The following is a 72,089-nucleotide window of genomic DNA, read 5'->3' on the forward strand; positions in this document are numbered from 1 at the left end:
CCATTCTTTCAGTACCTGTTAAGAAACCTTGAAAAGTCCAAAGCTTTATTTTTTTTCTTCTTTAAACCAAAAAATTCTACAGTCAGGAGTCCACCAGGGTGATGAAGTAAGAGATTTGTGGGGATTTTATTCCCATTTACAGGGTTTAACCCACAGGCTTCAAAGGAGTTGATCAAGTTCCTCGTGCAGCACTTGGACCCCCTGTGGTCTCGCCCCTCCCCCAAGGGAAAGGCGCAGCGACGTGGCCACCAGGGCCACTCTGGAGCCCTCGCGGCAGCGGCGACCAAAGCCTCTAGAGACAAAGTTCTGTAGTGCACTGACTTCTATCATACTCAGAGTCGGAGTGTCTCAGAACTTTGCCTCAAAAGACCAAACGTGCTCTGTTCCTCAGAAGTTTCTTCCTGCAGGTGTGCTCCCCCACCCTCCAGCTAAGACAAAGAAGAATAACTCGTTAAAAGCAATTTTGCTCAGGATGCGACCGATAATGGAACGGGTCATTAATTATGGAAAGTTACTGCCACAGTCAGCAGGAGCAAATGCCCAACAGAAATGGTGTTTTAACAGCCCGATTCGACAAATTCTGGTAGCAAAGTCACAGCAAAGGGGCTGCAAGAATCGCCCACTCTCTCCTTCCTTCCTACCCGTCCTCAGATTAGAACCCATTCGTGACCGAACCCCACCTCCTCGGTAGTTATCTAAACTTTTGCAAGCAGCTAACTCACTCTATACAACTTGAGGCAACTTTTTACCTTCCCATCTGGAAAGCTGGGGGCGGGGGCACTGTACTAGGACGAATTTTCAGAGGTGGAAGAGTTAAACGGTGGAGAGCAAATACAGGCCCGGGAAAAGCCCCAAAGATGGGACAGCCCAAGAAAGCCCGGCATTGCGGGGCCTCCCCAGAGACTCCCCTTCCCCAGCCATTCCCAGCACTCTATTCCCGGTCTTCCAGGCGCCCGCGCCCAGCCCTGGGAACTCAGGTCGAAGCTGTCCCATCCCCTCCGTTCCATCCACCCACTCTTTGGGATTCTCCCTGCTCCATTAGGCAGTACTTCCCGCAGACCCCGTTCGCACAAACCTTGCACACAGTCCCCAACAGCGCTCTTCTCCCTCGCCCGGCAACCCCCTTTCCCTGCAGCAGAAGCGACCACCGTGTTCCCCACCCTGGCAGACTCCCTCCCCCAAGACATACCGCACCTGAACAGCTGTTGCGCGCGTGCAACAGGTCTGGAAAGTGCCTTCCCCATCGTCCCCCAACCCCTCACTACCGTTCCATCCCCCGCCACCCCTAAAAGCCAAGGCCGGAGGGGCAGTGGGCTGCGTCCCCCGGGCCGGGGTGCACGGGCGACTGGCGGAGTGCGGGGCGCCCAGAGTCTCCCGGGGCTGGAGGCGGTGATCGCGCTGGGCCGGGACGCCTTCAAGGGTGGCCCCTCGTGCGCCCGCAGCTGGCTCCCCAGTCTGCCCCTCCAGCGCCGGCCGCCAGGCATTCCCGGGCCGGCTCCCCCCTCGCGCTCCGCTCCGCTCCCTTCCATCTTGACTTTTGCCGACGTGGAAATTTTGGGTTTGGAGACGACCTGCGCTCTTATTGGCTGCCGGCGGGCGGGGTCGGAGGTCACGGCTGCTCTCGCTATTCCGCGCCAAGGGGAGCCGCAGAGCGGCTCGTGTCAAGTCAGCAGGTTCCCTCCGCCTCCCCTGGGGTCACGTGCGCCCCGGGCGGGCCCGGGAGACGCCTCCTTATGCAAATAGAGTGGAAGCGCGGGGCTGGGGGCGGGGGCCGGGCGGGCGGGGGAGAGCGGGAGCAGGGACGGGGGCGGGGCGGGGCGGGGCGGGGCGGGGCGGGGGCGGGGGCGCGGCGGGCCAGCCCAGCCAGGGGCGGCGCTGGGAGGGCGGGGCGCTCCAGGTGGCCACCTGGCTCGACGTCCCGCCCCGCCCTCCTGCCCATCCGCCTCTACCAGGCTGCCTGTTCCGCCTCCCGCGACACTCGGCCCGGGCGCTGTCCCTGGCCACCCCGCTGGGCCCAAAGAACCCGCGTTTTGCAGGGTGCCCCTGAATGCCCGCTTCCCCAGAGCCCCTCTTCCAAATCCAGCCCGAACCCTGCCGAGGCCCGGTCTCTGCCGGCTGGGGAGGAGGAGGCGGCGACGCTGCCTGCAGGGCAGAGTGCGAAATGGAAACCTCGGGAGGACAGTTTCCTCCCCTGGCAGGGAGTTGAGAACTAATAGCGAGATTCCCGGTAAGGGAATTCTAGGACAAAGCAAAATCAAGAATTCATTAAGGTTAAAAGTCGTTCCTTTTAATAAAATGCCGACCACCCATCCCCAAATAAAAAGAGGTCAAAGAGCTAACTAAAAGTAGTAAAAAGGCCAGTTCTGAATTTTTTTTTTTTTAACACGTCTACAAGGACTAACGGAAAGGCCGGTTCGTCTCCACCCTGACGTCTGCTGAGTACTGGGCACCCGAGACTGGACCAGGGGACACGTCCTCCTTCCTGCATCTAGGTGGGGGTGTGACTCGGAGGAGCTCACAATTCCCTAAGAGGTCATGGGGCACGTAGAAAGAATCGATTTTAACGTGGTTCCCCAAGCACGCCAAAGAAGATGCTTTTCTAGAAAGAAAGGGAAATTGATGAATGGCCACGTGACCAGGATGTCTTCCTTCCTTCCCTCTCCCCAAGGAAAAGAAAGTAACCGCATTGCAAAGGTAGAGCCCTTGCTACAAATCGGACTCTCTGATGCCGGCCTGCAGTCATCAAGGAAAAAGAAGGGGGCTGCATTTTTAAAAATATAAATATTTCTCAGAACTGGCCTAGTTTTTTCCCTCAGGTAACATAATATCTGTATCGTTCTTATAATGGTTCCATCTTAAGTCTGACCCAGTGATACAGAAAAACACAAGATATATTTTTATGGGAAGATTCTTACCTGGAAAATTCTTCCCATCCTCTCTTCTTAATTTACTTTCCTTCTCCCCATTTCCCCCTATGGAAAGATAAATCATTGCTCCTTCCAACTGTTTTATCCGCAAGGATCTTTCTTTCCATTCTCCTTTCTCGTCCCTCTCCACACTTGCTTGTTTATCTGACCATTCCCGGGTTTGCAGGGGCCTCTCCCCAGGCATTGTCTCCTCCAGACCCCCACCCCCTCCGCGGCCAAGGCCCCGCGGCAGTGCTTGCTGGGCCTCGGAGTTGGTCCACCCTCTGCCGCCTGTTCTGTTGTGTGCACTGGAATATTGATTTTTCAGTGTGTGTGCGCCGGCTCTGTAAAAATCAATATTTCAGTAGCTCGAGCACAGCGCAGGGCAGTGTAATGGAGCCAGCCTGCTGATGTAGCGTGCGGGGTCCACCCTCAGCGATTGAGGTCATTCAGAAAATGGCAGCGTGTTTTCCTATTTCATTGTTTGCTTCAGAGGGAAGGAAAGAGTTTGCATACCATTGTGTACATCAGATTCCGGGATGAGGTAACTTTACTACTGTTGGGTGACAGACGAACCAAGTTAGAAAAAAGGCAACGAGGTGATGATGGAAAACCTCCAGTTATCCGTTCTAAGAATGGATCTTAACAATAAAATATTAGGGGAGGTGGGGAGTTATTGTCTGCCATCAATCCTACCAAATTTCACAATGAGAAAATGAAAATAGGCTCATTCCAGGAAAGGGCTAGGGTTTATCTTTTAATACTGGATCTATGGGTGCTTGTTATTCTGTAGCCCCTAAAATAAGCTTCTGATTAAAAGGAGAAGGGATTTTTCACATGACTTGAAGGGAAAAATTAATAATGGTCCCAACTTAGGGGCTAGTCTCATGACATTTGCAGCAGATGTGGAAAGATAGCTGGCCTTGGAGTTGGGAGGGTGCGTTCTCACCAAGCACCCCTACAAAGAGCTTTTAGTGAGTCAGTTCACCTCTCTGGGCCTCAGGGAATTTACATATAATTTAAAGGATTAGACTAAATGACTTCTAAATACCCTCTTGCTCTAACACCTATGAGTCTACAGAAGAAATAGTGTTACGGCTAAAACCTTCAAAAACAAAAATACAATTGTGTACCATGGAGAAGAAAAATCACTTAATACCAAAGGTGTTGCAGAAAAAGAAGCAGAGATGCTCCGACTCCAGTTGCATGTTTTGTTTTATTTTAAATTATATTCCAATGCAATCTTTTTTTTTTTTTTTTTTTTTTTTTTTGAGACGGAGTTTCGCTCTTGTTACCGAGGCTGGAGTACAATGGCGTGATCTCGGCTCACCACAACCTCCACCTCCTGGGTTCAGGCAATTCTCCTGCCTCAGCCTCCTGAGTAGCTGTGATTACAGGCACGCGTCACCATGCCCAGCTAATTTTTTTGTATTTTTAGTAGAGATGGGGTTTCACCATGTTGACCAGGATGGTCTCAATCTCTTGACCTTGTGATCCACTCGCCTCTGCCTCCCAAAGTGCTGGGACTACAGGCTTGAGCCACCGCGCCCGGCCCAATGCAATCTTTTTAAGGGGCAACTTGGCCTAGCATTTCTAATTTTTTTTTTTTTTTTTTTGAGACAGAGTCTCACTCTGTCACCAGGCACCAGGAGTGGAGTGCAGTGGTGCGACCTCGGCTCACTGCAACGTCTGCCTCCCAGTTTCAAGCAATTCTGCTGCCTCAGCCTCCCAAGTAGCTGAAACTACAGGCACGCACCACCACGCCCAGCTAATTTTTTGTATTTTTTAGTAGAGACGGGGTTTCAGCATGTTGGCCTGGACGGTCTCGATCTCTTGACCTCATGATCCACCCGCCTCAGCTTCCCAAAGTGTTGGGATTACAGGCGTGAGCCACCGCACCCGGCCAACATTTCTAATTTTAAGAGTTTTTCCTAAAGAAATAATTAATATTCCTAGAAAGATGTTTATCACTGCCAGTAATATAATATTGAAACATTAGAAACAACCTATGTATTAAATAATAAGGGATTTATTATATAAAGTATGGGGAGTGGTATGTTTATTGAATGGAATGCAACTATTTAATATGGTGGTGCTGAATGACTATCAAAATAATATGGAAGGTTTATATTTTTTGAAATGTATGTACTATTTAAATTTCTACGTGTGCATGTATGTATATGTCATAATGGTAACAGATACGGGCTCTGAGGCCAAATGGCTTGAAGTCACATCCTGTCTCTGCCACTAGCCAGCTGTGTGGCCTTGGCCAGTTGTAAACTACGTGTATTAGTTTCCTGTTGCTGCTGTAAGAAATTCCCACAAACTTAGTGGCTTAAAACAACACACATTTATTATCTTTTAGTTTTGGTGATCAGTCCAAAATAAGTTTTGCTGGGCCAAAATCAAGGTGTCAACAGGGCCGTACTCTGGGAGACTCAAGAGGAGATTCTGTTTCCTTACCTTTTCTAGAGGCCACCTGCATTCCTTGGCTTGTGGCTCCTTCCTCTGTCTTAAAAGCACAGCACTCCATCCCCTCCTTTTGTCATCACATCTTCTCTCTGACTCTCATCCTCCTGCCTCCTCCTTTTAAAGATTCTTATGACTACACTGGGCCCACCTAGATAATCCAGGATAATCTCCCCTTTTCAAGAGTGTTAATCACATCTGTAAACTTCCTTTTGACACGTAAGGTTAACACAGTCACACATTCCAGGGATTGGAATGTGGATATTTTGGGGCCATTATTCTGTCTACCATGATGGGCTAAAGTCAAGGTGTCAGCAGGGGTGCATTTCTTTCTGGAGTCCCAAGAGGAGAATTCCTTTTTTTTTTTTTAATTAATTAATTAATTAATTAATTATTATTATTATTTTGCTTTTTCCGTTTCTTGTTTTTCTTTTTTCTTTTTTTTATTTAAGACGGGGTTTCACCATGTTGGTCAGGCTGGTTTGGAACTCCCAACCTCAGGTGATTCGCCCGCCTTGGCCTCCAAAGTGCTTGGATTACAGGCACGAACCACCACACCCAGCCTGCTTTTTAAGTTTCTAAACGTTTCCTGCATTCCTTAGCTCTGGCCCCCTCCTCCATCTTCAAAACCAGCAAAGGCTGGTTGAATCATTCTCACATCACATCACTCTCATGCCTTCTCTTCTGCCTCCCTCTTCCCTTCTGATTGCATCCGGTCTACCTGGGTAATCTAGGATATTCTTGCTATTTCAGGATCAGCCAATTACTAACCTTAATTTTGTCTGCTCTCTTAATTCTCTTTGCCACGTAACATAACACATTCCCAGGTTCCTGGAATTAGAATGTGGACATTTTGGGAAGGCTATCATTCTGCCTGCCACACTGCCTATCACTGATGGTGATAATCTACATGATAGGGTTGTGCAGAAGATTAAAGAATTCACACACGGAGAGTGTTTACAAAATGGCATTTTGTAAGGAGCACTCCATAATAACTAGCACAGAGTAAGCGTTTCGTAATAATGATCTGTTATAGTTATTATCTAGACAGGAAATACACAACAGAGGGTAGTTGCATCTGGAAGGTGGGATTAAAACTGATTTTTATTTTCCGAATTTTGCTGTTTTTTTTCTTTTTCTACCATGAACATGTATTATTACTTGGGTACTTTGAAAATTTTAAATATAAATGAGAAAAACCATGAAAGGAGGTTGTCATGTAGGAGAATAATTTAATCTGGGGTTAGAAGGCCCAGGTGCTCACCTCAGCAATGCTACGAACACAAATTGTGGTACTGGGCAAGTTACTTTAACTCTGTGCACTTCAATTTTCCTCGTCAGTAACATGAGAGATGAACTATGTATTTCAAATAGTCCTTCCAGTTCTAAGTGCTCTATGCCTAACATATTAAAGATCAACAAATTGATAAATGGTTTTTAAAAACCCATGCTGCTTAGTACATAAAGAACCCTGGCTGCTTTGCCTGTGGAGTAGCCATTTTTTTAATTCCTTTACCTTCTTAATAAATTTGCTTTCACTTAAAAAAAAAAAAGAACTCCACAAAATCAGTAAGAAAAAAAGAAATAAAAGACAGCCCTACAGAAAAACAAGAGGAAAAAGGATAAACAAGCATTGCACAGAAAAAGAAAAGCAAATGGCAAATAAGCATAGGTAAAGATGTTAAGCCTCATTAGAAACAAGGAAATGCAATTTAAGACTTCAGTGAGCTATCATTTTATACCACTAGGTTGGCAAAATTTCACAAGCCTGACAACATCAACAGATGGAGATGATGTAAATCAGTGGCATTTGGGGTCTATTCACACAACGGGTTATTATACAGCAATGAAAATGAATGAACTACAGCTCCTCACAAAGCTGTGGATGAAGCTTGGAAACATAATGTTAAGCAAAAAATAATAAGATGGAAAAAAGCAAGTCCCAGGAGACTACAGATATAACTATGCCATTTGTATAAAGCTCAAACACAGCAAAACAATATGTTTCTAAGAAATCCATAAAGTAATAAAAAGCAAGGAAATGACAAATAGAAAATTCAGGATAGTGGTTACTGGTAGGAAATGGGGGGAAGGAGGGTGAGAAGGCAGCCCAAAGGTGAACGCAATTGGTAATGTTCCAGTTCTTAAATTGGACATAACACTTAGGTTAGTAAGTGTTCATTGTATTGTGTTTTGTAATCTGCATGTATGTGAGAGAGATATATGTTTTTATGTATCAAATATTAGATTTTAAATTTTTTTTTTGAAGAATTGTGTTTAGAGGATTCTGTACTCTAAGATGCTTTGCTTCTCAGAGTTGATGCTAATCACTAAGATTCCCTTAAAACTCAGAAAAGCCAACTCTTTATTGGCAATTTGCTATTTGTAATCCCTATAGTTAAACAGACTTCATAACAGCCACCTACATCTGGGCTTGTGCAAGACATTTTTCAGTTTATGCTCCAAGTGAGCCTCATTTTCTCTAAGATCCACACCACACTCCCAGAGTCGGGGTGGGGGGGTGCAATACCAGCATGAGCAGTACCTCCAAGTCTCTTGCAGCTTGCCCTCTGTGTGCACCCGGAGCGCTTCCTTCATCTTGCCTGCAGCTAGCCATTTGGGCAGCTTCTGCAGCTAGGGCTGAGCTATACAGTTCAAAAATATCCTGCTTAGCCTGTGTGAATGTATCTCTACTCTGATTCATTACAGTTTTGATTTTAATGCTGAAAAATCACATTCCGTGTGCTCCTGATTTGTCTTCTGTTGTTTCATAAAGTTTGTCCATCTGGCCAAGACATCACCTAGAGTAGCTTGGTCTCACAGTCCTATAACAATCTGGCATTAGTGTTATTTTTGACTTTGATTCCATCTTTGATTCCATAGTCTTTCCCAAAGAATAAGCCAGTTTTGTTTGATGTGGTTTTTCCATTACCTTGACTCTATACGAAGCATTTGGAATTAACTCTCAGAACTCACAGGTACTTTAAATATCAGTGTTTCCACTGAAAGGATTGGCTTACATAGGGTTCATCAAATGAAGTGGATATAAGCAGTGATATCTGGCACCCAAACATTGTCACTTACATCCACCTTTGGATGTCGGATGCTACAGACACACATCAGTTGGGTGGACTACCTTTTATTTATTTATTTATTTATTTATTTTTTGAGAGGGAGTTTCACTCTTGTGACCCAGGCTGGAGTGCAATGGCGTGATCTCAGCTCACTGCAACCTCCTCCTCCTGGGTTCAAGAGATTCTCCTGCCTCAGCCTCCCAAGTAGCTGGGATTACAGGCACCTGCCACTATGCCTGGCTAATTTTTTGTATTTTTAGTAGAGACAGGGTTTCACCATGTTTGCCAGGATGGTCTTGAACACCTGACCTCAGGTGATCTGCTCATCTCAGCCTCCCAATGTGCTGGGATTACAGGCATGAGCCATTGCATCCAACCTCCTATTCTGTAATAACGAATTTGTCTGGTCTTTTTTCTGGGCTCCTGGGAGCTTCTTAAATCCTTAGAATTTTCTGAGAGAAAGGAGTGCCTTGGTTATTCACGGTGGGTCCCAAGACCTACTTGAGTTATGTTAAGGAGATGACCTAGGATGGGGCTAGTCATGATGGAAAGGCCAACTATGTGATGAGGCTTTAAGCCAGGAGATATTCAGGGAAGGGAGGGGACTGGAGATTGAATTCAATCATGTGACTAATGATTGACTTAATCATGCCTACATAACAAAACGCCAATGAACATCCTGGACACAAAGCTCGGGTGAGCTTCCTAAACATATCATCGTGCCCAGAAAACTCACATATCATCATGCCCAGAAAACTCACATTCTGAGTCTACACTGAGAGGACACAACAGCTCTATATTTGAGACCCTTGCCCTATGTGTCTCTTCATTTAGCTCATTCTGATTTGTATGTTTGATAATAAAACGGTAATTTTAAGTACAGCCCTTCCCTGAATTCTGTGAGTGTTATCAAACTTGATGGGGTCACCGGAACCCCTGAGTTTGTAGCCAGTTTGTCAGAAGTGCGAGTGATCTAGGCACTTCCGAAAGTGCAGCTTGTGTCTGAATCTGAAGTAAGGGCAGTTCTGCTGAAGACTGTGCCCTTAACCTGTGGAGCCTGCATCTGCTCTGGGAAAGTAGTATCAGAATTGCATGTCGGTATTGCATTGAAGGCTCCTAGCTTCGAACATTTACGGGTTAGTAGAGGAGATGAGACATAGATGCTTAAAAACAACATAAAAAGTGTCATACAACAATTACAAATGTGCTGTGGGAAACCAGGGAAAGCAAAGACTCTGGAGGAGTCCTTATGGAGAACGTGGTTCTTGCCTGGAAGCTTGAAAGATGAGTGAGACTTGGAAATGCAGAAATTGTAATAACAGACAATATTGACTGGGTGCTTACTCTGCACCAGGCTCTGTTCTGCTGCTTACATGCGATAAATTATTTAATATACACAGTCCTCTGAGGTCACACTAATATTGTTTCTCTTTCAGTTAAGTTGAGGCACTTAGTGATCAAACTTGCCAGGACTGACACAGCTAGGATTTAAACCCAGACAATAGGTGTCCAGTGGCCATGCTCTTAACTACAACACTCTACTGCCTTTGAATAGGAGGGAAGAACATTCCAGGAGGAGGGCACAGCAGAAATTGATGTGAAAGCAGTCAGTCGTATAGACATCAGGGAAAAATAATAATTTCAGATAGGTACTTAAATGCCCAACTAAAGAATCCGACCCTGGCTCAGGAGACATTAGGGAACCTATGGTTCTCAGGGACAGGGCTTTGAAATGGGATCTGTGGACTTTGAGGCACTACAATTACGTAAGGAACTGCCACTGAAAACCATGGTCCCCTCCTCCAAACCAGAAAGCTGCTCTGCTCTTCCTTTCTTGAAAGAAAATCACTTTCTCCTTGGTACTGTAGTTGTGATGTACAGACTAGAAACTCCAAGGAGGAGCTATGTCATTCTGGAACCTCCCATGACAGCTGACCTAAGGCACTCAAGTCTTTGCTCAATGATGGACATTATACCAGGTTGAACCATATTAAATTGCCAATATTTGACCCTTTTCGACTTACAAAAATGGCTATTTATTATGAGTTGAAGCTTTTTTAAGAATTGCCTTACAATCCTGCTACAGAGAGAGACTGATGTTAAAATACAAGTGCATTGCTGTCAAAGGCATTAAAGTAGAAATTAGAAACTTTATAAGGAACTAGTGTTTGGTTACAAACCTAATGTACATATTTAAACTAGAATAAACATATATATATATATATATATATATATATTTGAAAAGAGAGATATAAAGGCCTATTTATAGGTAATTTCTACAAAGACATTTATCCATGGAATCTGATCTTAATATCAGAGCAGAAGCTCATGTCCCATTCAAAGAAGGTTTATAAGCTTGAGGTAAAGCCCAGCATACTAGATCAAATATGAAGGAAGAGAAAGAGAAACAAGAAAAGTGGATAAACTTTATCCAATAGTTGACATTAGAATAGTGTTTCATAAAGGATTATTTCTCAGTGGGAAAGAAAGGTTATTGTTTAGCCGCCTTCTCCATGAAGTTGGGAACTTTTAAAAATTGGGTAGGTGTCATGTTAAAGATGATGTCATCCATCTAAGGAAGAAGACAAGCTGATGTTAATGTCACTCCTAAGGCAAGAGACCTGTCTGCATCTCCCCAGGCCCACATAAACCCTCTCACCGAGCTCATAGCTGGCTCTGTTGTAAGCAAGCGAGTACAGAATCACCACTGAGACAAAAGTGCCGGCAGCCACGGAGGACTTGTGTCTCTTTAACCCGTGGCCCGAAAGGAGGGTGTCAAGATCTTTTATGCCTGTAAACCACCTCCTGGGCAGGAGTGGGGGTGAGGGGCTTTGGACATTCCTATTGTTACTTAAGTAGTTCACACAAGTCAAGATAAGCGTTAGTTTACATACTGCCTGGGTAGGGTGGAAGTTACAGAACTTAGTTACTTATTACAAGTTGCAGGGGCCAAGATGGTGTGGGTCTGGACTGCTTGCCTGTCACATCAGTGTTACAGAGAGCAGTTTCAACAGAAAGCCAAGGTATGGTTGAGGTATGCAGTTTTATGGGGCTTTTACCATGTCACAGTTCCACAGAAGGTCAAGAGTCAAAGCTGATGCCCCAAGGGAGGCCATCATCTGTGCAGGTTAGCCGAAAAAAGGGAACTACTGCCCCAGACAGCGTTTAAGTCAAGAATGTGGCATGCTGACCAGCCACCCTCGAAATGCCAGAGAGGAACCTACATGTATGTAAGAATCACAGTTCAAGGAGAATGAGAATCTGAAGCAGACTGAAGCCTAACTCAAAATCCTGCCCAGTGAGCCTGTCTTTAGTCAGTGTGTTTGTTTAGTTTAACTGAACAGGAGATTGTAAAAGACAGTTTGTTCCTGAAAGCAGCTTAGACGTATTTGTTTGTGGACTCTCCTGAAACAGACCAACTAATGGGAAAGATTTTCCTAAAGATTCTTTTCCAAATAGAGTGCTCTAAACTAAATATGCAAAAGAGATCATTGTTTCCAAGCTAGAGGAAGTCAAGGAGCTTTATTAGAGATGTAAATCAAATGGCTTTCAATTTGCACACAAAAGGTGCTTGCTTCAAAGTCTGAAGGTAAAATAAAATTAAGTGCGAAACTTGCCATCTACATGAAAAAATATTCATCAAGTGGCATTACGTGTATCTTAATTTACAAATAACTGGGGAATTCTGTTAAAATTCCAAGCTACTTAATTTTTCTAAAATTATATTCAGAAAAACTATAGCTACTAACCTTTAAACTTAATAATCAATACTCATTTTACCCTGTAAATGCTGATCTTATAGATAAAATCTATAGTACAAGTTACTAATACTCTGTTAAAAATGTACAGGTGGATCAGGCACAGTGGCTCATGCCTGTAATCCCAGCACTTTGGGAGGCCGAGGCAGGTGGATCACCTGAGGTCAGGAGTTTGAGACCAGCCTGCCCAACATGGTGAAACCCCGTCTCTACTGAAAATACAAAAAGTTAGCCTGGAGTGATAGTGAACACTTATAATCCCAACTGCTTGGGAAGCTGAGGCAGGAGAATTGCTTGAACCTGAGAGGTGGAGGCTACAGTGAGCCGAGATCATGCCACTGCACTCCAGACTGGGCAACAGAGCAAGACTCTGTCTTTAAAAAAAAAAAAATACAAGCCCCCTTGACGGTACTTTTTGAAGAGAAGTCGACCACTATCACTTGCCTTCACCAAACCACACAACCACATGTACAAGCATCCTCAAGCTCTCTAGCTCTCGATTTGAGGTCCTATGGAAATGACAATACATTCCTGAGAATTGTTCGTCTTTACTCCAGATTCTGTTCTGATCTCAGATTTTTCTTTACAAGGGAAGAGAGGTTTGGGAGATCAACTCTCAAAGCGGCGATGTCTGCAGGGCCCTCCCTCCAGTTACTGGAAATCCTACAAAACAGACCTCTGCCTAAGAACCCCAGTTACTTACATTGATCTCACTGTTACCTCCCTTTTGTTCCTCCTGCCCTAACATGAGGCAGAGCCTGTGTCTTCTGTAGCCCCTCTTGCCTGGAGACACTGAAACCCCATGAACTCTGTAGGGAAGCCATAGTGCTGTTCTCTGAAACGAAAGGCCAGATTCTAAGCTCTTAGAATGCTCATCCTTGGTTTTCAGGTCACTCTCTTTATTTCCTGCTTGGTGCCTTCTTTCCAGCTCCAATCTCCATTGGGCTAAGAGGTGCAGAGAAGTGCCTATTTTCTTGGCTTTTATAGCTTCCCCACCCTCTTGTTTCTCTTCATTAACAACAAAGCTTTTTCTTTACCTTTAGCAGTAAAATAATGATATAGCAACCATTTTTGAAACAGTGCCTGGAACTATATGGAATGACATACCCACCCTAGTGCTCAGAGCTCCCCAGCCCACTCCCCTGACTTCTTCCCATCCAACATCGTATATGTTTACTCAATGTTTTTTTCTCCCCTAGACTGTAAGCTTACTGAGGGCAGGAACGTTGTCTTTCATCTGCGTTGTCCCCAGACAGCAGCACATACACGTTGTAGGCATTCTATAAATAGTTGATGAATGGATATGTGTGCTTAGAGTGAACGATGTAAACAAAGGGAGTAAAGACCAGACATGCATCAAATAAGTTGCTTAAGCCTTTGTCATGTAACCAATAATTGCTCTGTAAAGGGTTATGGAATTACCCAAGGGGTGTTAACACAGTCAATGACATTCTAATGCTGCCCTCCAGTATAATAGGAAAAGCCTATTTTTGCTTTCTGATGTTTGTTGTAGCCTGACATTCATTGTGGGGATTTTTATTTTGTAAAGAAACAGTCTGTTAGCAACTGTGCGAAACCTTCTTATTTAAAGCATGTAAAATAGTGAGTCATATCATCAAACGCAATGTTTTCCTTTCTTTATATTCCTCAACCACCACCAACTTCATCTACCTCTTAATTTGATTATCTTTTTGTAGAAAAGTCACCTTCACCAAAAATCTATATCAGAAACACATATGCCTTGTTAAGCAATATCCTTTTAAATATAGACTACACAATCATATGTACTTTCTAAAATCTGAACACAAAAAGTGTGTTTCACTGAAATAATGAAAGAAGAGGAAAAGGGAAGAGAATGGCTTATAAACTCATTTAATCTTCCGATAAGATTTGCTTTTTATAATTTTATTTCTTCATCTATTGTGAATGTCACAGTAAAGTATTTGATTTACTCAGGATCGAGGAACCTCTTGTTAAATCAAAAGCTGATGAATGCATGCTCAATGCAACTCAGTTCAAGTTTGCCAAACGATAGTGGGGATAGCTCTGCTCTGGATTCAATTTTGCCTGTTAAATATGAGTTGCATTATTGAAGTTGGTACTGATCCTCGGGCTTATTTCTGCTCACTGACAGGTTTTGATTGCAACTCTCCATGACATCGGCTCTCCAGTCAGTGGAGAAAAAGCCTTTTGCATGATACAGAACCCCAGATGTTCCAGTGTTCTGCTTCTTCTGCCTGGAATTCAAACTTTCGTTTGACTTATCAGGCACCATTCAGTTGCTTTCTCCTTTATGCTTTTAACATACCTCCCTCTGACATCTATCACAGAGTTTTGCAATCAATAATTTATACCCAGAACCACTGCTAGTCCATATGGCACCTTTGTGTAAAAAGACACCCCTTCCCATGGGTGAGTCAGAGAAAGACGGCATAACACAAACTACCTATTGTTATGAAGTTTAGGGAGAAAATTAGGGTAGGGGAGGACACTCATCTTCTTCCTTCCTCCCAGATCCAGTCCGCCATCATGAACCATAGAGGGATTTGCCACCCGTAAATTATTTTGCTGTTTAGTTCAATTGTGAGATGTTTTCTGTTAGCAATAATTAGAGTTGTCCTGTCAAGACCAAACCTCTTTCAGAATAAATGGATCCAGGTCAACATTTTGTGCAAAGATCTTTTTGGGGGACAAGTCACATGATTTTCAAATGCACGCTTTGCAGGTTGTCAGCCATTCAATGATCTCCGACATTTTTTAGAGATGGTCTTGTATCCTGGGTTTTCAATGAGAACAAAAGGAAAAATGCGGTGGTGCTTTTCTTGTGCCTGAGATCACTGCAACAATAACCTTAATCATGTCTTCCTCCTGCATGCTCTTTTGGATAGGAGGGAGAGAATTGAAGGGAGAGGGAAGGAAAAGAGGCGTGGGAAGGACTAAGAGGTAGCTGACACTGTAATCTAAGCAGTATCCTGGTGGATACAATCAGCATCCACTGGAGCCCGGGGTGCTTTTCTCCCCGGCGTTGGAGTGTGTACTCCCTCTCTCAAGGGTTCTTCTCAGTAGGCTAATGGTGCCCACCCCCCACCCCGTGAGGCTGAGGCTACACACACTCCTCCACTCCTGCTTTCTCAACCATGGTCTGAGCACTTTGATGATAGTTACCGATGCGTATGTCTAGGAGTACCGATGCGTATGTCTAGGAGTGCCCATTTCAGGAAGTCTTGGATTTTTCAGCCTGAAGGAACCCCGGAGATGATCTGTTTCAGTGTTTTCGAACTCTTTTACCATACCCCATGGTAAAAAAAATTTCACACTGCAACCCTATATACACATAACCATATAAACAGAGATTTAACTGAAAAGACAACTTTTGGCAACAATAACATGTAATATGACATGTAATGCATTCTAACATTATTCTTTTATTTTTTTTCATTTTTGTTTATTTATTTATTTATTTGAGATGGAGTCTTGCTCTGTCGTCCAGACTAGAGTACAATGACGCAATCTTGGCTCACTGCAGCCTCTGCCTCCCAGGTTCAAGCAATTCTCCTGCCTCAGCTTCCTGAGTAGCTGGGACTACAGGTCTGCTCTGTCCCACCTGGCTAATTTTTGTTTTTAATAAAGACGGTTTTCACCGTATTGGCCAGGGTGGTCTTGATTTCCTGACCTTGTGATCCATCTCCTCAGCCTCCCAAAGTGCTGGGATTACAGGTGTGAGTCACCACGCCCAGCCTCTTTTTAATTTTTAATGCTGATCACAACTCACCAATTGGTTTCATGATTCACTAGTGGATTGAGGCCTACAGTTTGAGACTCACTGATCTATTTTAATCCTCATGTGTTATAGATAGAGCGGGAAACCAAAGCCAAGAAGGTTAAGTGATCTGGCCAAGGTCACACGGTTACTGCCCAGTGGCAGAGCCAAGACCAAAACTCTGGTAGCAAAATCGTCTAACTTAGCTAATTATTAATAATAAACACTCTTCTTGCAAAATGCTGTGCCAGTACTGTGCAGCAGTACATGCTGTTACAAAAACATGTAGGTTTTTTTTTAATGGTAGAAAGTTAAAGTCACTCAAATTAGAATTAAATAGAATGTCATTCCTCAAATCCCTGTATACATACCATTTTCAGTTTCAAACTCCAGTGTCTAGCGAATTAAGTCCATATATACGTGTATGTGTATATGTATATGTGTGCATGTGTGCAGATATGTATCATATTTGTTTTAAATTACATCTGTAACTTGGCTGTAATGTGCTGGCTCATGTAAACTTCTCTTTACTTATGTATTTATTGTAATAGAAAAAAACCTGAGCAACCAGTCCTTCCAAAGATCTTTAGTTAAGCCTGCATGGTCAAAGAACAGCATGTGAGCTGCTCTTGTACCCAAAGGGGCCTCTCAGTTACACATGAGGGGACTCCATTGAGGTATGGATAAGAAGTGGATGCATCTGACAGAAAAAGTCAAGCAGCATTAGTGTGAGGCTAGGTCGTCCTCTGCAAAGCTCAGCCACCTCACAGCCCATCATTTGCAGATGGCTCCCCATCAAGCCTGCACCCATAGAACTACAGTTGACTCTGACCTCACCACCCCATAAGAGTAATAATTCCAGGAAGAGGAGTTTGTCTTTAAAAATGTAGCCCTAAATCTCAGCAACCAGCATACTTTCTTTCAACAAAAGCATGGGTGCCTTCCTGTTCCACCTATTTTTATCCTGTAGAAAAAAAGTTCCCTCCAGCCAAAGCAAATACTCTCTGTCTGTGTCTATCTCTCTTTCTCTCTGTCTCTCTGTTTCTCTCTCTCTCTCTCTCTTTCTCTCTCTCTCTCTCTCTCTCTCTGCCTCACCAGCAGTAACGCAGGTTGCAAACCTGCGCAGGATATGGAACTGATGATGTAGTGTGCCTGATTTTGCTGTCATGTTATTCTTTTCATTGACATGGTACCTTTTCAGCAATTCACGGGTCAGTTAATGAAAGCAGCTGTGACCTTTTACAACAAATGGCCTCTGTCTTTACATTGGCTCTTTTTGCTTTACTGGGATTCATGAAGTTCACCTTGGGGGCACCTTTCAACCCATTCCTGTGAAATGGCAACCAAACAGAAAATGACACTAAGGAAAGAGACAACATTTGTGAATACACTGAGGGATAATATTGGTACTTTTAGTTTGTGAATGTGAAAATGTCATAGGTCATTTCCGAGCATACCCCGGCTGCAGGCAAGAAATGCTTTGGGGTAAACATATGGACCACATGTGCAGAAGCACTGAAAATTAGATATGAAAGTCATATATGCAAAATTGCCACAAAAATTCCGGCTGTGATCGTTATGAAATTGCCTTGGAGTGTGGGTTTCTGGCTCACTTTCCAAGCTATGCAATTTCTTTCCAGAAACCCCTAGGCAGCACAACACTGCCTCCTTTCCCTAGGTCCACCCTACTTCAGCAAAGCACAGTGAATGTCTTGACTCCTGGAACAGCTTTTTTGGGAAATAGGAAGAACAGATCCGAGGGTTTGATTATAACCTTTAAAAATCAATTTTAAAAAATGGTTTAGTTCTGTGCTTTCTGAAGGCAGATATCGTCAATAGTGCTTAACTATGTTTGTTTTGGCAGATACGTGGGTGACTATTGCAATGGCAGGCATCCATATCTGTATTTATGGCAAATATGTCAGCATTTAATCCATCCCAATGTTTGTGAAGGAATCAACAATTACAAGTTATCGTTTCTCTCCTATTATATTGTTTTACTTCTTTTCAAAGACTGACACAGAAATTGCCATGAAATGGAGAATAATCAATCCTCAGTAGAAAATAGAATACCAAATCTTACAGCTGGGTAGATGGCTGGTCTATGTAATCTTTGTTTCATTTCTCAGCTCTTCTTTGAGTGACTCAATGTAGCACCCCACAACTCAGTATTAGCAAGGAGGTGTCATTTCACAGGAGTGACTGCTATCATTGTGGGGGAAGGTCCATAAACTATATTTCCTACTGATGACATCAGCACTTCTGTGACATTTAAAGAAAAAGAATTAAGCACCATTTCCAAAAGGGATGAGTACCTTTGAAGAAATAATACTGCCCTTATTTTTACTTCCATGCTTCAGTTCATCGCTAACAGATAGGTGCACTGAAGAACCTGTATCTGAAGTGTGAATAATGTATTTCCTTTAATATCGGTCCCAGGTGAAATTAAACCAATCAGGAAGAGCGTGACAATCTCTCTGATTTTAATAGTCAAATGGTCTCTCAAAAACAGACTTGTGATTGTTGTTATTCCAGCAAATTGGCAATTTACAAATAGGCTGTGTCAAAAAAATTCGCTTATATATTTGGAATACAGAGTGTCAAGTACAAGTTCCCATATATGCAGTATTGCAAATGGTCTTCCCAAACCAGCCCACAGACATCCATTTCATTTATACCTTGCTGATGGTGTTGGGGAAGACAAAGAAGTATGTAGGCTTTAAAAGGCAGGAGTTGGCTTTGGAAAGACAATCTGGGGCACGAGATCCAAAATTATCTCCTTATGATTTCTACCACTTCTGGAAAGAAGGAAGGAAGGAGGAAGGAAAGGAGGAAGGGAGGGAGGTAAAGAGAGAGGGAAGCAGAAGGGAAGGAAAGAAGGAGGTAAGAGAGGGAAGAAAAAAGAAAGGAAGGAAAAAGGGAAAAAAGCAGGAAGAAAGGAGGGAAGGGGGAGGGAGGGAAAGAGAGAAGGAGGGTAGGAAGGATGGAGGAAGGAGAGAAAAATGAAGGAAGAGTGTGAGGGAGGGAGAGAGGGAGGAGAGAGGGATTGAAGGAGGGAAGAAGGAAGGAGAGGAAGGAAGAAGAAAGGAAGGGACGGAGGGAGGTTGAGAAGGAGGAAAGAAAAACAAGAATTCTCTAAGATGATCTCCAATGATCAACACCTCCTGGTATTCATACCCTCATGTAGTCTCCCTCTTCTTGAGTATAGGCTGGCCTTATTATTTACCCACTTCTAGCAAACAGAATACAGAAAAAGAGATGGGATACCACTTCCAAGATTAGGCTATAAAAAGACAGTGGTTTCTGTGTCGGGCTTTCTCTCCCCTTCTCCATCTCTATAATTTCTTGCCTTGGTGGAAGCTAGCTGCCACATCACAAGGCGGCTCTGCAGAAAGGCCACATAGCAAGGGGCCAAGGACCACCAAGCAAGTGATCATGGGGGTGAAGCCCACGCACAACAACTTGACTGCAGGAGACAACTTGAGCTGGAGGTGCCCGGCTAAGCCATGTCCAGATTCCTTACCTACAGGACCTGTGATCTCATAAACGCTTACTGTCTAGGTTTTAGAGTAATTTGTTATGCAGCAATAGATAACTAATTGGAAAAAAAGGAAGGAAAAAAGGAGGAACAAGGGAAGGAGGGAGGGAGGAAAGAAACCATGTCTACCATGATTCAGCCAGAGAACCAAAACCACTCTGAGTATTTTGGTTTCTCATGAGACAACAAAGCTGAGCCGTTACTAGGAGACAGTGACACAACCCAGAGATGAGCAGAGACAGGAAGCTATACCACCCCTAAAGTGGAGAGTCAAAGGAGGAGGTGGTGTTACCAGAAGCCAGAAGCCAGGTCACCCTGTGGAAGCTAGAACCACAGGACCCTGATCAATAAGGGCTGGAGCCGTAGGTACCATTTAAGACAGAAACATCATGGCTTCTCTCTTCCTCTCACCATGCAGTTTCCATTGGTGCCTTCCATTGGCCAAACCCAGCCAGAAACCAGCTGACACCGGATCCTAAGAACCAGTCAACAAGGGCCAGCCTCCTGCATTACACAGCAGAGCTAGGAAGGGATGAGCTCGCAGGTCAGGCCTGGCACACCAGCTAACTAGCTGAAGAGAAGGGAAAATATCTATTGTCAGTCCTCAGCCAGAAGGGGCTGCTTATTAGCTCTGAGAACAAGGACCATTCACCATCTGCATGAAAACTCAAATTATTAGACAACAAAAATAACTCTACCAATCAACAGCACCCCCTGGTAAACCACAAGGTAAATCATGATGCCTGCCAAATGAATCCTCCAGAGATGAGAGGGAACTGGAACAACGGCCTGGAACTGACTGGACTTGAGAACTGGAGAGAAGGAAGCTGAGGATGAAGTCAGTGCTCCTGGGACCCAAGTGAAGAGGAGATGATGGAACCCACGTTAGAGACAGCAGAGCAGGGAAGGCTGGCAGGAGTGAGGCCATCCAGCGCGGGTACCATGTGTGGAGACACACAGGTGTTCCACGGGGTCCAACACTAGATCTTCACAGTCAAAAGAGAACTGAAACATCAAGATGAATGGAGGGGAGCCAGCATGAGTGACTGGTGTTCAAGACAGGAAGCCAGGCTGCAGGGCATTTAATGAGTGGGTGCAGTCACGTGGTAGACTTTGACAGTGAATGGAAAGACAAAAACAAGCTTGCAGCATGGCACGTTCCAACGAAGTATCTGTTTTGAAAACAGATGAAGAGAAGCTAGAAACTAACACCAAAGGCCAAGAACCTGCACAGTAAATGGCCTCATTGCAGTCTTCCTCAGAGTCTGCAAGCTGCTCAAGGGAGGGATTTGCAGCACAAGTGCCTTAGTTTTCCCAAGGCCTTGGACAGTGTCTGGACCATAATAGGTGCTCAATGCATGGCCATGAGATGAATGAATGAGCCAAAGTGAAACCACAGGACATCATGAAGGCAGGAGAGCTAGGCAGAACCCATGAAAGATGCTCTGAAGTGACGTGGCGGTATGGTGGCCTGCTGGAAAACCCCAGTGGTGGCCAGACCTGTGTGGGCAGCTGCAGACAGAAAATGAGATAGTTCTTTCTGAGCAAATATGCAGAGTTATAAATAGCAAGGTCTATGCAAATTGCCACAGCTGCATGGCAAAGGACTAGAGGGTATGTGCTTAGCACAGACGATGTTCCTGGCCACCAAATTCTTCTGAGCTATCCCTGCCATCAGCAGGGGCTGCCTCCCAGAGGGGAGACCCACACCATGAAAGAGGTCAGCATTGCCTTATATCTTTATAAGGCTGCTTTGCTCCTAAGTGGCTTGCCCTGAAGAGCCTTATGCTTCAAAGCCCACTCACCTGTAAAAGTCTCCCAAACCACTGAGCTGGTTCCACAAAGGCATTAAGAAATGATCACCAAGGGCTGGGCATGGTGGTTCACCCTGTAATTCTAGCACTTTGGGAAACCAAGGTGAGTGGATCACCTGAGGTCAGGAGTTTGAAATCAGCCAGGCCAACATGGTGAAACCCCATCTCTACTAAAAATACAAAAATTAGCTGGGTGTGGTGGCGCACACCTGTAATTCCAGTACTCAGAGGCTGAGGCCGGAGAATCGCTTGAACCCAGGAGGTGGAGGTTGAAGTGAGCCAAGATCTCACCATTGCACTCCAGCCTGCACGACAAGATGAAAATGAATGGTTACAACTCAGGGCCAGGAAAACGTAAGCCAACTCACTGAACAGAGCCCTGGAGACCCTGCACTGGAAAACGCCAGATGCCAGCGGAAGCAGATGTCAGGCAGGAAGCCAGACACAGACATGGGTTTCACAGCCTTTATTCAGAAGTATTGAACCTCCTCCCCACCACATACAGCCAAAGGACAGGGTTTCTCAAGCAGCCTCCTAAAAGACTCAGGAGATTTACTTTTGGAGGGATTGAAAGGAAAGACTCAACCTAGAAGACACCAGCCTTATAAGAGCGCTGGAGTGTGAGATAGGCATGAAGCTAAAGCCAGGAATATGAAATGAAAGCCCGCATAGCCACAAGACCTGGGCCCCTTCTCCTACCCAGGTCTCAGAACATCAGCAACAGGGAATATGAGTACAGACAGGAGGATTGGAAGACCCACACTTGCATACCCAAATAGCCCAGGGGTATATCCTGTGATGCTCATATGTAAGGTTCTCCCAACAAAAAGCTGGCACCCACCTGCTTATCCTCTTCCTGCCAATCAACAATTCTTGCCCTTGTTTACAGAACTTCAAGTGAGCTTTTAGCATCTCATTCTTAAATACGAAAGAACAACCAGACACTTGGTGAAAGACACAGACTGAGCAAACAAGGGGACCAGGAGGAAAGAGAAAATGAAAGGAATCAAAGAACATTTTAACAAACATTTTTAACTAATATTCTCAGAGAGATAAGGAAGAACAGAATTTAATAAAAGAACAATTGGAGAACATGAAAGGATTCCTGATGATTAAAAATATGATAAAAATTGAAACTCATTCAGAATATTAGAAGATAAAGACAATAAAATCTTTCAGAAAGTAAAACAAAATGTTTAAGAGTCAGAAAACAGGAAAGAAGAGATAAGCACATTTAAAAAAAATCAACCTGGGAAGTCCAATATCTGAATAATAGGAGTTGCAAAACAGAAATAGGAGAAATAGAGAGAAGGAAATTATCAAAGAATAATAGTTAATAATAAAAGAAAATTTTCTAGAATGAAAGGAAACATGCCTCCAGAGGGTAACGGTCCACTGAGAACCTAACATGACAAATGGAAGACCTAAATGCTCCCAGAAAGATAACACAAGTCACATAGAAAGTACTGGGAAAGAGAATGACATTACAGGTAAGATAGCATAGTGGTTAAGAACATGGCCTCTGGAGCCACTACCTGGGCTTGTAACTCAAAATTACTAGTTGTGTGATTTTGTATAAGTTACTGACCCTCTCTTGCTTCAGTTTCTCCATCTCTAAAACAGAAATAATAAGACTACCTCCCATTTATCTGGCATAATGGATATAAAACACTTAAAATAGAGCCTGGCCCATAGCGAATGCTATACGAATGCTGACTTTTTTTCCTTAGACTTCTCAACAGTAACGTTGGAAGCTAGAACCCGTGGAATAATAGCTTCACATTTTTTTAGGGGAAATATTTTCAAATCTAGAATCGTATAACAACTAAGCTACAAATCATCTGTGAGGGTAGAATACAGACATTTTCAGACATACAAGGTGCTTAGAGCTTGACTCCCCTTATATTCCTTCTCAGGAAGATACTGCTGGCTTAAACAAAACCAGGCAAGTTGAAGACATAGAATGAAGATAAGGGAGGACCCAACAAAAAAGAGGAATTCCTTAGATTATAGTAAAGGGAAGTCCCAAAATAACAGCTATGCTTCACTTAACCAGTCTCAAAAATGTAGGATAGAAAGCTCCATGAGACAGACCTCCAGGGGAAAAAATGGAGTAGATATATGTGAATATATAAAAAAAATTATTGGCCATATACAGTGGTTCATGCTTGCAATCCCAGCACTTTGGGAGAACAAGATGGGAGGATCATTTGCACCCAGGAGTTTGAGATCAGTCTAGGCAATATGAGACCCCATCTCCACAAAAAAAAAAAAAAAAAAAAAAAAAACCTTCAAATTACTGGTAGTGATTTGAATTCATTCTATATTCTTTTTCATATTATCCAATTTTTAAAAATAATATATGTTAATTTTACAATTCAAAAAGTACATTTTATTTTTTAAATAAAATCAAGATGAAGAGAAAATAAAGAAAGGTTATATAGTTTGATGCAGGTTAAAAAGTGATTTTCAAAGAAGGCAAAATTATGATTCACACAAAAATATAAAATGAACACATGCCAAAGATAAATTAAGTGAGAGAATCAATGAGATATGACAGCTTATTCAAAGAAGTCAAAGAACTACAAATTTGCATACAGTAAAGAAATATTGAAATGAATTTGCAAAAATTGGTTTATCCATAGAGCAATAATCAATTGCATTCTGCAGACAAACTATGTATGTTCCTAGGGACAACAATGATTTGCATTGCTAACAGTTTCCTATAACTTTTGCAGGGAGTTGTAAAATCAACAGGGTTGCATGCTCCTATAGGATCAGATAATCCCCAGGGTCTCCCTTGAAAGGATATCCAGTAAAGACTTTTGCCCATTTGAATGTCTTAAATTTTTCCTCATATATAGTTAAGGGCTAATGAGTTTATGCAATCTTGTGTCATAAAGTCCTGCTGGTTATTCAATAGTGGGAAGCAAGTTTAGTTTGAATTCCCAGAAGCAAAAGCAAAAAGGGAAACTAGTTATAAGTTTACTGGAGTGAGGTTTAAAGTATTTTGAAGCTGAAAATGTTTTATTTCATTTTAAATTGCTTGCAATTTATTTCTCTAGAGGTAAAAAGAGATCAATGCACTTTTGTAGCCAGATTCCTTTATTTGGGGACAAATTACCAAAATGATCCCTTTATTTATACAAATATAGAGCAATACCCAACCGTTGTTCTTAGAAAACCCTATGAGGATGCCATTAACTCAAGTGCAGTTAGGTTAAGTGATGTGTTTAGTACAGGAAATTGGGTTTATTCTAAGTAATATCATGTCGTTGGAGAATTGTTTTCTTTTTAATTATTCTTAATTATTTTCTATATGGATTGAGACTAAAACATCTCTGAAAATTAGCTTTTTGGGGGAGATATGTGTCTTTTTGCTCCTAAGAGAGAGAAGACTGGATTTCCCAAAAAGCCTATGAAAATATGACCTCTTTATGCTAGACTGTGAAAAGAGGCTAAATTTGTCTGGACTGAACTATAGGAGCCACACACACGGTGCTTTTTAAAATCACCCAATTTGGCGAAATATACTATCAATTATTGAAATTCCCTTCTTCAAGCTAGCAAAGCCAGACCAAACACTACAGACGTGGATTTCCTTGTTCTTGTTCTTAATCATCCCAGGACAATCTGTGAGCAGAAGGGACAGGAGTAATCAAGTTTTACCTTCTCAGTGCAAAACTCAGGAATTGTAGGTTTTTTCATATGCAAAGGGAAAATGTGAACTTTCATGTCTGTTAATGGAGGATGGGGGAAAAACAACAATTATAGCACAGTATATCCAAACAATGAAATGTATGGAGACATTAAAAAGAATATAGAGGCCGAGCCGGGTGCAGTGGCTCATGCCTGTAATCCTAGCACTTTGGGAGGCCGAGGCAAGGAGATCACCTGAATTCAGGAGTTCAAGACCAGCCTGGTCAACATGAAACCCTTTCTCTACTGAAAATATACAAATTAGCTGGGCATAATGCCAGGCACCTATAATCCTGGCTATTCAGGAGGCTGAGGCAGGAGAATTGCTTGAACCCGGGAGGCAGAGGTTGCAGTGAGCCCAAATCATGCCACTGTACTCCAGCCTGGGTAACACAGCAATACTCGGTCTCAAAAAAAAAAAAAGAAAGAGTATAAAATGTATGTATGAATTGACATAGAAAGTCACATATGGTTAAGTGGAGAAAAATTCGTTATACAACACTATCTAGATGAAAGTATAACCCATTTTTATGTTCATTTATTCATTCAACAAGTATTTCTTAAGCATCTCAATGGGTCAGAAACACAGCAGCAAACCAACTCAAGATCCTATTTTCATGGAGTGTACTTTATAGTGGAGAGAAACAAATACATCACATTTGTAAAGAAAAATGGAGCAGGTCACTGAGATAGATATTTTCGAGGGTGCTGGTGTAAATGGAGTAGTCTGAGGCCTTTCTGACTACTCAATAAGATGACATTTGCCTTGAGACTACCTGAATACATATATGCATCTATGTATATGATTGTTTCTGTTAGCATTGTGTTTGGTACTATGCAACAGAAAAACTGCAGTGGCTTAAACACCTCAGGTTATTTTTCCTCATATGAAAAAGGAAGGTGGGGCAGAGCTGGTGCAGCTGCTCAGCTGCTCAATAAATACTCTATTTTCCCAGACTATCATCCTCTATGTCTGGTCACAAGATGACAGCTGCCACTCCAGGATTCACACCCACACTTCAGGCAGGGGGAAGGGGTAAGGGCAAAGCACAAAAAGGCACAGCCCAGCTACCCCCACCTGTTTTTTAACAAGGAAGAAGATACCACTCCGAGAAGACCCTCCCCCATTAGACTTCTGCTTATCTTTCATTAGCCAACACTGTGTCATGTCTTGCAGCTCCTAGCTGCAAGAGAGCCTGCACACTTTGGTTTCTCAGTTAAGCCCATGCTGCCTTGGATGTAAGCCTGAGTATGTGCTGGTACGTAGCAGTGTCTGCCTCATGGGTACATGGAAGACTAAAACAGTGCACACCAAATAGTTAACAGGGCTTGTCTCTGGGGCTATTATTCCAGGTGATCTCTAGCCCTCTCCTTTATGATCTCTATCATTTGCAGCTGTATCATTCCGTCTGATAACAAATCTGGAATCTCTGCTCCCATCTTAGATCTACTGAATCAGAAACTATGGGACTATAATCTGCAGATTTACTGGTTCTCCAGGTGATTCTGAAGCTTGGGGAGGAGAGTGCTGAGAACTGGTGTGCAATACCATTTAAACAGAAAAAGAAGATATTTGCATATTGAGAGAAAAAATTATGAAAAGTCAAGGATCTCATTTAAGCCAACAAATGCAACCTAATGAACATGTCAGCTGTTTCTTTTTTCTTTTGAATCAGTAGCATTTATTCAGGCCCTTAGCAGTAATAGTTTTTCAAAGCTGACATTCAGAAAAAGTCAAAAAAGAAAAGAAAAGAAATCAGCTTTGTGTTTTGATTAATTCTGGTGCGTCCTTCTTATGTTTCAGCTCTCAAAGTTACAAAGATTTGATTGGGTTTATGGTAAACTTTTTAAAGAAAAGTAAGTACCTGTCTTAACAATATCCTGTGGAAAAGATTATTTTCACTTACCACAGGATGCCATTTCAGAATCCAAGGCACTATTCTACTCCTTAACTCTTCAAGAATACAGAAAGGGGAAAAGAAAGAATGGGGAGTGGAAGCAGGGGAAGAGAGAAACCAGCGTCAGACGGGCAGACTTGGACCACGTGGGCTCGGACTCAAAGAACATGGCAGCTGACAACTGAAAACTATTTTCCTTCTTCTTGAAATGATAAGTTGGCAGGGAAGGAAAAAGGGAGGATAATACAATTTTGATTGGGGAATAAAGGCAAGAGAGAGATTAATTTTGAGGCATTGCCAAATGCCTAATAATAAAACCTGTGTCAGCATCAAGAGGCAGGTTTTTTTTGTTGTTGTTGTATAAGTACCATAAGAATTTTAATTGCTTCTTTTAAAAAATATATTATGCAGCTCAGGATTAATTAGCAGGGAATGTATAAACAAGCATGGAAAACTTGCAGCACCTGAAATGACATTTCACTAATTTGAAAATAAATGGTCTCCAGTCACTATTTACAGAAAAACAAAAACTTTGTTGCTTTTGTCTTGCAACAGTTCCGGGTCTGTAAGTAGATCCTGAATTAATTCATTGTAACCGTATATGTAAGAGACTAACAAGCCCATTACTCAAAGTTTATCAATCAGAAAATGTCACCCAGAGAAACAGTATGTATATATGAAAAATACTAGAATTTCACAGAACAATTTAATGGTTGGCTCTTTCTCATGGTGAGATTTCACACCAAAAACAGATGACAAACTAGGATCTGAGTCAAAGCACAGATCTCTGGGGAGGGATGTCAGCCAGCAGGGAGGTGGCCAACTTCATGACACGGATCTTCTGAGGATCCATCTTAGGTCACTACGATGATCACTATCATACAACTCACAAATACAAAATACTCTCAAAAAATTCTGTTGTTGCAAACATTTTTGTGGAAATGATAACTTTCAATTCTTGCTTATTGCCGTCATTTTTGTAAAATAAAATATTCTTCTATATTTGTGGACATTTAAACTACTGAGTGGAACTGCTGACAGTACTCTCAAATATTGCCAAACTTCAGTAGACACAGACAAAAGAAGCCAGAAGAGTCGAGGTTGTATAAAGTAAAACTAAAGATACTTCACTCTAGAGAATCACTGGAATCTCTCCAATGCAATATGAAAAACACCAAAGTATGAAGGAGCTACTTTTGCCTTCTAAGTTGCATTTATACCTCTTTCTGTCATTTGAGTGAGTTAATCATTCATGAAGAATAGATCAATCAGCAGGAAAGTTTGAAAAAAAGAGAATCCCAGACACAAATGCTAGCGGTGTTCATCCTAACCGTTTGACAAACAGCTACCCAAGGGCAGCCAGCCAACCTTCATATTCAGGATCTACTTACAATGTGAGTTTTGCCATCAAGCAATCTTTGGGATTGGAGACTTGAACCTCCCATCTTCAAACTGCTACCTATGGTGTGATTTTTATTGGCCTCTCTATACCACAGTATCATCCTTGGTAAAATAGGAATAATAGTAATTCTCATCACATAGGCTAGTTGTGGGGATGAAATGAGTTACCATAGTCGAAATGTATTAGAATGGTGCTTGGCATGTGGTCAGCACTTAATCCCATCAGCTATTATTATTTCAATTCCTGTATCATCTCAACATTAAATGTTGCTTTTCAAAAACTACAATTTAAGTATTGCATTTAAATACTTCACACGGTTGAATATTAAGTTAAAATTCATTGGAGTTCAATTTTTAAAATGATGCTCTCCTGTGGGGCTGCTGAGTCTCTTGAGCAGACACCACCACCACCCACCCACCCCTTCCCTGGTGGATTTCATGGGATCTGAAAGAAATAGAACATAGCTGCTATATGTAAATGGGGAGGCCAAGGAAGCAACATAGCCACTGTGACAGACGCTCCTTAAGATGACCCCCAATGAGTCACACCACGTATAAGCCCCTCCTCTTCAGCATGGGAAGAACCTGTAACTATATGTCACTGCCATCATTGGAGAAAGAGAGAGAGAGAAAGAGGAGGCAAGAAAGAAAGCCCAGGAGAGTGTGTGAGCAACTCCATCTCGAGTCAGAGAGAGAGAGAGACTCTGCTGAGCCTTGAAGAAGCAAACTTCCACACTGTGGGGTGCCCATAGGGAGGCCCCTCCCGCTGACAGCCAGGCTGCAGTGCCGAGGCACCGAATTGCTCCAACAACTTGAGTGAGCTTTGAAGCAGATTCTTCACTAGACCCTCCAGATGAGAACACATTCAAGGACACACTTTGTGGCCTTGTAAGACTGATTAGGGGACCCTGTTAAGCCATGCCTGGACTCCTGACCCACAGAAAGTACGAGATAATCAATGTGCCTCTTAAACTGCTAAATGTGTGGCAACTTGCTGCACAGCAGTAGAAAATGAATATACCTGCCTTCAACTATGGTTCCTGTTATAGGTTGGATTAGGTTCCCCAAGAGATGTTGCTGTTGCAAGCCTCAGTGCCTGTGAATTGGACCTTATTTGGAAATTGGAATCCTATTACAGATGGTCAAGTTAAGATAAGGTCATTAGGGTTGGCCCTAATCCAATTTGACTGAATGCCCTTCTAAGAAGGAGAAATTTGAACGCTGAGAGACTCGTCAGAAGGAAGACAAAGAGAAGGCCTCAGGAGAACACCAGCAGCAAGCCAAAGGACCTGAAGCTTCTGAAGCTAAGATAGGCGTAGAATGGATTCTCCTCACAGCACTCAGAAGGCACCAGCTTGCCAACTCCTTGGTTTTGGACCTCTAGCCTTCGGAACTTCAAGGCAATCATTTCTGCCGTGTGAGCCACCCAGCCTGTGGTACTTGGTTATGGCAACCCCAAGCAACGAATACAGTTCTCAAAGGCAAGATGCTGGAAAGAGTTGCTTTCCAGTCATGGATGGAAAAGGACTAAAAGGACATAAAATTCATCCATGCGTCCGTCCATCCGTCCATCCGTTCAATAGACACAGAGCCTTTACCTTGCCGGGTGTGGCACTACACAGTCACCAGTGCCCTATGTGCTATGCAGTGAGGTTACAGAGATCAAAGCACAGCCCCTGCCTTCAGGGAGCTCACTGTCGAAGGGAAAGAGGGTACAGCTGGTGCAGTGTGGTTTGCCGCATGCTAGAACCCAGGATACAGAGTGCGGGGTGCTCACAGGGGAAACAATCTCTTCCTGAGAGAGGTAAGGAAGGTCCCAAGAAGAGGAACTTGGAAGACGGGGAGGAAGAAGGCGAAGGGAGAGGGTGGTTGGAAGACAGCGACCCATATGGAGGCATAAAAGAGCAAGGACATTCTAAGAACTACTCGCAGATCTGCATGGCCGGAGCCGAGTGGTCACAGGAATGAGGCGCAGTGTGCTAGCGTGTGCTCTGAGGAAAGGTCTGAATTGTATCCCAAAGGCTGGGACAGCCACTGAGGAGCCTGACGGAAGTCAGCAACATGATTGGATTCAGGCAAGACTGGGGCAGAGGGTCCTGCATCATGGCCATGGCAGAGGAGATGTGTTCCAGAGATATTTAGGAGGCAGAATTGACAGAACTTGGTGAGTGGCTGTATTGGAGAAGTGAGGAAAAGAGAGGCGTCTAGAATGATTCCCATTTCTCCTGTTGACTAAGAAAGTGGTGGTAACTTTTCCCAAGCAAGGGAATATGGGAAGAACTATAGGTTGGGAGGAAGATGAGCTCACATGTCGACCAGCAGCCATTATCCTTCTTTTCCTTTGTTAAGAAAGCCCCAATTTTGTTCCCTGTTCTCTGAGGGGTGATCACATCAGGGGAGGCTGGACCCTCTCTCTGCACCCAGGCAGTCAATCTCATTAGGCCTAGACCTGCACTGTCCAAAACAGTAGCCACTGACCATGTGTGGCTATTGCTCACAATGCGTGGTGGCTAATTCACACCGAGTTATGCTGTGAGTGATAGATAGTGTGGGGAAAGAATGTAAATATAAAACTAATAATTTCTTATTTAGTTTTATGTTAAACTAATGTTTGGATATATTGGGGTTAATAACATGCATTATTAGAACTAATATCATCTGTTTCTTCTTTTTCTTAAAATATGGGTACTAGAAAAATTTTAATTATATATCTGGCTCATATTATATTTCTACTAGACAGCACAGGTGTAAGCCAATCATGGCGGTCCCCTTCCTTTACCAAGTAAAGGGTTTAGGTAAATGTGTGAGTGTGATGCCATCAGACCCATGAAAATGGGGGATTGCCAACAAGTTTCTGAGAGGGCTTCTCTTTTTATTAAAACAGAATATGAAACAAGGAGGGACATTCCTTTCACTGCTATGGATGTTATCCCATTGTGCTTCCTGGAGCAATGGCAGCTATTTTGAGGCCTTGAGAATAGCTGGCTTAAGAAAAGAAACCACAGAAAAAAGATGGAGAAAATCTGTGTCCTTGACAACAAAATGGAATCCACGGATTTTCGTGTTAAGCTAATGTTTTCGTGTTAAATTAATATACTGTTAAAACTGAATTTGTTGGATTTCCTGTTACTTGTGACAAAAAGCATCATAACTAGCCCTTCTTGAGAAAGCAGTGTCAGAAGGCTGTTATCTGAGTGTGGGTTATCCCTCTACTTCACTGATATTCAAGTTTTTCTCTGAAAAATAAGGAGAAAATTGGAGAAATATTTGGATAATTCTTTTGTAATTGATTGTAAAATCCCACTATCTTTCATGCCTGTGAGGAAAAAAATCATCAGTGGCTGAAATGGCCCTGGTAAGATAACACTTTTCTGATTAAAACTCTACTTTTTGTTTCTAAACTGTAAATAAGGATGAGGCCTGGGTTCGGAAACAGGGAATTGATTTATTCCTATAGTTGACTTACAAAAAATTAGCTGGGCATGGTGGCAGGTGCCTGTAATCCTAGCTACTTGGAGGCTGAGGCAGGAGAATTCCTTGAACCTGGGAGGTGGAGGTTGCAGTGAGCTAAGATTGTGCCATTGCACTCCAGCCTGGGCTACAAGAACAAAACTCCATCTCTCTCTCTCTCTCTCTCTCTCTCTCTCTTTCTCTCTCTCACATACACACACACACACACACACACACACACACACACACACACACACAAAGGGAAAAGAAATGTTTCTTCTCAGAGGCAGTGGAGGCATCAACCTGGATCTTCTGTGTGTCTCACCCACCACCACATTGTACCCACCGGCCAGACCTGTGTGCTCTTCAACATATTCCAAACCCACCACTTCCTCCCGCCATCCTGTCCGATGCACCCCCAACACCCATTAGGGCCCTTGCTTCCTAAATGTCTCCTGGCTTCCACCCTTTTCTCCAGAAAACAAGTTATTCAACAAGGAGCCAGAATGGTCTTTTAAACCATAAATCAGATCATAAGAGCCCCCAGCGCCCTTCCCATAGCACCAATAATGACTATGTGATCTTGCCCCCGAGTTCCCCCTTGACCTTAGATGTTTCCACTTGTCCCCTAGCTCACTATACAGCCACACCGGCCTGCTTTCTGTTCTTTGCACAGCTGATCACATTCTTGCCCTAAGGCATGTGAGGTTCCTGTTTTCTCTACCTGAAATGCTCTCCCTCCAGCTCCTGCCATGACTGTCTCCTTCACATCCTTCAAGTCAGCTCAGTGTAAACACCTCCAGGCAGCCTTCTCTGACCACCCTGGGCCAGCCTCACTCTTCTTTATCTTTATACCACTCATAGCTATTTGAAATTATCCTGCCAATTCTTTTTTTCTTACCTTTTTTTTTTTTGGTCTGTTTTTCAACAAGACTGGAAGTTCTAGCATGGCACAGAGACTGTGCCTCTCTTGTTTGAGACTGTGTCCACAGAGCCTAGCGCAGGAATAAATGCTCCATAAATGTTTTGTTGAAGGAATGAGTGAGTGAATGAAGAGACGTGGGATTGCCCCGGGAGTCCAGAATGAAGACCCCAGACCAGGGTTGGCATTTTACAAATAAAAACACAATGCATCCAGTTATATTTGAATTTTGGATAAATAATGAATACATGCATTGCTGCATAAGTATGTGCCCCCAATAGTGCATGCATTCATTGTTTTCCTGAAATTCAAAGGTAACTGGATGTCCTGTATTCTATCCAGACCTATTGAGGAGCTAGTGTGAGTTAAACAGAGCAAAGATGACCCTCCCAGTTCTTTGCCTCATAGACCCTTATGGGTTGAAACAGACATGAACTGATATAAAGAGCTGTCTTGTTCTTTCTCCTGGACTTCATGCATGTACATGTTCAGCTAATAGTAAGGTAGTTTTGGTAATGGGTTTACCACCCTTCTCTTCCACCACTAAGTGTACAGAACAGAATAGAGTGCCATGAACAAAAGAGCAAGGGAGCACATACAGCCACAGGAAGGCAGAACTTGTTTCAGAATGACGCAGCCACCCCGGGCAGCCCCTCTGTCAGAGAGCTGTCCCTGCTCAAACCCTTTGTCATCTCAGAGGAAAAACAAAAAAGGAGGTTTGATCATAAAGTTTTGCAAAAATGGAGTAATTAAATAAAATTTTACTTGGACTTTGTGATTAAAAGAAAGCCCACATTTTCACAAAAACATCTGCAGTTCTTTTGGTCTCTAAAATACTAAATTTAGCAACTTTATAAGCAAACAAAGTTACGTACATTCCAATGTTATCCTGTTATGTCCATAAAATGGCTTTAGATGTGTAAAGTCCATTTTAAAAGCTGGATCAATTTGCTCCAAAAGTTTAGTCAAGGTAATTTTTTTTTAAGTCATGGATTCAAAATCTGATACTAGAAATCATATGGATGTGCTGAGAAGTACTGAGAAGCCTCCTGGAGGCTGTGCAAAGACCCTCAGGGGAAAGGGACTTTTGCATATCAAACAGGTCAGGTGCAGTCCCACTACACTGAAGGAAAGCAAAGCATGAGATGCTCCGTGTTGCACTGTTTAAAATGCTGCAATGGGTCAAGTTCATCCCTAGAGCCCTGGCACTTCACTCGGAGGAAGCCCAGAGTCCTTACGTGTCCTATCAGATTTCACAGAACTGACAAATATCTTTGATGGATGCAACATAGAATATTGTTAGATAAATACCTCGGTTGTTTTATTTGTTTAGTTTTGTTTTTGAGTCCAACAGGGATACTAATTAGCAACAACAATTGTTCCTTGGATTGATATAGCGGTTTCCGAGGATCTCAGAACAATGTATACATTTTATCTCATGTTATTCACAGTAACTGTCTAGGTAAGTTAGGTTTGGTATTGACATCCTCTCCTTGAAATTTTATGGGCTGGCAGGTCCCTAAAAATTTAATCATCTGCAGTTAAGTTAGAAGCAAAAAGTCTCCTCTTACCCAAAACCAACCCAATACTTCAATTCAGTTGGTAATTAAAGGAGATACCCGTATAATAACATTCATTCTGCTTACCTACCAACCATATCGAATATCCACCCTTTTCCCATTAGCCACATTGTTACACATTTTATATTTATTTTTATTTATGCATCTCATTTCCGAAGAATCTGTGATTGTAGAAAATACAAAGAAAAAAGTCAATGTTTAACATAAATATATAAAATATTTACATACATAAAAAAGTACTCAATGCTTTTTGTTCTTGAATCTAAGAACATAGAACTTTCTAGAGCAGAGCTATATTTGTTTTATAGGCTTATAGGAACAACCTATAAAACAAATTAACATGCTGATTTGTATTGAGAATAGGGACCTCAAAAGCTGGCCTTCAGATGCTGTCTGAATGAAGGGATGATGCAAACAGAGAATAGACCCATCACTAAAAGTAAAGCCTACAAGTAATTGTTATTTTTGCCATTACTTTTAATAGCAAAAACCACAATTACTTTTGCACTAACCTAATACATGCCAACGTGTACTATCTTTTCACTGCATGGAAGATGTCCAGAGCTCTTGCTTGCCAACTTCACAGAGTGTTGAGCCTGAGCATTTGTACTGGGATTCCTGCGACAGCTCATTTTGTTACCCTTAACCCTTCTCAATATTCTCGTATCATCCAGCATTTTCTCCAGTAAGCCAAAATCCTATTTCTGGTTAGCTTCCAGATAAAACGTATAAGCATACCACAGTGCACAAGTCTATTCCTAGAAAAAAAAAATGTTTATCAACTAAAATTTTGTGAATTAAACCATATGTATGTATATATAGATATATTTTTTGAGACAGAGTTTCGCTCTTGTTACCCATGCTGGAGTGCAATGGTGTGATCTCAGCTCGCCGCAACCTCCGCCTCCTGGGTTCAGGCAATTCTCCTGCCTCAGCCTCCTGAGTAGCTGGGATTACAGGCACGCACCACCATGCCCAGCTAATTTTTTGTATTTTTAGTAGAGACGGGGTTTCACCATGTTGACCAGGATGGTCTCGATCTCTTCACCTTGTGATCCACCCACCTCGGCCTCCCAAAGTGCTGGGATTACAGGCGTGAGCCACCACGCCTGGCCAAATTAAACCATATTTTAAATGGATAAAATAAAATGAAAAACGAGGAGTTTGGTGGGGAGTCTACTGTTTTAAAAAGCCCTTCAATAATTTTTTTAAACCTGCATGTCATATAACATTTAATGTTTTGATATTCTTTTTACATTCATAAGTAATATGAATGTAGCTCACACTCGTTGAAGTGAGTCAAAGAACACAAAGTACCAACAAAAGGCTAATAAACAGTTGGCTACAGTGGCTCACACCTGTAAGTCCAGCACTTTGGGAGGCTGAGGCAGGAAGATTACTTGAGCTCAGGAGTTAGAGACTAGCCTGAAAAACGTAGCAAGACCTCATCTCTACAAAAAATACAAAAATTAGGTGGCATAGTGGCATGTGCCTGTGGTCTCAACTACTCAGGAAGCTGAGGTGGGAGTATTGTTTGAGCTTGGGAGGTTGAGGGTACAGCGAACCGTGATTGCAACACTGCGCTCCAGTCCAGGTGACAGAGCAAGAAGACCCTGTTTCAGAAAAAGAGCTAATACTCTTCTTACCAACTCCCTAATATATCAGTTCCTATGTTCCCCCTATGTGATTAATATGGACACTCTTTTCACAAGAATATATACAGATATGCACATATACTTATTGAGCTTTTGATGGAATTGCAGCTTATTTTCATTCTTCTTATTACAACAAATGAGATTACATATGTTATCCTTTATTTTTTTTCTTTCACTTAGCGAGGTAGAACAGATATCCCTCAGATCATTACGTAGGGTTCCATCTCACTGTTTGGTAACTGCCATGATTATCAAATATTTAAATAGTGTAAACATATAATGATTTGCTGGCTATGCCCCTTTAGATGGACGTTCCATATTTTTCTATTTTTTTGTTTTTCCTGCCACAAACCAACCTGCAAGCAGTATGCTGGTTCTGCCTTGCCTGTAGGACCAGTGACTTTTGTGCTTATTTTTTAAGTTTAGATTTCTGCATACTAATTCTCCTTAAAAGAATTAGAAGCTGAAAAAAAAAAAAGAATTAGAAGCTAAGATTGTGTCCTCAGAGTAACCTGCATTTTATAAACAGAAAAAGTCACTGCCTATGCCTCAGTTTCCTCATCTGTAAAGTAATAGATATCTGTTGGAGCAAACTACCATCTCTCTTTCTCTCTCTCTCTCTCTCTCTCTCTCGTTCTCTCTCTCTATCTCTCTTTCCCTCTCTCTTTTTAATGCATGTTCTTACATCAATTAAGCCAAGTGCCAGTGAACCCCGAGCCAGCTTTCTGCATAACTAGAGCAGCAGCTGCTCCTCGCTGGAGGCAGGAAGTGTTTGTCCTGCAGGCCTTTGATCATCCTGTAGCCTTTCCACATTGGGAACAATTTTTTTCCCCATCTGCAGGCTCTCTAACCGGTTTGTGAACTTTCCTCTCCTGTAAACTTAACAGAATTGCATAAAAGCATGAACATTCAGCCTCAAAACCATCTGAGGAAGGGAGTCCTTTACAAAGCTGCAACTACTTATTCAAGTGGGAAGGTGAAACTCCAGCAAATGTTTGTATATTTGATGAGTGCAAGCATGTAGGGTGTGAAGATGCCAGAGAGGATGGGGCTCCAAAAATCCCTATTTTGAACCTATACCACCATAGAGAGTGATCATATCTCTCTGGCTGTAATAGAGTTGTAAGACTTAGGAATTAAGGAAACTAGATGCCCAGTTAAACATGAATTTCAGACAAACCACGCATAATGTTTTAGTTATTTTATTATCATTTATTGTACTATATCATATTATATTACATAGTATTTTATGATTATACCATTACATGGGGCAAACTTACACTAAAACATTATTCACGGCTTGTCTGAAACTCAAGTTTAATGGGGCATTTTGTATTTTATCTGGCAATCCTATGCGATAGAAGAAATTTGTTCCCCCATCCATCCCCACCAATCCAGAGCTTTCTTTGCTTTTGTCTCTGTCAGAACCACAGAGCAGAAGGATTCACCTTTCCTTCCTCAGCCAAGGCTTCCCTGCAAATTTGGGAGAGCTCCTGACTTGATCAACTCCGTCGGTGTAAGGGGTCACATAGGCTCAAAACTCTTTGCCCCAGGACTGAGCTCACTTGTAATTATCTTAAATCTACTGCATCAACTTTCCGAGTTGAAGGATCTCTGTATTTCAAACTTTCTCTCTCACTTTGACCATAAAAAAATGACCCACTCCCTGACCTAAGTCTGAACTTTCTAGACTGCATACTTCCTGTATTCTCTTGCCTCTTCTGCATTTCCAGTGCCCTCAGGGTTTTACCTCCTAAAACTTCCAAATCAAGCTAAGATTATTTCATCAGAAGATCCAAGTTTTGTAACTTGGATCATATAAACAGCAAAAGTCAGCACCTGAGCCTCAGTCTCCTCAGTTTATAAAATGGGTGTTGAATTCTATTAGGAGACACTCAAGATTGTTCCTAGCTCTGACACTTTGTGGCTCTAGGGTCTTCTTGCGTTGATTTCCATCCTCCTGGCCACACCCTCCAGTACCTGAGAGTGCCTGTGTCCCAGCTTGATACTAAGCTTTTTGACAGAAACCACTTAGCATAGCTCCAAGGGTATGATAGCCAATCCTTGCACTTCTAAACATACCCCCCAACTGTCTAACTTCATAAATTGCCAGCTTTTAACAATTGCAAAGTGCTTGACCAAGCAAAGCACCCACCTTGTCAGAGATGGTCATTGCAAAAGTTCCTGTAGTGTCAATTACTGTGCTGTATTAAGTCAAACTATTACATGTTAACATAATTAAATACTATATATAGCTGCAACAACCATAAATTTTATTGACTTTTACTACATAGAAATCTTCATAAGACAATGTTTGGCCCCAAATATAAATACATGTTTTTTTTTTTTTTTTTTTTGAGACAGAGTTTCACTCTTGTTGCCCAGGTTAGAGTGCAATGGGACGATCTTGGCTTAAGGCAACCTCCACCTTCCGAGTTCAAGTGATTCTCCTGCCTCAGCCTCCCAAGTAGCTGAGACTGCAGGTACCCACCACCATGTCCAGCTAATTTTGTATTTTTAGTAGAGGCAGTGTTCCTTCATGTTGGTCAGGTTGGTCTCGAACTCCTCTGGGATCACCTCAGATGATCCGCCCATCTTGGCCTCCCAAAGTGCTGGGATTACAGGCATGAGCCACCGTGCCTGGCCAATACATGCTTTTTAAAGAATAACCAGGCAAGATGTATAAATACACATGAACAACAATCGAAAGATAATTCAAAAGAGTAACATATGTTTCAAATAGAGAAATTTTTAAAAACAAAATTGCTCACATTTATAATGGTTTTAAAGGTTTTTAATCACACCAAATATTTTAAAGTAGAGTAGAAGTTTTATAGTGAAAACCTAGAAAGGCCAGTCTGATGAAGTACTCCAAATTCCCCAAGACCTGAATGAACTTTCCAAATCACAGGGCTTTTTATCTTGTTTATGTTAGTGCAAAACATTGTTTAAAAATATGTAGAAATTGGCCAAGTGCAGTGGCTCACGCCTGTAATCCCAGCACTTTGGGAGGCCAAGGCAGGCAGATCACCTGAGGTCAAGAGCTCGAGACCATCCTGGCCAACATGGTGAAATTCTGTCTCTACTAAAAATACAAAAATTAGGCTAGGCACAGTGGCTCACACCTGTAATCCCAGCACTTTGGGAGGCCAAAGCAGGCAGATCATAAGGTCAGGAGATCAAGACCATCCTGGCTAACACAGTGAAACCTTGTCTTTACTAAAAATACCAAAAATTAGCTGGACGTGGTGGCACGTGCCTGTAGTCCCAACTACTTGGGAGACTGAGGCAGGAGAATAGCTTGATGGACAGGAGAGCACGCCAAGGTAATCAGGAGGGCCTTTGTTTGCTGAAGGTGTGGAGGAGGTGAGGCTTCCTCTGAAGCTGTGGTTTCTCCAGCATAGCTGCTGGGGCAGAGTGTGGAGTGCACTTGCCGTGAGGAGGGAATGCTGGGAGAGGTGACCCGCCTCATGGGAATGATATTCATTCAGAGTGCTGTGCATTGAACTCTCAACCAGCAAGAGCAATAAGCTCAGGGAAAAGGTCTATTTTTCTCCAGTACCTTTTAATTTGGGGAATCAAGAAAAGTGACAAATTCCTTCTCCATGGTAGGCAGAGGCTGAGGACCCAGCCTGCCCTTGAGCCCTAGATAACAACACGTTACAGCTAGAGGATCCCAGTGGTCACTAATTGCCTTCCTGAATGCCTCCTCCATGCCAGGCATTGAGCTAAGAGCTGCAGGAACCCAGTGACTAAGACAGACTTTCTGCCCTTGAGGACCTCACAGGTCCAGCTGGAAGACAGACCGGGAAGCAAATAATTGCAATTAAACACTGTCACATTACTGTTAGAAGGGCCATATGAGAGGTGAGTACAAAATGCATTAAAAATGTGGATAGAGAAACAGTCTCACCATGGAGCAGATTACAAGTATTAGGACTAAGAGAGCAAATATTAGAAGTAAAAAGAAAGAACATTTCCCTGCTAATTTTGGCATCCTTAAGCCACCCATAATGAAAACAGCTTCTTAATCAAATCCAGCTTGTATTTCCAGGCCGAACCACAGCCCTTTTCTGTTTTCCTCTTAAGCCAGTAAAACATTTTATTCCAAGCTGGTTTTCTCCCATCATCTGTCAAATAGGGCCACTTTAGATCTAACACAGCCTCTTGACGGGGAGCAGGGGTTTCATTGGTAGAAGAATGTCCTTACATCCCTGCAGAACTCTCTGGGTTCTTTGCTATTACTAGAAAAGATCAGAAGAAAAAGAAGACGTAAAATTAGGTGATTTGGCTAATATCCTTATATTTGGTTCTGAGGACTATTCAGACTAGAAATGAGATCTGTTCTCTCAGTTTAATTTGAAAGCTCTTGATTCCTAGTACAGAAATGCACTGTAAGCTCTGACCATAATCCTTCTCTTAGTGTTTGTGTTGCAATAGTTACATTTGTGACCTCCGGAATCATTAATGCTGCTCTACAGCCACTGTCTCATCAGGTGAGCTAACAAATGATCATCTGGCCATAAGAACCTGAAAACCTGGCACCTGCAGAGGTCAAAACGACCATCCCCAGAAGCTGGATACACAGTCATAACTCAAGCAGCAGTAGAGATTCACAATGCTCATGTTCTCAGACGGTAATGGTCTAGCCTCCAACTCAGGCTGAAGAATAACCACAAGTGGGCACTAAATTGCTTGTCAGATGGCTTAATTATTAGCACTAAGATTACAGCCTCTGTGTCAATGTGACTTTACTGTTTGTTCAAAGAAATTCTGGCTCGGGAAGATAAGGCCGTAAACCAGTAAGATACCTCCAATACTCATTTATCAACAATAGACTACTCAACCAGCCATCTTCTCAGGACAATAGGTTGTTCATACAGGTAAATCCTTCCTAAGACAGTATGTCACTCACCTGGGCAAATCCGCTTGCCTATCAAACAGCTATGCATCAAGTCTCACCTTAAAACTCTCTTCTTTGTTGCATCCACCAACTCTAAACAATTATGTCATAAACTTTGTCTAATTCTAATCAGACTCCTGATTAAAATTAAAGCACATGAACTCAGGCATCAAAACCTGATGACTATTTTTCTTCTGAAATACTACTAAGTCGCCACCGAGGTGATACTTTCCCTTATTATAGTAAATAATAAACTCAGCTTTGTTTGATTAGCTGATTATTCTGATGGTCCTTTAGGAGAGTCAGATACCCAAGATGGATTAAATGAAGGAAATGTAATGAAGAGGCTCCTTTCATAAGTGAAGGTAAGATTACTGGGATACACAAGGGATGGTGAGGTGTCCAGAGACCAGCAAGAGCTGGAAGGCATTGCCACCCCTAGGGCTGCAGGGACAAGGGGAGGAAATAATGTCAGTGTAGCCCAGCAAGAGTGGAGACTACAGAGTCATGGCCACAAGCCAAAGCTGAAGTCATGGAGGCCCACACCCACTGTCACAAATGGGGGAGGGCAGGGAGGGAACATTGCCTGTGCTTCTCTTGCCCGTCAATTGCCTGCTGGTTCCTTCCATTAAACAAACCCAAATGGAAGCCAGCAAGCAAGGAGACCCAATAATTCAGGAATCGGCTTGCTGGGGGCCAGAGAAGGGCAGAGAAGGGAGGAGGCTGGATCTTCGTGAACATGAGGAAGTGGGATAGTCAGTGAAGAATAACCAGTACACAGCACAAGAAATATCTGTTGAATGAATAAATGAATCACCACTGCTCTTCAGCAAGGTTATAGTAAGTAGTATTTGCTAATGAATGAATAAATTAGTTACACTGAATATGCATTATCTCTACTTAGCATATTGGCTTTGCAGGTGGTGGGGGGTCATAATTAGTAAATGTCAACTTTGTTCCTTTGCTTATAACATTGTTTCAGCCAAAATCAATAAGGCACTTCTATTAGTTCATTCTCACACCACTAATAAAGACATACTGAGACTGGGTGATTTATAAAGGAAAGAGGTTTAATTGATCCAGTTCCGTAGAGTTGGGGAGGCCCCAGGAAACTTACAATCATGGCAGAAACTTACAACATGGCCCCAGCAAGGAGAAGTGCTGAGCAAAACAGGAAAAGCTCCTTGTAAAATCATCAGATCTCATGAGAACTCACTCACTCTCATGAGAACAGCATGGAGGTAACCACTTCCATGATTCAATTACCTCCCACCAGGTGCCTCCCACAACATGTGGGAATTATGGGAACTACAGTTCAAGATGAGATTTGGGCAAGCAGACAGCCAAATCATATCAGCACTCAAAGAGTAAAATAGAGAAGAAAAATTGGACATGTTTTAGAGATGTCACAGATATTATCGGTGGTATAATTTGGCTTTAAGCCTGGACTTAGGAGTTCTAGCATAATATCCTTCACCTACTCCCTAAAATATCACCCTATCTAGGGAGTTTACGATTATTACAAGAGCTAACCACATCACATTTTCTGGAAGGACTTGAAAAGTTTAGCAAATTTGGAACTACCACCAAATAAGAAGTTGCCAAAATAATCCTTTTTTAACAGTTCTGTTTTAAATTATATAGTCCAATAGAATGTGAGCTTATGAGAGTTGGTCAAAGCCAAGGAAGCAAATTACATTTTGGGGCTATCTGCTATGTAGCAGATAGCCCCCAGTGTAATTAATGGTTAAAAACCTCTAGTTCTGAAATCAGATAGACCTGGTTTGGAATCTTTCCCTATGTGACTTTGGGCAAACTACTTGAGTCTCATAACTCAGTTTCCTCATCTGTAAAATGGGAATGTTACTCCATGCTTCTTTTTTTTACTGATGGCTATCATTTTTGGCCACAACATTCACTCCCTACCCCTTTCAATACTTTTTCCTGTAACCCCGGAGTGGAAATCTGATAACTATATGTCCATCTCCATTTCTTTCATGATTCTTAAAACCATGTATAAATACATTCTGCCAATGATATACCCTTGTGCAAGTTTTGGAAGTTGAAGCTTTAGCAAATGTGAGCTTCCCAGCAACTTCTAACTTTCCCTTCCTAGTTATCATCCTGGGTGCTTCGGGATGGCTATGACCAGCTGTGACCATGGGCAGCAGCGTCCTGTTGTTTTCCGCATCTCGGTGGTAGCAGCAGCTTCTTATAGTAAGACCACACAGGGGAACCTAAAAGCTCACAGTGCCTCCCTGACTTGCTCCTTCAGCCTTTTAAACTTTTTTTAAAAAATAAACTTCTAATTCCTTCTGTTAAACTCCTTCCTACATGAAATATCTAAGGTGGTTTCTGCTTTTCTTTTCTCTCTCTCTCTCTTTTTTTTTTTTTTTTTTTGAGATAGGGTCTTACTCTGTCACCCAGAGTGGAGTATAGTGACGCAATCACAGCCCACTGCAGCCTCAACCTCCCCCCACCCAGGTGATCCTCGCACTTCAGCCTCTGGAGTAGTGGGGACTACAGGTGCATGCCACCATGCCCAGCAAATATTTTGTATTTTTTTGTAGAGACAGGGATTCGCCATGTTGCCCAGGCTGGTCTCAAACTCCTGGGCTCAAGTGATCCATCCACCTCGATCTCCCAAAGTGCTGGGATTACAGGCATGAGCCACCATGCCTGGCTGGTGTAGGTTTTTCTAATTGAACCCTGAATGAGATCTACCAGAGTGTACATAAGTTTTATACCCCAAAAGTAACTTTTACAGAAATGATCCTTGAATTAATCACTCCTGTGAAAGTCCTTCAGCGTGTGCATAACTGTTATGGGTTCTTCTAGAATACTGAAGACTTCAGAATTCTCCAAGGCAATGAAGATAACAAGTATGTTACTCATCCTGACGACACTTTGATTTAAAATCATTTATTTGGTTCATGTGACCATTTCAAACATTATGTGACCATTTCAAAATCTTATTTATAGGATTATATCACATAAACATATAGGCTGAACCAGATTCTTTGGTAAGAAAAGCACAATTTGTAAAATTCAAACCTACATTTAGAAACTCATTGGCATTTTCATTTACTAAGAGTCATTAATAGTCATTTCTCAAGACAAAACCTTTAACTTTAAATGATCACTGTCCTAAATGTAAATGTAAATATCTTACATGTTTGTTTATTGTTCTCTCATTTAGTTTGGGAGAACTAGAAAGCTCATCTTCAAGTAACAGAAATGTGCTAGTAATTTGTATATCATTTCCATTAAAGACAGAAAAAAAGTTAGACAAGTTGTTGTAAACACAGTCGTTCTTTGCCAATTCTGCTAAAATATAGCAGGATAAAAGATGATTCCAGGTCCCCCTCAGACCACATCCCTACTTCCAATCCCAGCACTTTTCATAAGTAGATTATAATATATATTTGAAAATATAAGCATACCTCAGAGATATTGCAGATCTGGTTAAAGACCACCACAATAAAGTGAGTCACACGAATAAATTGGTTTCCCAGTGCATATAAAAGTTACATTTATTTAAAATAGCATTATATCTAAAAAATAATGTGCATACCTTAATTTTAAAAATACATTTTGTTCTGTCCTCCCAGAGGTTGAAAAAAAAATACTGTTTTGCTAAAAACTGTTATGATCATTTGATCCTTTAGTAAGTCAAAATGTTTTTGCTGTGGAGGATCTTGCCTCAATATGGATGGCTGCTGGCTGATTGGGGTGGTGGTTACTGAAGCTTGGGGTGGCTGTCAATTTTTCCTAAAATAAGACAATCAAGTTTGCTGCATCAACTGACTCTTCCTTTCACAGAAGATTTCTCTGTATCATGTGATGCTATTATCTATGTTAGCATTTTACCTACAGAAGTTTTTTCAAAATTGGAGTCAATCCTCTCAAACCCTGCCACTGCTTTGCCAACTAATTTTGTATAATATTCTAAATCATTTGTTATTGTTTCAACAGTGTTCACAGCATCTACACCAAGAGTAGCTTTCCTCCCAAGAAAGCACCTTTTTTTTTTTTAACCCATCCATAAGAAGCAACTTCTCATTTATTCAAGTTTTATCATGAGATTGCAGCAATTTAGTTACATCTTCAGGTTCAATTTCTAATTGTAGTTCTCTTGCTATTTCCACCACATCTGTAGTGACTTCCTCCACTGAAGTCTTGAATCCCTCAAAGTCATCCATGAGGGTTGGAATCAGCTTCTTCCAAACTCCTGTTAATGTTGATATTTTGACCTCCTCCTATGAATCATCAGTGTTCTTAATGGCATCTAGAATGGCGAATCATTTCCAGAAGGTTTTCAATTTATTTTGACCAGATCCATCAGGTGAATCACTATCTGTGGCCTTTTGAAATGTATTATTAAACAATAAGGCTTGTGAGTCGACATTACTCCTGATCCATGGGCTGCAGAATGGACATTGGGTTAGCAGGCATTTAAACAACATGAATCTCCTTCTGTGTCTCCATCGGAGCCATTGGGTAGTCAGGTGCATTGTCAATGAGCAGTAATATTTTGAAAATAATCTTTTTTTCTGAGCAGCAGTTCTTACTAGAGGGCTTAAAATATTCAGTAAACCATGCTGTAAACAGATATGCTATCATCCAGGATTTGTTGTTCCATTTAGAGCACAGGCAGAGTAGATGAATAATCCTAAAGACCTCTAAGATTTTTTGAATGGTAAATGAGCACTGGCTTCAATGTAGAGTCATCAGCTTCATTAGACCCTAACAAGAGAGTCAGCCTGTCCTTTGAAGGTAGACATTGACTTCTCTCTAGCCATAAAAGTCCTAGATGGCATCTTCTTCCAATAGAAGGCTATTTTACCTATATGGAAAATCTGCTCTTTGGTGTAGCCACCTTCATTAATGGTCATAGACAGATCTTCAGGGGGAACTTGCTGCACCTTCTACACCAGTACTTGCTGTTCTGCCTTGTACTTTCATGTTACGGGGATGCCTTTTTTCCTTAAATCTCATGAACCAGTCTCTGCTAGCTTCCAGCTTTTCTTCTGCAGCTTCCTCACCTCTCTCAGCCCTCACCAGATTGGAGAAAGTTAGGTCCTTGCTCTAAATTAGGTTTTGGCTTAAGGAAGTGTTATAGCTGGTTCAGTTTTCTATCCAGACCACTCAGACTTTCTCCATATTAGCAATAAGGCTGTCTTATCATTCATGTGTTCACTAGAATAGCACTATAGCACTTTTAAGTTTCTTCAGTAACTTTTCCTTCACATTCACAACTTGGCTGACTAGTACAAGAGGCCTAGCTCTTGACCTATGTCAGTTTCCAACATGTTTTCCTCACTAAGCTTAATCATTTCCAACTTTTGATTTAAAGTGAGATATGTGCAACTCTTCTTTTCACTTGAACACTTAAAGGCCATTGTAGGGTTATTAATTGGCCTAATTTCGATATTGTTGTATCTCAAGGAACAGGGAGGCCCTAGGAAAGGGAGAGAGATGCGGGAGTGACTGATGCATGGAGCAGTCAGACAAACACATTGTTTATCGATTAATTTCACTGTCTTACATGGGTGCAGTTCATGGTCCCCCAAAACAATTAAAATAACAATACCAAAGATAACTGATCACCAACAGTATTGTAACAGATATAGTAATGATGAAAAAGTTTGAAATAATGTGAGAATTATCAAAATGGGACACAGAAACCTGGGTGAGTACATGCTGCTGGAAAAATGGCATAGACAGATTTGCACAATGCAGGGTTGCCACAAATTTGGGTTGCTTCAATTTGCAGAAATTGCAACATCTGTGGATTGTGTTAAAGCAAAGTGCAATAAAACAAGTTATGTCTGCACTCCATTTTGTATTAAAGCAGCACTCCACTCCTTCTTGATAAGGTTGTAAGCTTCTTGAAGACAGGAACCAGGCTTTTCCAACTGGAGAAATTCTTGATATGGTGTTCCGCATACTAAAAATATCACTGAGCAAGTCGCAAGTTCACAGATTTGCAGAGAGAATCACCATTTGAGCCTTCCTTTAATGCCCGAGATTCTCAAAGCCAAGTCCAGTCCTGACTTGCCTTAAACATCTAATTAATCTTATCTCTGGACTAATGAAACTGATTACATGGCACTTTGCAAATATCTAAGGTACTCCCCAAAAGATAAACAGCGGCAATGGTCAAGATCAAAGCCTTGGGTACAGAATGTAACTGCTATGGCTTGAGGGTCACAGCTGCCTGGAAGAACAATAAACGCAGGCTGGCTTTGATCATCTCACTCCTAACACTGAACCTTCGGTGGTTCCCCACTGCCTTCAAAAGCCCACACTTCTCCTCTGTGCCCCTACCACCTGGTCCCAGCCCACCCTCCCTGCCTTATCTTCCAACGCCTTTCACTGCCATGAACAAGCTCACCAAACACTCTGTGAACAACTCAGGACTACACTGACTGGCTTCCTGGTCTCCAAATACTCCCATTTCTTTCCTCTGCCCCTCCCCATCCCATGCATTCTGCATCAGCCAGCTCAGGTCCCTCCTCTTCTCAGAACCATCATGTCATGACCCTTTCCTGCTACCTCATACTGTTGACACTTCTCGCAGACTCATTAAGCACTTTTCATAGATTATCTCACTTACTCCTCAACACAACTGTCTGAGGTAGGATTATTTCCTCCATTTTATGGATGAGGAAACAGAGGCAAACACTGTAATATTTTCAGACCTTGTAATTCAAGTCTTAGATAATATTTATAGCTCACTTATGCTCCAGAAGAAAATCTGGCTAATTTACTCCTAAAACAGCTGATGGACAGCTATACGATTTCTTAAACAAAGCAGTGAGTGCTTTCAAAATTCAATATAATAATCTCAAAATTGCAACAGTATATATGGCATTAAAAATACTTTACACATCTGAAGATGCTTAGTATCACTAATAATTAGAGAAATGAAAAACCAAAGCCACAGTGAGATACCCTACACACCCATTAGGATGGCTATGATTTAAAAAAGAAAGAAAGAAAATAAGGATAGGTGAGAATGTGGAGAAACTGAAGCCCTTGGGCATTTGCTGGTGGGAATGTACAAGGTGCAGCTGCTATGGAAAATATTTTGGCAATTCCTCAAAAAATTAAACATTGAATTATCGTATGATTCAGCAATTCCTCTTCTAGAGTTGAAAGCAAAGATTCAGATATTTGTACACCTGTGTTCATAGCAGCATTATTCACAATAACCAAAATATAGAAATAACCCAAATGTCAAGAGATGAATAGATAAACAAAATGGGTCTATACATTTTTTTTTTTTTTTTTAATGAGACGGACTTTCGCTCTTGTTACCCAGGCTGGAGTGCAACGGCGCGATCTCGGCTCACTGCAACCTCCGCCTCCTGGGTTCAGGCAATTCTCCTGCCTCAGGCTCCTGAGTAGCTGGGATTACAGGCACGCGCCACCATGCCCAGCTAATTTTTAGTATTTTTAGTAGAGACGGGGTTTTACCATGTTGACCAGGATGGTCTCGATCTCTCGACCTCGTGATCCACCCGCCTCGGCCTCCCAAAGTGCTGGGATTACAGGCTTGAGCCACTGCGCCTGGCAAGGGTCTATACATTTATGGAAATATTATTCAGCTTTAAAAAGCAATGAAATTCTGGCATATGCTACAACACAGCTGAACCTTGAAGACATCATGCTAAGTGAAATAAGCCAGTCATCAAAAGACAAATATTATATGATTCCACAGAGATGTGCCAGCTAGAATAGTCAAACTCACTAGAACAGTAGTTGCAAGGGGCCAAGGGAAGAGGGAATTGGGGGTTCGTGTTCCACAGCACAGAGCTTTAGTTTGGGAAGATAAAAAGTTCTGGAGCTGGATAGTAGATACACAACAATGTGAATACATCTAATGCCACTGGACACTTAAAAATGGTAAATTATTATGTATACTTTACTACAATAAAAATGCAAAGATGCTTTTAAATCATGCACTTGATCCTCCCAAACACCCTGCGAGGAAGCAGAGGGGATTTACAAAGCAGAGTAGGGTTCCTGGTTCTGGATAGGGCCTGAGACTCTGCATTGCTACCCTGCATCTGGTGATGCTGGGAATCTACAGACCACAGCCCTGGGGCAGGACCAGGAAGTGGCAGGAATGAGATGCAAAACCTGATTCCTTATACTTGTAGTCTTTTAGCTCTGTCAGGGAATCCCTCAGAAGCAGCTCCAACCTCACCGGAGGAGGAAAGGGCTCACTGGGGACTCAGATCCTCACCATCTCTCGATGTATTGATCAACTCAAATATTTTCAGGTGATCATCATGAGGCTCACCTGTTGTTGTGAATGCTGCAGACACCCTGAGGATATCTAAGTTACAACCTCCTTTGATCTTACACAGATTACTTTTTTACAAAAAGATTACCTGTACTGCAGCTAAATTTAAACTGTAATAGAAACTAATTGGATTGCAAACTAGTTGAACTACTTAAAGCTTTCCTTAACAAGATTATTTGTCAGAAATGCTACTCCTTTATAGTATCATGAAAAAATAAGATACTAATCTTTCCACAGGTGGTAGTTAGGCAAACCAGGGCAGAGGAGGACTGAATCTTTTGCTTTCTCCTCTTCTAGAACATGGGAACAAGCACTTGTCTTTTTCACTGCTGTTATGCCTAGCACCTGGAAGAGGACCTAGTATCTACTTGGGGAAAGGAGTGTTGAAGGAAGGGTGCTAGATTTAAATTTGGACGTGGCTGGGCATGGTGGCTTATGCCTGTAATCCCAGCACTTTGGAAGGCCGAGGCGGGTGGATCATAAGGTCAAGATACGGAGACCATCCTGGCCGACATGGTGAAACCCCGTCTCTACTAAAAATACAAAAATTAGCTGGGTGTCGTGGTGCACACCTGTAGTCCCAGCTACTCAGGAGGCTGAGGCAGGAGAATCGCTTGAACCCGGGAGGTGGAAGTTGCAGTGATCCGACATCGCACCACTGCACTCCAGCCTGTCAACAGAGTGAGACTCCATCTCAAAAACAACAAAAAACAAAACACACAAAAAAACCGCGCAATTGGACCCACCAGTCTACTTAAAATTACAGTTAGGTTTATTTGCTTAATTCAAATCAATAGCTGTTTTACTTCCCCTGATGAAACAGAGCTTGCCACCATAGCCTTATTGATGGTACCTTTCTTATTGATTAATCGTTCATATTCAGCCATAATTTGGATATTGCCAACCAACACTTCCAGCCAAGGACCCTTCAAGTTAATGTATATAAATTGTATCTTATTGATCACGGAACATCTGCTGGCACTTAAGTATGTTGACATATAAACATGAACAGAAGTTCACAAGTTTGCATTTCTGATGTTTACAGAATTATAATTTATAGTAAAACAAACTTATGCCTTTTTAAAAAAAATCACCTTCATAAAGATGAAGTGGTATCAACAGGTTTAAGTTACAAAAACCATCAAAAGAATATAAAGTCCTACAGTTTTTTTCCAAATTATTTATGGAAGGAAAACATCATTGTTTCTCTTTTACACTTGATATCATTTAATTTCATTTTGCCACTTTCAAGATAAAAATAAATTTGCCAAATTATAATTACTGAAATCAGAAATTATAATGTAATGAAATAATGTTTTCTTAAGAGATACATATGTGCATATCTTTTCTTATTTTAAGATTTCAGGAGTTCACAGTAAGATTAGCACAATGCTTGAGACACGTTTCCCAAAGACAGCTTGGCAGAAGCAGAGTAGAGCACTGTTATTAAATCAAACACATGGCCAAAGTCTCAATGCCTGTCATGAGGTGACTGCTGTTAGCTCTTTATTAAGAGTTAACAGCTGCAGTTTTTCCCATAGAAAACAAGATAAACCAGGCAAACAGTGCACAGGTGCTGACCTGACCTGCTGCTGCTCAAAGTCTCGGAAAGGGCCAGGTGACATCATCAGAGGCACCACCCCAACTCAGGGAAGTGAAGAATGAGTTTCCTGGAGAAACTGAGAAATGATGCGTTCACAACATACATTGAGAAGCTGCCATCCTATCTCTCTATCACTTCCTTTGCTCTGTTCCCAGAGTGAGAGAAACGATAACTCCCCCCACCAAAGGCACTCCACGATCTCATGGTCTCGCCTGTGCTAGGAAGCCTGGGAGAATATATGCCACGTAGACTGTGTAATAGAAATAATATTTGGAAACTATGAGTGGTGTGTTTTTTCATCCCACACCCTGGTCACATTCCCTGCACACATTCCATAGCTCCAGGGAAGAAAGAGAAGAAATGCCATTCTGGAAGGACAAGAATACAAGGCCGGCAGGACGGGAAGTCAAAGTAAGCCTCCCAGGTCCAGGTCCGAGAGGAAGAGGATGGAGCCAATGGGGATGGGCTGATGGAGAGAGCAGACAGCTGGACCCTGAATCCTGCCCCCTCCTCCACCTCTGGATGGGAATCCTAGTGGAGCCAGACTTCAGCTGGATTGGTGGAGGGCTGGAAGGTGAGGGGTCTTCATACTCAGCTCTTCATTGGGAACTGCAGGAGGTGACTCCCAGTCCTGGGTGTCACCCTGTCAGTACAGGGTAGGCACAATGGGTGGGAGCGGCAGCCCAGTGTAATTCGGGTGGGGAAGAGTCCCAAGTTAGGTCCCTCACCAACACTGGCTCCTATGGAGCAAAGGGGAGTAGGGAGTCCAGGAGATAAGGTGCTAAGGGGTGAGGCGACTCTACCAGACAGGTCAGTTACAGGTCAAAGCTGAAACTGAGAAACGCCTGCACTGCCAGAGAGAGCAAAGGTGGAGAACCACTAAAGAAGGGAGAGAAGCTGCACCAGCCCCACGGGCTGCAGCAAGAGGATCCCCAACATGAGACCTACTCTGTGGCCACCTCAGCACTATTGACGTTTGGGCCAGATAGTTCTTCACTGATGGAGGCTGCCTGCACATTGTAGAATGTTTAACAGCATCCCTGGTCCCTACCCATCAGATGCTAGTAGCACTTCCTTCCCCTCTTCTGTAGTGGTCTCAATACTCTGGACACAAAATGTCCCCTGAAGACAAACTCACTGCAGGTTGAGACCACTGCACCAGCCCTAGACGCCGCTTGGAGAGGATCGCAAGCAAAGAGACTCTGAAAAACTGAGCATTTATCCCAGAGACAGCTATTTCACACCAAGATCGCAAGGCCCGAAGAAAGTAAAATCCCATCAGTGGCAAGCTGAAGGACCTGACCCCTCCACCTCCACCCACCCATCATTAGGCTATCTAGCTGAGTGGGTACCCAAGAGCAATAGAAAATAATAACTCAGCCTGGCATGGTAGCTCACCTGTATAATCCTAGCACTTTGGGAGGCCGAGGCGGGCAGATCACTAGGTCAGGAGTTTGAGACCAGCCTGACCAACATGGTGAAACTCTGTCTCTACTAAAAACACAAAATTTAGCTGGGTATGGTGGTGTGAACCTGTAATCCCAGCTACTCAGGAGGCTGAGGCAGGAGAATCGCTTGAACATGGGAGGTAGAGGTTGTAGTGAGCTGAGATCACACCACTGCGCTCCAGCCTGGGCAACAGAGTGAGACTCCATTTCAAAAAAAAAGAAAGAAACAACTCTGGGAAGGGCAGTTTTACAGATGAGGAAACTGAGTTTCTAAGAAGTTAAGCAAACCACCCAAGGTCACACACCCAATTAGTGGCAGAGCCAGCATTCAAAGCCAGCAAGGCTCCATCCAAAACCATGCTCATTCCTATAAGCCAAGGTACAACTCCCTTTCACACAGAGTGCCAAGTTAGAACTTCAGGTATATTCCAGTGGCATCTCAAGAAGACGTGAGCTCCCGTTGGGAAGGAATGGAATGATATGTGCCTCTATACCAAGAATGTTATTTGTGTTCCATAAATATTTGCTGAATGAATGAATGGATAAAACTCTCTCCTCCACCTCTCGGCTAAGCAGGCTGTTTACCAAGGCCTCGCTGTACCTGGAAAAACAAGACTGAAGATAAAGCAAAGGCTGACAATTGCAGGACCAATGTTCCTTCTCAGAGATCTTTGAGCAAGGCAAAAATAATGTACAGCTGGCTTCCAATCAACAGCACTAATGCGTGCGTCAAGAGATAAGCTCAACGAGCTTGCGGGGGAGGGAGAAATGAAAGGAAGCAGGAAGAGCCAGGCAGGAGATGAGGGACCCTGAGCCGTGACTTGGGCTCAATTTGGAAGAACCAGAGAATTAATGGGGAAGAAAACTCCAGAGCTGAGCTGGCACAAGAAGTAAGACCAGCCAGGCGCAGTGGTTCACGCCTATCATTCCAGCACTTTGGGAGGCCAAGGTGAGTGGGTGACCTGAAGTCAGGAGTTAGAGACTAGCCTGGCCAGCATGGCGAAACCCCGTCTCTACTAAAAATACAAAAATCAGCTGGCTGTGGTGGCAGGCGCCTGTAATCCCAACACTTTGGGAGGTTGAGGCGGGTGGGCTGCTTGAAACCAGGAGTTTGAGACCAGCCTGAGCAATATGGTGAAACACCGTATCTACAGAGAATACGAAAATTAGCCTGGCGTCATGGTGTGCATCTATTAATCCCAGCTACTTGGGAGGCTGGGGCACGAGAATCGTTTGAACCCGGGAGGCAGAGGTTGCAATGAGCTGAGATCATACCACTGCACTCCAGCCTGAGCAACAGAGCAAAAAAAAAAAAAAAAAAAAAGAAGAAGAAGAAGAAGCTGGTACTGGGAAATGAGATGGCAAGATCGGAGCAGGAGGTGGGGTGGAGGTGCCTCTGATGAGGAACGTGAAGGTCTGGCAAGACATTCGTGTTATGCAGTGGATTTCTGAGTAACAACAGCCATTAACATTGATTGAGGGTTTACCATATGCAGGTGCTGCTCTAAGCACTTTGCACGGATTACCTCTTCCGTGGAAGGCTGATTTCCCAGCTGAGGAAACCAGCATCCCTGAGGCCTTAAGGAAGGTATTCAGGCCACATGACTCCTAAAGTGACACTCAGGATGGGAATCCAGGATACTACCCCCAAGAACCCGTGCTGTTCACTACCAGCCCCTATCCCTTCCTGGCATGTAATGTGGTCAAAGTGACATAAGCACAACATTAAAAAGGAGATGAAGACACCAGGGTTCCTCCTTCGTATCCTTAATATTATCTGCATAATAGTCAACTCAGAGTAGGGCTTAGGCAGTGGCGGGTGTGTTGTAGCAAAAACTAGAGCTTAAAAGCTATTTGCTGAATGACTGCCTCTGGTGTGTATAAGATGCAGTCATTTCACAGCCAACTATATGTTAGCTCTTTTTATTCCTTGGTTTGCTTCCTTGGTAATCTGCATCTCATTAGCATATTCATCTTAGTTTTTGTTTTTGTTTTTTTGAGATGGAGTCTCGCTCTGTCTCCCAGGCTCGAGTGCAGTGGCATGATCTCGGCTCACTGCAGCTTCTTCCTCCCAGGTTCAAGCGATTCTCCTGTTAGCCTCCTAAGTAGCTGGGATTACAGGTGCCCTCCACCATGCTCAGCTAATTTTTGTGTTTTTAGTAGAGACAGGGTTTCACCATGTTGGCCAGGCTGGTTTTGAACTCCTGATCTCCCTCAGGTGATCCACCCACCTCAGCCTCCCAAAGTGGTGGGATTATAGACATGAGCCACCACCCAGGCCTCATCTTAGATTTAATACCACTAAGGACATGGGGGACACTATTGTATTATTCCCCTCCTTGATACAAGATCAGCTCAGCACTACCCTCCGTGAGCATCTTGACAATGGAATCTGGTGGCCACTGACTTTAAAGACACGTGGCCAGAAATAATTCTGGTTCTCAGGAAATACAATCCATATCCGAGCTGGTGAGGGCAAATGCCTCATGTGTTGGGTGTTAGGAAGGGGCTTATTTGTGTGTGTGTTTCATTCATTCATTCAACAAGTACTTATTGAGCACCTACTACGCACCAGGCACTGTTCTTTTATATTTTAAAAAAAAATTTTTTTAGAGATGGTGTTTTGCCATGTTGCCTAGGCTGGTCTTAAACCCTTGGACTTAAGCAATCTACCTGCCTCAGCCTCCCAAGATGTTGGGATTACAGGCATGAGCCAGGCACTGTTCTAGGGGCTTGGTACACATCATGAATACAACAGACAAATATCCTGTCCCTCATAGAGCTAACGTCTTCAGAGAAGACAAGTAAGTAACTTATATAGGGCATTGGAGAATAATTCTGTCTTGGAAAAAATAGAAAACCAAGGAAAGCATAAGAGAGATCAGGATGGCAGAGGGGAGGAGTGGGGCAGTTTGTAGTATTAAATGGGATAACCAGAAAAGATAGCGTTTGAGCCAAGACTGAAGAAGGTAAGGGAGAAAGCTATGTGGATATGGGGAGGAATCCTGGGGCTCAGGGCACAGCAAGGAGGTCAGTGTGGCTGGAATGGAGGAAGCCCAGGTTGAGGGCATGGTAGGACATGAGGTCAGAGCATGAGAGACTAGAGAATCACAACACAAAGGACTGTTGGAAAAGCTTGGGCCCTTTACTGTCAGCAAGATGGGGAGCCCCTGCCGGGTCAAAAGTACAGGGGGAGGCCAGGTGTGATGGCTCACGCCTATAATCCCAGCCCTTTGGGAGGCCGAGGCAGGCAGATCACCTGAGGTCAGGAGTTCAAGACAAGCCTGGGCAACATGGTGAAACCACGTCTCTACTAAAAATACAAAAATTAGCTGGGCATGGTTGTAAGCGCCTGTAGTCCCAGCTACTCAGGAGGTTGAGGCAGAAGAATCACTTGAACCCAGGAGACTGAGGTTGCAGTGAGCCAAGACCATGCCAGTGCACTCCAGCCTGGGCAACAAGGGTGAAACCATCAAAAAAAATGTACAGGTCTGACATTAACTTTCTTAGTCAGAATATCCTGTAACAGGCAAGGGTAAGCTAGCGCAGTAATCCAAAAGAGAGAAGGTGGTGGCTAAAGCCAGGGTAGTCTTATTTCCTCCCACTGTAGCGCCTGCCCAATGTCATTCCAGAGCTGAAGAGTAACTGATGGAGTCAGAGTCAACCGAAGCAAATCCTCAGGATGAGACAGCACGGGGAGACCAATGCTGGGGTAAACAGGACACGCCATCATGTACTGTACAAATAGCGACAAAATGAAGAATCAGACACACAGATCGACTGGTTATGAAAACGAGTGCCACGCCACCATGACCATATTGCAGGCAAACACCTGCAGTTTTGAAACCGAGCCTCTTTGACCTGCTGCCACCCAGGTAAGCCATCAGCTTTGTTTTTATACCGCCCTGGAATCTTTCCTTAGGAATTGGGGCTATGGTCAGTCCTTCCCCAAGTGATTCCTGTCCTCATGTGAAATGTCTTGGTTCCCCATGAGATGTCTTTAGCCATTTATAAGTACTAAAGAAATCCACTCTGTTCTAACAGGTTGCTTTAACTAGATTTCTAACGTATATTAATAGTTTCACGAAACCACATGGGAAGTATTTTGCATTTGTATTGTATTTTTTGCCATAGAAGTCACTCTGAATGCTTATTTGCATTTTCTTGTTTCCTGAAGCAATTTCCTCTGCTATTGTCTTAATTACAAAATGTTTTATTAATTTTCAAACTGGATTCTTTTGTGAAATTTCTGTGGTCTCGTGTTAAAATACTGATGCGAAGGGCTTTGCCTGCTAAAGGAAACGAGTATTTCTGAAGGTTTTAAAAGAAAGGTCTACTTGGTGCTTGTTTACACAGATGACCTATAACTGCAAAGGTGAGACTGAAGAATGTGCACGAAAAATGTACCCCCAAACCTAAAATGCAATAAAAAATAAATAAATAAATAAATAATAAATAAATAAATAAATAATAAAAAAATAATTTACAGTTAAGAGTATTAAAACTCAAACACATCAAGTAATTTACTCAAAGTTTCAAAACTAGTAAGAGGCAAAGCTAGAATTTGATTCTAGGCCCAAGCCTATGTATTGTTCTACTATGCTGCTTATAATTTAATTTAAAAAGCTAAACAAAAAAAAAAAAAAAAAAGAAAAGAAAACCCACTTAGTATTTCCCACTGTTTTGTGCTCAATGGAATATCATTCTTAGATTATTCAGAATTAATTCAATTTGGCTTCGCCTCTAAAGGTAAAAACGCTTAACGCCTCTTCTTCTGGGCTTTGAAAAAAAGGAGGAATAATCCCAGATTTTCAGGCCCTTTAGCACCTCTTTCCAGTTTTTCACCCAGCTTCCTGCTCAGGGGAAGTTGGCTGTTGGAGGAAAGTGTAGCTTGATAGTTCAGCTCAGGAGCTCATCTCTTCCTCTGCCAACATGACTCTGGTACTACCATCTTCATGTACGTTAATGTATCAGTGAAAGTTGCAGAGAGTATCCTATGACTCCCCCAGAAGACCAGCAATGGTTCCCATTTCCAGAGTTGGAGGCTGGGGACTAGGGAAGTCTCATGTGATGGAAAAGCAGTTCTGTCATTTGACAAGTATTTCTTAAGCCTCTGCTACCTGCCTGCACCTGCCATCAAAGAGCCATTATGCAGTGACTCTAAAACGCTGCAGTAGGTTAGTCTTCCCCCCTGGAGAGGACATCCAAAGGCTCTCACAGGACGTCTAGCTGTGGGACCACCCTGGACACATGGAGCCATCCCCCTCAGTGCTGCCTGCATGTCAGAAACACCCAGCATGGGCTAAATGGGGGGCATCACTGGGAATGATGTGACGAGCAGGAAACTCATCCTCACACCCATGGTTCAGAACACAAGGCCTGGAGTCAGCCAGATGTAAGTCAAATCACAGCCCTGCCAGGCATTGGCTATGTGACCTTGGACAGGTCACCTCACCTCCCTGAGCCTTGGCCTCTTCAGCTGTAAGATTGGGTCAGTCAAAGTGCCAACCTCACAAGCTTATCAGGAAGGCTCGATGAATCTTCACACAGAGTATAAGGCCTGGCATGCAATGCATGCCCAGGCCATGCTCACTATTGTGTTGGTTATTGATTCTATTTCAGCACAGAGCAATGGGCAGCATCTGTGGCTGGTTGATCCAGTGATCAGGTGTGATCAAAACATGGAGCTAATGACATTTTAAGACAAAAATATGTGGCAATTCTCCAGTCAACAAATTTACCCTGCCCACCTCCAACAGCACCAGCCTCAGTGACAGGGAAGACACAGATGTCTGAATTCCGAGCAAAGGCCACATACAGAACAGCTGGAACAATGTTTTGTTGTCACTGCTGCTGCTGCCACCACAGTTAATTGAATGTGGATGTGCGTGGAGGAGAACCTAGCTGTGTTCTCCAAGCCCCATCCGCCAATTGCTTCACCCAGCAGCTGCCCTCCTGCCTTACTCTGAAGCCTTTGGATGTCTGGCAACCCCTTGCCTCACTAAACACCCAGATGTGCCCATTCAGTGGAGGGAAACCGCTCAGTGCCAGATTATAATGCAGTTGGGATTCTTTAAAATTCCACTGCTGCTGGGTGCGTTGGCTCATGCCTGTAATCCCAGCACTTCAGAAGGCCAAGGTGGGCAGATCACCTGATGTCAGAAGTTTGAGACCAGCTTAGTCAACATGGTGAAACCCCGTCTCTACTAAAAATACAAAATTAGCCAGGCGTGGTGGTGCATGCCTGTAATCCCAGCTACTAGGGAGGCTGCGGCAAAAGAATCACTTGAACCCAAGAGGTGGATGTTGCAGTGAGCTGAGATCATGCCATTGCATTCCAGCCTGGGCAAATAAGAGCAAAACTCCATCTAAAAACAACAACAACAACAAAAAAAAAAAAAAACAGTTCCACTGCTTTGGTCAAAAATGAGGATTTGCTTGTTGACCGTCTTGGCTCTTAGCCAAGGCTTTGAGTTGTTTCTAAAGCGTGGGTGACATTTGGGCTGTGAAGGTAACGCTCCAAAAAGGGCGGGGAAGGCTCTCTTACACTTTCTGATTGGGCGTTCTCTTGGTGGTGTGCAGTGGACCTCAAATCCTGTGAGCGATTTTTCTCCAGATGTGGATAAGAGGCCATTCTTTTTGTTCATTCTCCTGTAGACTCCGGTTGATGTCTTGCCAATGTAGCAGGATGCTTCCCCACTCCAAATGGGCAGGAATCCAAGAAACGCAGTTTTCTGTTTGTCCAGGCACAGATAGTTGAGGAAAAGCCCTGAGGCAAATGTACAGTTTGTATTTCTCCAGTGCCTGTTGCAGACAGTCTTATTTCTTAGCAACAGGACAGAGCCTGAGGCAAAATTCAGTTCAATGCAAGAACCATGCTTTTCTAAACCTATAGGGTCCTGCTGCGCATCAGGCTCTCCATCCCCACTGTGCAGTGGTGCTTTCTCTTGTCCCATAAATTCCCCTGTACTGCTTGTGACATAGGTAACCCTGGAAAAACAGAATGATTTTTAACATCATCTTATAGCAAACTTAATCTGGAGGGTAAATCTGCTGCTAACAACCACACAACAGAAAGGTCACTCAATTACTTCCAAAGTCAAACTGAATAATCCTTTGCATTATCAGAGAGCTCTCTTCTGGGAGATCCCACAAGCAAAAGAACGCATCTTGCTGTTCATAAAATAAGGCTTTGGTGAGTCAATGGGAGTTGAGGGCTTCACTTGTGAATTCAGATTGTAGTTAGTGGTTGTTTTTTCTTTAAGCCACTAAACTTGAATTAGATGAAGAGTGTGACTCATGAAATAGGTTTTATTTTGATTTTAAACGTATGTTTATGAGTATGGGAATGCTGTGGGAAAAAAAAACAACATATAATCACGAGTAAATATTCAGATTAGAAATCCAGAATGCATTCCAGCTGTAGGATTCGTGTTATTGTTGGCTAGCTTTGTTCGAGGGTGGGGGAAGGGGTACAGTCTATCCAAACTTGACTCATGTAACTACAGTTCACACAGGATTTGTTTTTTTTTAACATAACAACAAATGCTTATACACTTAAAAGTGAGAGTTAAATACTGTGTCTTTATTTTGATTAGCCAACCAGTAGTTTAACCCTGACATTTTTCCACTCTGGTTTCCTAACCTCACCAGTGGCAAGAGTTGAAGAGAAACCCTTAATTTTCACTGGGAACCTCATAACTTTTTTAAACTTTTATTTTAGGTTCAGGGGTACATGCGAAGGTTTGTTACATAGGTAAACTCATGTCATGGGGGTTTGTTGTACAGATTATTTATTTTATCACTCAGGTATTAAGCCCGGTACCCAATAGTTATTTTTTTCTGCTCCTCTCCCTCCTACCACCCTCCCCTCTCAAACAGGCCCAAGTGTCTGTTGTCATCTTCTTTATGTTCATGAGTTCTAATCATTTAACTCCCACTTATAAGTGAAAACATGTGGAATTTGGTTTTCTGTTCCTGCATTAGTTTGCTAAGGATAATAACCTCCAGCTCTATACATGTTCCCGCAAAAGACAAGATCTTATTCTTTTTTATGGCTGCATGGTATTCCATCGTGTATATGTGCCACATTTTCTTTATCCAATCTGTTATTGATGGGCATTTAGGTTGATTCTATGTCTTTGCTATTGTGAATAGTGCTTCAGTGAACATTCATGAGTATGTATCTTTATGGCAGAATGATTTATATTCCTCTGGGTATATACCCAGTAAAGGGATTGCTGGGTCAAATGGTAGTTCTGCTTTCAGCTGTTGGAAAAATTGCCATACTGCTTTCCTCAATGGTTGAACTAATTTACACTCCCAACAATAGTGTATGAGAGTTCTCTTTTCTCCACAATTTTGCCAGCATCTGTTATTTTTTGACTTTTTAATGGTAGCCATTCTGACTGGTGTGAGATGGCATCTCATTGTGGTTTTGATTTGCATGTCTTTAATAATCAAGGATATTGCTTTTTTTTCCCAATGCTTCTTGGCCACATGTATGTCTTCTTTTCAAAAGTATCTCTTCATGTTCTTTGCCCACTTTTTATGGGGTTGTGTTTCTCTTATAAATTTCTTTAAGTTCCTTATAGATGCTGGATCTTAGACCTGTCAGATGCATAGTTTGCAAATATTTTCTTCTATTTTGTAAGTTGTCTGTTTACTCTGTTGATAGCTTCTTTTGCTGTGTGCAGAAGCTCTTTATTTCACTTAAATCCCCTTTGTCAATTTTTACTTTTGTTGCAATTGCTTTTGGCATGTTCATCATAAAATCTTTGGCCATGTCCGGGATGGTATTATCTAGGTTTTCTTCCAGGGTTATTTTAGTTTTGGGTTTTACACTCAAGTCTTTGATCCATGTTGAGTTGATTTTTGTATATGGTGTAAGGAAGGTGTCCAGCTTCAGTCTTCTGAATGTGGCTAGCCAGTTATCCCAACACCATTTATTGAATAGGTAGTCTTTTCCCCATTGCATTTGTCAGCTTTGTCAAAGATCAGATTGTTGTAGGTGTGTGGCCTTATTTCTGGGCTATGTATCTGTTTTCATACCAGTGCCATGTTGTTTGAGTTACTATAGCCCTGGAGTATAGTCTGAAGTCAGATAGTACAAAACCTCCAGGTTTGTTCTTTTTGCTCAGAATTACCTTAGCTATTTGGGCTCTTTGTTGGTTCCATATGAATTTTTAAATAGTTTTTTCTAATTCTGTGAAGAATGTCATTGGTAGTTAGATAGGAATAGCATTGAATCTGTAAATTGTTTTGGGCAGTATGGCCATTTTAATGATATTAATTCTTCCTATCCATGAGCATGGAATGTTTTTCTATGAGTTTGTGTCTTCACTGATTTCTTTAAGCTGTGTTTTGTAGTTCTCATTGTAGAGATCTTTCACCTCCTCGGTCAGCTGTATTACTAGGTATTTTATTGTTTTTGTGGCAATTGTGAATGGGATTGCTTTCCTCATTTGGCTCTTGGCTTGGCTGTTGTTGGTGTATAGGAATCCTAGTGAGTTTTGTACATTGATTTTGTTTCCTGAAACTTTGCTAAAGTTGTTTATCAGCTTAAGAGGCTTTTGGGCCAAGATTGTGGAGTTTTCTAGATGTAAAATCATGTCATCTGCAACCAGGAATACATTGACTTCCTCTCTTCCTATTGGATGCCCTTTGTTTCTCTCTCTTGCCTGATTGTTCTGTCTAGGACTTCCAATACTATGTTGAATAGGAGTGGTGAGAGAGGGCAACGTTGTTTTGTGCTGGTTTTGAAAGAGAATGCTTGAGCTTTTACCCATTCAGTATGCTGCTGGGTATGGGTTTGTTATACCTTATTATTTTAAGGTATGTTCCGTCAATACCTAGCTTATTGAGAGTCTTTAACATGAAGTGGTGTTGAATTGTATCAAAAGCTTTTTCTGCATCTATTGAGACAATAAGGTGGTTTTTGTCTTTAGTTCTGATTATGTGATGAATCACATTTATTGATTTCTGTATGTTGAACCAACCTTGCATACTTGAGGTGATGTCTATCTGATCATGGTGTATTAGCTTTTTGATGTGATGCTGGATTCAGCTTGCAAGTATTTTGTTGAAGATTTTTGCATCAATATTCATCAAGGATATTGGCCTGAAGTTTTCTGCTTTTATTGTGTCTCTGCCAGGTTTTGGTATCAGGATGATGCTGGTCTCGTAGAATGAGCTGGGGAAGAGTCCCTCCTCATCAGTGTTTTGGAGTAGTTTCAGTAGGAATGGTACCATCTCTTCTTTGTACATTTGGTAGAATTTGGCTGTGAATCTATCTGGTCCTGGGCTTTTTTTGGTTGGTAGGCTGTTTATTACAAATACAACTAGAGAGACCATTATTTTTCTGTTCAGGGAATCAATTTCTTCCTGGTTCAATCTTGAAAATGTATTTGTCCAGGAATTTATCCTTTTCTTCTAGGTTTTCTACTTTGTGTGCATAGAGAACCTCATAACTTTCTTCTGGTTCAGGTATATTTGAGGGCTTCTTCTGAAAAATGCATCAATACTTTCCATTCCCCTTCCCTCCCACCAGTACGCATAGGTTTGGTTGTTTTTTTTTTTTTTTTTTTTTTTTTTTTGAGACGGAGTTTCGCTCTTGCTACCCAGGCTGGAGTGCCATGGCGCGATCTCGGCTCACCGCAACCTCCGCCTCCTGGGTTCAGGCAATTCTCCTGCCCCAGCCTCCTGAGTAGCTGGGATTACAGGCACGCACCACCATGCCCAGCTAATTTTTTGTATTTTTAGTAGAGACGGGGTTTCACCATGTTGACCAGGATGGTCTCGATCTCTCGACCTTGTGATCCACCCGCCTCGGCCTCCCAAAGTGCTGGGATTACAGGCTTGAGCCACCGCGCCCGGCCGGTTTGGTTGTTTTTAACTGCTTAGGCTGATATAGAAATGGAAAGATCAGTTAGTCCTCAATTCAGAGTGTCAGTTAGGCATCAATTCAAAGGCAAGAGGCAAGGACCATCAGTCCTTAGTGTCTAAATGGACACTTCAAAATGGTCAGCCTCTGCAGACTTCTTGGATCAAACTCCACTCACCATGAATGTTGCCTCTCTGACTAACCACCCATTAACCCAGGAGAAGCCAAAGCCAGAGAGGCCCAGGGTGATGGAAGTAGGTATTCTGGAAATGTCACCTCCCATTTCCTAATTTGGGATCTGGGCTCTGAGTTCTCATTTGACTGCAGGTGAATTAGACCATCTCTCCTGTTCTTTCAACTCTAAAATTTCATTCAAGCTTGATTCCCTTTATGGGCCCATGAGTTCTCAGAGGTCATGTAGAAAAATTAATAATAACTGTGCCCCAGAAATTAAAGGTCAGGACCCTGGAAATGAAGTCTGGAGACTGAGGTACAGTTCCTCTCTAAAATTATGTATAGGGAAGATGATTATTCCATAGAGGTGTTGTGCTAATTAAGGGAGATAATGTGTAAAATGTACAGCATAGTACTAGGCACAGAGTAGGTTCTCAATGAAAAGCATCGAATGAATGGCTAAGTGCATGAAACCATCAAGCAAGCAATTTACCCCAAACGTCTCAATTAGCAAGGTACAGAGCTGGGCTGTGGATTGAGATCTTCTGATTTTAAGTCTAGAGCTCATTCCCCTGTTATCATACCTACTGATTTGTCCCCCAAATTGGTTGTCTGGTAGTTGATTGTGGTCATTCTGAAGCAGAAGTTCTGCCTAGACGTTCATTCCAAAGTATCTGGTTCAAGGTAAGGAATTTCATCTCAATGTTGAATCTCTCAGGTGGTTGGCAAGAGCTTGTGTCCAAATTGTACACAAGTCACTTGGGTCTTCCTCCTGTATTAGGTCCACACTTATACCTTCACTTATTCCCATTAAGCATTTATTGAGCTCTTCCTTGGAGCATATGCTGTAAGGATAACAAATCTTGCATCAGGGTTCATTACAGAAATATAAAGCAGGGTCTTAGGCATCTGGGAAGATGAGACAGGCACACACAAGAGTTGAGCAGCACAAACATTATGCAAAGGGTCAAAGAGAATTCCTCAAATGAGAATGCACTGTGGAACACTGAGAAGGAGGGGCTTGATGGGGACTGGGAGATGAGCTGTAACTGTATCTTGAAGGGCTTTCCTGGAGGGAAAGATTTAGACTGTTCTCTGAACTATAATGTTCTTCTCTCAGGTACCCTGAGTGCAGGGAACAGTCAACATCAAAAATAGAATTCTTCACTCGCCAAAATGGTACTAATACTAGGAATTTTAAAGCATTATCAATATCCCCTTACACAGCTGTACTCAATGCATGGCCATGTGCATCAGGACCACCTAGGGATTGTGGTATAACAAAACCTGTGTTTGGTCTTTGTCTCTGGTTCCCAGCACAAAGCTCCTAAAACTCTTGAAATACCATGAGTGATAGGAGCATCTTTTTATACATAAGGAGCTTCTTTCAAGCCATATGTGAGTTTATGCTAATAAGGTGACTCTTATGGTTTGGATGTATGTGTCTTTCCAAAATTCATATGTTGGAGTCTAAGGCTTGATGTGATCGTATTAAGAGGTGGGGCATCTAGGATTAAATCGTGAGGACTCCACCCTTGTGAATAGGATGGGCACCTGTGTGAAAGGGCTGAAGGGAACCAGCTAGGCCTTTTGCCCTTTCACCTTCTGTTGCGTGAGGACACATGTTCGTCCCCTCTGGAGGATGCAGCTACAAGGCATTATCTGCAGATCCCAGCCCTTGTCACACATGGAATCTGCCAGCACCTTGGTCTTAGACATTCCAGCCTCCAGAATTATTAAAAAAATAAATTTCTATTATTTATAAATTATACAGTCTAAGGTATTTGGTTATAGCAGCACAAACGGACTGAAACAGTGGGCCCGTAGCTTTATGGGAAAGGCTGGCCACAACAGAAAGACCATGCATGGGATCAGCAGGTTGGAAATTTCAGCCCCAACTCCCAACTTCCAGGAAAGGGAGAGGGGCTGGAGATCATGCCTATGAAAACTCTTAAATGATGAGGATCAGGGAGTCTCCCGTTAGGTGAACACGTTGATATGCCTGGAGAGCAATGCACTAGAGAGTGTATGGAAGCCCTGTACCCCCACCCCTTCCTTGCCCTGCGGATCTCTTCTATTTGGCTGTTCCTAAATTATACCCTTTATAATAAAGCAGCAATTATAAGTATAGGGCTCCCCTGAGTTCTTTGAATCATTTTAGTAAATTGTCACACCTGAGTGGGCTGGGGGGCCTCAGGAACCTTTGAATTTGTAGCCAAGTTAAGGAGAAGTCCTGGTAGCCTGGGGTGCTGAGACTTGTGGCTAGCACCTGAAGTGAGGACAGTCATATGGGCTTGAGCCCTTAAGCCTGTGGGGTCTAATGCTAACTCCAGGTAGTTAGTGGCAGAATAAATAGCACTGGTGTCAGAGAATTAGTGTTGGAAAACAACTTAGGGGTATTCATTACAGTTCGGATTCCTAAGTCCACGAGACAAAGTGCTGAGTCAGACTGTAGGTAGGACCAGGGAAGCTGCCCAGGTAATTCCAAGACAAATCAGATTTTGAGAACCGCTACGTAGCTTCTGCTATGGCAATTACCATATCAAAACCAGAGTCTGTCCTGCCAAAGGCACTAGGCTCAGAACCCTGACAACAAACAAGCGCGTCAATGGAACTGACCCTGTGGAATTGGAGAGACTGAACAATAAATACTTCCAGCGTTTGCTTTTTGCTATTTCAATAAGTATCTTCATCCTGCTTCTTTCTACGTGACACCTTGGAGGGGGGCATTCTGTGGAGCCAAAAGGGAGGAGTATATGCCTCAGGTTAGTTCCTTCCTATTAATAAATCCTCTTCAGGTTAGGAAGCGCCTCATCAGCCTGCAGGGCCTCCATATCGCTAAAGGCTGTAAGGCTGTGTCTGCTCGTGTTGGGGAGGGGGGAATGATCAAGGACAAGTGTGGAAAGTCCATGAACACCCCCATCTTCACACAGGCAGGAGAAGGCATTCTCCAAGCCTGAAGAGCATGGACATAGAGTACAAACATTCCTGTCCCTGGTCAACAACATGCACCCAGATGGATGTTTTTAATACAGTAGAGAACAAAAATAAAAGCAAAATACACAACAAAAATCATCTGCAATCCTGCCACACAGTGATAACCACGGTTAGTCCTGTATTTGTATTTCCTCCCAGACTTTCTCTACACATTTTATTTTATTTATTTTATTTTATTTTGAGATGGAGGCTCACTCTGTCACTTAGGATGGAGTGCAACGATGGAATCTCAGCTCACTGCAAATTCCACCTCCCGGATTCAAACAATTCTTGTGCCTCAACCTACTGAGTAGCTGGGATTACAGGCATCACATGCCACCACACCCAGCTTTTATTTGTTTGTTTGTTTGTTTGTTTGTTTGTTTGTTTGTTTGTAGAGACAGGGTTTCATCATGTTGGCCAGGCTGGTCTTGAAATCCTGGCCTCAAGTGATCCACCCACCTCGACCTCCCAAAGTGCTGAGATTACAGGCATGAGCCACCATGCCTAGCTTTTCTACACATTTTAAAAATAAGCCTGAGATCTGTTTTCATGTTAACAGCTAGTTTCCAGAACAGTAAATAGAAAAGCACAGTTTCTTCAGGTACCTCTCAGCAGAGCACGTGGCTTTCAGCATCCAACAGGTTTTGTTCCTTGTGCTGTGGAAACCACTCTCAAGGAAGGCTTTTTTAGTTTTTATTTGCCTATTCATTAATAAAAAATCCAAACAGTATCAAAATACATCATAGTCTTTCTCCATCCCATGATATGCATGGTTCCAGACTCACTTTTTCATATAAAAACATATAGGATATACACCTGGACTGCTTTTTAATCTATAAAAATTGAATAATAATGTAGATTCTCTTTGGTGATTTATTTTTTATATCTACCAACATATTGTGAATACCATAGATATTTTTAGGGAGAAAAAGAGAAAGCAGAAATAAAAACTGGGCTAGAAAGTGAAAACAGCTTCTTTAATCTGGATGCCAGGAAGAAAGTATGTACGGGGTTTGCTTTGCTAATTGAAACCACATCCCAAGACTATTATATACTTTGTCCTAAGTTTGGGATTGAGAAATGTAACTACGTGGGTTGCGATTTCTTAAAGCACCCAGAACAAATAATAAATGTATGGAAATATGGCCTAAGACAAGGTTTAAAATAAGTCTTAATCACATGCCATATGTGATTAAACATATGGCATGAGCCTGAAATTGTACTTTCTTATTTTAAACAGACAATATTGTTAGAAAACTGTGAATGTCAAAAGGACAGATTTACCTTTTCCTTTGAATAAAACAAGCAATTAGTTCTTTTTTTAGCATTTTATATTATATTATATTGTATTATATTATATTATATTTTTTGACCTTGGGAAAGTTACTTTGGAAAGTTACAGGTGGTATTTGGTTACATGAGTAAGTTCTTTAGCGGTGATTTGTGAGATTTTGCTGCACCCATCTTCCAAACAGTATACACTGCCCTCTATTTGTAGTCTTTTATCCCTCACCCTCTTCCCACTCATCCCCCTAAGTCTCTAAATTCCATTGTATCATTCTTATGCCTTTGCCTCCTCATAGCTAAACTCCCACATATCAGTGAGAACACATGATGTTTGGTTTTCCATCCCTGAGTTACTTCACTTAGAATAATAGTCTCTAATCTCAACTAGGTTACTGTGAATGCTGTTAATTCATTCCTTTTTATGGCTGCATCATATTCCATCAGCATATATATATCACAATTTCTTCATCCATTCATTGATTGATGGGCATTTGGGTTGTTTCCATGATTTTGCAATTGTGAATTGTGCTGCTATAAACATGCATGAGTAAGTGTCTTTTTCAAATAATGACTTCTTTTCCTCTGGGTAAATGCCCAGTAGTGGGATTGCTGGATCAAATGGTAGGTCTACTCTTAGTTCTTTAAGGAATCTCCACACTGTTTTCCATAGTGGTTGTACTAGTTTACATTCCCACCAGCAGTGTAGAAGTGTTCCCTGTTCACCATATCCATGCCAACATCTACTGTTTTTTGATTTTTTGATTATGGCCATTCTTGCAGGAGTAAGGTGGTATTGCATTGTGCCTTTGATTTGCATTTCCCTGATCATTAGTGATGCTGAGCATTTTTTCTTATGATTACTGGTCATTTATATAACTTCTTTTGAGAATTGTCTATTCACGTCCTTAGCCCACTTTCTGATAGGATTGTTTGTTTGAAAAAAAACAATCAACTAGTTCTCTGAAGTATTGAGTGTCTCTGTGCCAGGTGCTATGGTAGGAGATGGGATATATGTGGGTAACAGCCAAAGGTCTACTCTATTCCTGGAGGTCAGGTGTTGGGACAGACAGTTGACTATAAGCATGTCAGTGAAAAGAGTCAAGCTCTGTAAACTATTTGAAGAGTTGTATTCTGAGCCAAATTTGAGTGACCATGGCCTGTGAGGTGTCAGGTCCTGAGAATATGTGCCCAAAGTTGTCAGGATGCAGATTGGTTTCATACATTTTAGGGAGACATGAGGCTTCAATCAAATACATTTAAGAAATACCTTAGTTCAGTTCAGAAAGGTGGGACAACTTGAAGACGGTGGGGGTGGCTTCCATGTTACAGGTAGGTTTAAGATTTTTCTGGTTGACAATTGGTCAAGTTTATCTAAAGTCCTGGAATCAATAGAAAGGAAATGTCTGAGTTAAGATAAAGGATTGTGGAGACCAAAGTTCTTATTTTGCAGAGGAAGGCTTCAGGTAGCAGGCTTCAGAGAGGATAGATTGTAAATGCTTCTAATCAGATTTAAGGTCTGTGTTGACATTAATGCTGGAGGGTATAATGAGGTGTGTCTGACCCCCACTTTCCATCGTGGCCTGAACCATTCTTTCAGATTACTTTTTTTTTTTTTTTTTTTTGAGACGGAGTTTCGCTCTTGTTACCCAGGCTGGAGTGCAATGGCGCGATCTCGGCTCACTGCAACCTCCGCCTCCTGGGTTCAGGCAATTCTCCTGCCTCAGCCTCCTGAGTAGCTGGGACTACAGGCACGCGCCACCATGCCCAGCTAATTTTTTGTATTTTTAGTAGAGACGGGGTTTCACCATATTGACCAGGATGGTCTCGATCTCTTGACCTCGTGATCCACCCGTCTCGGCCTCCCAAAGTGCTGGGATTACAGGCTTGAGCCACCGCGCCCGGCTCAAATTACATTTTAAGAGTTCCCTGGCCTAGGAGGAAATTCACTGATATTATTGGGGATCTTAGAATTTATTTTTGGCTTACAAGTCCACTGAGATTTTTTGGGGGGCTTAGAATTTCTTTTTGGCTTACAGGCAAAATAAACAGGTTTATTTTTATATGCGCTTTTTAAAAAGGAAAAAGGAGCTACTTAAAGAGGCTTAGAAGTTGGTGGGAAGAAGTGGGGCAGATTGGAGTATTAAGATGGGGGAAATTGCAATAGGCTTCACTGAGAACACAACCTTAGAAGAAGGCACATTTAAGCAAAGTCCTGAAGAAGGTAAGGGGGCAGGCCAAGTACATACCTGGGTGCAGAGGACACTGCCTCAGTGTTAGCTGTGAGTTGAGTTGTGCCATCTCCCCAGAAATATATGGTGAAGTCTTAACCTCCAGCACTTGCAAATGTGGCCTTATTTGCAAACAAGGACTTTGCAGATGTAGTGAAGGTGAGGTTACAAGCATGGGCCCTAATCCAATGGCTGGTGTCCTTCTGAGAAGAGGGAAATCTGGACACAGATACCCAGTGAGAAGGCCATGTGGAGACATAAAGACACACTGAGGGAAGAGGCCATGGGAAGATGGATACAGAGACTGGAGTGATGCTGCCTCATCCATGGAACACCTGGGCTTCCAGAAGCTGGGGGAGGCAGGGCAGGGTTCTCCCATGGAGGCGTCAGAGGCCTGCCAACAGCTTGGCTTCCAACTTCTGGCCTCCAGAACTGTGAGAAAATCTATTTCTGTTGTGTTTAGGCACCTAGTTTGGGGACTTTGTTATCGTGGCCTTCGGAGACTAATCCAGTGTTCAGGACACAGAAGGAGTCCATGTGGCCCGAAGGACAGTGGCGGGGGTGAAGTGAGGAGTGGGGCAGGAAGGCTTTGGGAGAAAGTTGAGGGCACGTGAGGGACCCAGTCAGCCAGGGTAAGGACTTGAATTTTATTCTAATGAAATGGGTTTGTGAGGCAGGGAGTGGTAAGATCTGACTGGTGTTTCAAAAGGTCTCTCACTGCTGCTGTACTGAGGAAAAACTGGGTAGCTGCAAGGAGGCCAGTAGGAGGCCTTTGTAGTAATCCTGGTGAGAGGTGACCATGGCCACAGTAAAAGGGACAAGAGACAGTTGGATTTCCCATGGATTTCAAACGTAGGATTTGCTGATGGGTTGAATGTGGAGTGTGACAGGAGAAGATGGGTCAAGGATGACCGACATGTACGGAGGGTAACATAACCAGAGAGCAGCTCAGCTTAGGGGACTGGGTAATTCGATCATGCCAGCAGCATGAAACAAACCAACAACACATCACAGACACTGAAGAAGTAAATCACCATTGTTTACACTGGCCAAGTGAAGCACTGAGCAACCCTAAGCCCTCTGATTGGGCATTAGGATGCTATTTTTAAGGCAATTTTGATTCATTGAGAAATCATTTTCTACCCTATCTTTTTTGTACTTATCCTTTTCTCTGGAAAACAGAAGTGTAACCATATGGTTGTTCCCAGCTTTTTATGCTTTTATAAGGAAAAACCATCTCAACTATACAAGATAACATCTCTGAATTTAATAGAATAGTAAAATCTTTTCTGTCAGTTTCATGATGATGTCATGAGAGCATACATCCAGACACTGATGATTCAATGAGCGACAGGGCGCCTAAATGCAGGACACACTTACGAGCACCTGCTTCTGGTGCTGGGAAAGGCTTGGAGGGACAAAGACGAACAGTACATGCTTCCATTCAAGGAGAGGAAGGCAAGGATGGAAACACAGTCTCACAAAAACAGGGGATATAAAGCAGAAATACAAGTTGTGGCAGCTACAAAGAAAAAATCATTAAATCTTGAATTGAGATGTCAGGGGATATTATAAATTAGAGATGATATTTAAACTAGGTGTGAAAATATAAAAAAAAAACTTGATGGGCAAAGAATGTAGGAAGAATATGCTGGGCTGTGGGAACACCTTGGGCACAAGCAGAGACATGAGAAGGAACTGACTGTTTTGTTGAGTGGGATGACCAGGGTCTGAACATAAAATAAGTGAAAGCAGGTGGTGGGGAAGAGGCATGAGAAGCACCAGACATGTAGTACATGCCCTGTCTACCTGCCCATGCCCCTTCTCCGAAGCTCTCTGGGGTCCCATTGCCTCTGCCAAGGACAGAATAGGCAACATGAAAGGTGGGTACCTTCCTCAGAGCCAACTATCTCGTTGGCTGACCATCGGCCAATCAGGCGCTTCACCACGCATCTCATGTAAGAGATGTGGAGACCGTATATGCCTTAGAGATGCTGGTGGTGACCTCTGAAGTAAAATGCAATGTGGAGTCACAGTTGGAGTACTCATGTGCAAGCCAAAGTAGGGAGATAGATCCCGAAAGAAAGAAAAGCAGAAGCAATTATGAGAAAGGCTAGGGTGACCCATATGGAGAAACAGTGAGAGACAGAGGGAGCCATTCTCTATATTTTAGCGCCTGGGAGGCTCAGGTGTACTTTCTACAACCAGATTTTATGCAATTGTCCTATATTTTATAATGAATGCTCTTTTCACCGCAGATGGTTTAAATGGGCTTCTGCTTCTTGCCACTCTAGACAGGGATCATAGAGGTGGTAGAGTGAAGACAGGGACATTGAATGCTGCACTG

The sequence above is a fragment of the Saimiri boliviensis genome, chromosome 10 (assembly GCF_048565385.1).
Source record: "Saimiri boliviensis isolate mSaiBol1 chromosome 10, mSaiBol1.pri, whole genome shotgun sequence".
NCBI lineage: Eukaryota > Metazoa > Chordata > Mammalia > Primates > Cebidae > Saimiri > Saimiri boliviensis.